The sequence below is a fragment of the Urtica dioica genome, chromosome 8 (assembly GCF_054948205.1).
Source record: "Urtica dioica subsp. dioica isolate 48M chromosome 8, U.dioica_male_clone48M_v1_H2, whole genome shotgun sequence".
Classification (NCBI taxonomy): domain Eukaryota; kingdom Viridiplantae; phylum Streptophyta; class Magnoliopsida; order Rosales; family Urticaceae; genus Urtica; species Urtica dioica.
Window position 1 is genome coordinate 15823158 of NC_142763.1, and position 72089 is coordinate 15895246.

Genomic DNA, 72089 nt, shown 5'->3' on the forward strand with positions numbered 1-72089 from the left:
TCCAAGCCTCTAGGAGGCAGCCTTGGGCGCCCAACATGGAATGGGAAATAAGGGATTTTTGCTCATGAATATGTGATATTCTATAGAAGAGGAAAGTACCTTATTGAAGGTAAAACCTCTCCTATAAATAGGAGCCCCATTCCTCACTTTTCATTCATGCAAAGTTTTAGAGATTGAGAGCTTCTCTCTCTAGACTTGGCCGCCCCTTCCTCTCTCTCTCTAGTTTATATTTTCGATTTTTCTTGTCTTGGCGCCTAGGTCCTCACTCGACCTAGTGTTTAGCTCTGCGACTTCGAGACTCGTTCTTAAGTCGTAGTGTTTAAAAGTGCCCACTCACTAATTCCTTCTTTTCGAGTGATTTAGTGATAGAAACTTTCGTGGTTGCTCGAGGTGCCGAGGAAAGAAAGAGAGACGTGCTGCGAGGGGAGACGAGCGTTGCAAACTTTCCACAATCTTCTTCAAAGTTCAAGCTTCAAGAAAGGTTAGTAAACTTCTAGCTCATATTAGTTTTTATTTACATGTACATGCTCTTGTCTAGGTTAGTAAAAACTAGTTTTACTTAAAAAGAAATTTTTTAAAATTCCGCCGCTTAACGAAGCGTTAAACTTTTTCTCAAACCCTAGATCGATTCCAACAAATGGTATCAGAGCTATGGTCAAAGGAATGCATGTGCATGTTTTTAAATTATGAGCTTGAAAATCGTTTTCGAAAGTTTACTAATTTTGTGACAAGTAAGAATTGTAATCTTAGATTTTTTTTAATTTATTGCTCATGCCTTTAAATTAAAAACCATGTTGATTTTCTATGAGTTTGGGATGATGTTAAAACACATTAGAATCAGTTCTAAAAGTTTTTAATTTTTTATATTGAAAAACGTGTTTTAAAGGTTTGAGAATTTTCGAGTAAAATTTTGTGACTAGTTTTATTTTCTTGCTAGTTTCGTTTATTTACTTGAATCGTTTTATGTATGTTGTTATTTCTTTTATTTTATGTTATTACCCTGCTAATAAAACACAAATAAAAGCTTTAAACAATATCTTAAAACGTTCCGTTACACTCGATTCTTTTTCGCACCTAAAAGGAAAAAGCTTTAATTTATTTCTTTTTCTTCGAGCTGGAATGTAAACCCACATTAAAAGCGGCATAACTCTCTGCTCAGAAATTGAAATTTAATGATTCTTGAATCAAATTAAAGCTCTGTCTGTCCTCTGTCCAATGCCACCGGTTTCGGCTGATAAGGACATCGGAGCCGCCAGATATGGCGATTTTACTCCGAGGTGCGCGGCTGTCTGAAACTCCAGTTTTTTAGAAATCCGGATTTTCAAACCCCACTACCATGAGTTATAGAACTCTAATGAGAAAATTTTCTTGAGCAAAAATGTTTTTCATATGATTATAAACATGATGTGTAAAGATTAAAAGTTTTGATTTTTTGAAAGATTAATTGAAATTGAATTTTTACAAAACTAGTTTGAATTTTGAAAAACCGTTTTCACTTTCAAACTTGAAAATATTTTGTCATCCAAATCAAATAAGTTTTCAAAATGTTTTCAAAAATATATCTATATCACATATGTTCAAAATCTATATGCTCTTGAAATTTTGAGTGGGAGGTCTCCTTGTAGACAAGCCGAAAAATAAAAAGATGTGTAATCTCAAACTTTCAAGTGTTCGAGTGAGTTGAAGTTCACACTTCCCTCACGCACTTTCCCGAAATAGAAAATAGGAAAAGATCGAGTATGTCCCTTGTGCCTTTATGCACTAATACTGCTCTGAACATGTCGATCTAGGATTCTCTTCTAGTTGTCCGGTCTGTCGCTCTCTAACTAGGAAATTTGTTTCCGAACTTATAAGAGTCGATGAACCAACTCCAAAAACTAAGTGGGAGGGTTATATTTGTTGTTTGTAACCCGCGATCCCCAACACTAGTGAAAGATGCAATAACGTGGGACTAAGAGCCGCTCTTGCGACCCTCACTTAAATGTGAGTACTCCAAGGCGTTATTGCTTCGATCATTGCTCAATGAGCTACGTCCGAGAGTGATGCAATGATGGCAAGGCCTCCCCTTGGGGGATTGTTTTTCAAAGCTGATCTTTTGGACTAAGTGGTTGGTTGCACGCTTAGGCTCAATCCCTAGTATCCTCCCTTGAGGCTCTGCGAAAGGATGTGAGTGATCAAACCAATTTACAAGGTGGCTAGTCAAAATAGATGTATTGACATCTTGGCTTAGCATTAATGATGTGTCATTTACTTATAAAAGGAGATTTTTTGCGGCCTTCTCTTGAGGGAGTAAATTATCGTTTGGTTTATAACACCTTTGGATTTTACAAAAGTCTTAATGAAACTTAAATCCTAAACCAAAGACTAATCATAAACTTGTTTCAACTTATATAGGCAATATGTCTCTCAACCATCTCTCAATCTTTCTTTCCTCGATCAAACTCGAAAACGAAAACTACGTAGATTCGAAACGTAACCTCGACATAATACCTACCGTTAACAAGCACAAATGGGTACTCACCACCCCGTATCCTCCTCTGACGAATGCTGATTCAACTCAAGAGGACAATGACGCCTTAGCGGCCTGGCTTCGATCCGATGAGATTGTGAGGTGCTATATCTTGGCATCTATGAACAATGTGCTGAAAGAGCAACACCGTGACATCGAGACTGCCGCTGACATGCTCTACAATCTCCTTGAGATGTTTGGAGGGCAAAGGCGTCAAACAAGACTACAAGCAGTCCGACAGTTTATGAACTGTCGAGTGAAGGCTAGGACTCCTGTTAGAAACTTTATGATACTGATCATTAGTTATCTAAATAAAATGGAAATCCTAGGATCTGAGATTGATGGGAAGAATGTCATAGATATGATCTTACAAACTCTCCCCGCATCTCTTGATACCTTCATGCTGAACTACTCCATTACAAAGCTAAAGTACACTGTTACCGAGCTTATGAAGGAGCTTCACACTGCTGTAGGTCTCAATAAGAGAAAGAGGAATCAAGGAGAGGCACATGCTACTGAGCAAAAGGCCTCCGCCTCTGGAACTAAGAAGAGACCTCACAAGGCCGATAGAGAGAACTGTCCCGCCTATCTCAAAGCAAAGGAACATAGTATTGTACTAGTTACCGAAGCATGCTTAGTAGCTGATCAACGTGGATTCTTGAGTCCGCTGCTACTAACCATATTTGTTGTTCCTTGAATGGTTTCAAGAAAACCAAAAGCTTAGAGGAAGGCGAGTTCTGTTTCAAATGGGGTGATGGGAGCCTGGTGTCTGCGAAGGCTGTGGGATCCGTGACATTGTCTTTTGAAGACCGCACTATAAACTTGAATAATGTTTATTTTGTTCCTACCTTTGGTAAGAACTTAATATCCGTTGCTCGTCTTCTTGAGCAAGATTATTGTTTAAAGTTCATTAAGAATGGAATTCGTATTTCGTTTCCTGATAATTCTTTCGTCACTGATGCATGTATGAAGAATGGTCTTTTTTACATCTATCCCACTCAACCTTCTCTTTTAGACACCGAAATAGATAACGATCTAATTAGGGAGCCAAAGAGGATCAAACGTTCTGAATCCTCCGATCTAACAAAATCAACATACCTCTGGCACTTAAGACTTGGTCATATCAGTCTAGATAGGATTAAGAGACTTGTGAGGGATGGTCCACTCCAAGCCTCTGCAATAGGTTCACTACCTACTTGTGAATCCTGCATAGAAGGAAAAATGACTAAGCGACCTTTCTCCGATAAGGGTCGAAGAGCCACTGAGTTGCTGGAACTAATACATTCTGATGTATGTGGTCCGCTCAACCAACAGGGACGTGGAGGATACGAATACTTCGTTACCTTCACTGATGATTACTCAAGATATGGGTTTGTCTATTTGCTTAAACACAAATCCGAGACCTTTAACGTATTTAAGGTCTTTAGGGCTTTAGTGGAAAAGCAAACTGGCAAAGTGATCAAAACCCTTCGATCTGATCGAGGTGGTGAGTATATGTCTGGAGAGTTCGATGACTTTCTTAAAGAAGAAGGTATCGCTTCTCAGCTTACTGCACCTGGCACACCTCAACAAAACGGAGTGTCAGAGAGAAGAAACCGAACTCTTATGGAGATGGTTAGATCAATGATGAGTTACTCATCACTCCCGCTTTCCTTTTGGGGATATGCCCTCGAAACAGCCGCCTACATTCTGAACCAAGTTCCGTCCAAAACGGTTCCTGGTACTCCTTATGAACGATGGACTGGCCGTAAAGTGAATCTTGGCCGCATCCGAATTTGGGGTTGCCCTGCACACGTGCTGAGGCAAAAGACTAGCAAGTTGGCTAGTAGGTCAGAATTGTGCCTGTTTGTAGGATATCCGAAGGAAACCAAAGGTTTTACTTTCTATAGTCCCGAGGACGATAAGACTTTCGTTAGCACGAATGCTCGTTTCCTTGAGGAGGACTTTATGAAGGATGCGAAACCTAGAAGCAAAATTGTGCTTGAAGAAAAGTTGGGTGAGGAAGCTTCTACCTCATCTGTAAGAACTGTTCTTACCCCAACTGAAACACAACCTAACTCATCAGAATCTCGTCAAGTAGTACTTAGACGTAGTGGGAGGGCTACTCAAAAGCCTGACAGGTACATGTCTTATGGAGACTCTCTTGTAGCCGTCTCCGACATGGATGACCCTGTTTCCTATAGCCAAGCGATGGCTTGTTCTGAATCAAACCTTTGGCTTGACGCCATGAAAGTTGAAATGCACTCGATGTATGTAAACAAAGTCTGGAAACTTGTAGACCTTCCTGAAGGGATTAAACCCGTAGGGTGTAAGTGGATATACAAGAAGAAAAGGGGTCCTGATGGGAACGTCGAGACGTTCAAAGTACGACTTGTGGCAAAGGGTTATACCCAACAAGAAGGGATTGACTATGAAGAAACCTTCTCGCCAGTCGCGATGCTTAAATCCATCCGCATACTCCTATCCATAGCTGCAGCTCTCGACTATGAGATCTGGCAAATGGATGTCAAGACAGCCTTTCTGAATGGCAATCTTGACGAGCGCATTTACATGGCTCAACCAGACGGTTTCGTGGATAAAGGTCAAGAGACCAAGGTTTGTGAGTTGCTTAAATCCATTCATGGACTAAATCAAGCATCTAGGTCATGGAATATTAGATTCGATGAAACTGTAAAGAGCTTCGGCTTTGAACAGTCAATAGATGAGCCTTGTGTTTACAAGTTAATACACGAAGGCAAAGTTGTGTTTCTGGTACTATATGTCGATGATATACTACTAATTGGTAATGACGTGGGTAAGTTATCTGAGGTTAAGGTCTGGCTGGCAAAGCAATTCGATATGAAGGATCTAGGAGAAGCTGCATACATTCTGGGAATCCAAATCTTTCGAGATAGGAAAAACCGGACCCTGTCGCTCTCTCAAGCATCTTATATTGAGAAGGTGATGGATCGCTTCTCGATGCAAGACTGCAAGAGGGGTCAAACACCCTTTAGGCATGGAGTTTCACTCTCTAAGGACCAGTCTCCCAAGACTGCACAAGAGATTGAAGACATGAGGAAAATTCCTTACGCCTCTGCCGTAGGAAGCCTCATGTATGCTATACTTTGCACCCGACCTGATATATGTTTCGCCGTTGGCGTAGTTAGTCGTTTCCAATCCAACCCTGGACCCGAGCACTGGATTGCTATTAAGCATGTTCTTAAGTATCTTCGAAGAACTAGGAACTTGATGCTTACATACTCAGGTACTGACCTGACTATGACGGGATATACCGACTCCGATTTTCAAGCGGATAAGGATTCCAGGAAATCCACTTCGGGATCTGTGTTCATCCTTAATGGTGGAGCTGTCGTGTGGAGGAGTATTAAGCAATCTCGCATTGCTGACTCCACAATGGAAGCAGAATATGTGGCTGCTTGTGAAGCATCCAAAGAGGCTGTATGGCTTAGAAAATTCCTTAAGTATTTGGAAGTTGTTCCAAACGTCGACGAGCCCATGACCCTTTATTGTGATAATAGTGGGGCTGTCGCTAACTCAAAGGAACCTCGAAGCCATAAGCGCTCTAAGCATATAGAGAGGAAATAACATTTGATTCGAGAGATCGCGCAGCGCGGAGACGTGGAGGTGAAGTAGATCTTTGGCAGATCCATTCACCAAGGCCCTAGCGAACAAGGTCTTCGACCAACATCGTGAGGGATTAGGCATGAAGGACTACACACACCTTCTTTGAGTCAAGTGGGAGTTTGTTGTCAATAGTGCCCACAAGAAGAGTTGTAGTCTTTATTTTGAACATTTGATGTAATAAAGTCTCATGAAGACTCTTGCTTGTAATTGCCTATTCATTCATTAATAAAGTTGAAACGTTCATTCAATCTTCCTTGTCTGAAGCTTTATGATAAAACCATAGTCTTTTAGTCCATAAACAAACTTAACAACTTACGAAGAGACAAATGTAGATTTGCATGAACAAACTCTTCGTAGTTTGCTTAAAACGATATATTCGCAATCTTAGGGTCAAAGGACTATTGACCTCAGTATGATTGTTAGAAGAATCTATGATGTCTGGTTATGAGGCATTGAGAGTTAGGAACTCTATAGTTCTTCTAGGTATCTTCCGAAGGTACTGAATTGACCAGTGCACTTCTAGAGACAAGATAAGAACAAACCATTTAACCTCTTATGTCTCGAAGTCACTATGTATGAATTGCATCATGCTTACCTTAATCCTGAAATGAGACATGCCATTTCACACCTTAGTATTCTCATTTGAGAAAGTCAAAGTTCGGACTCACTATGTGATTCCGAACAAGGCCTATTGGTGAAGTACTAAGTTGTGAGTCTGTCATGAGTAACTTTGTGAAGTTCTCATAGATATGGAATTCATGTACAAGATTGCTGAAATGCAATGTATGTCACCTCATGCTTTGTTCCTTGGAGTGTGAATAAATGAACTGGCCAGTGTCCAAATTGAGTCTTGACTCTTTTGGATGAAACAATGTGACTTGTTAGCTCCTCGTCAATACATTGTTTCTAACTTATTCACAAGCGACAAAGGAGTTGAGGAAATAACAGCTAGAAGGGTAAAATGGTAATTTAGTAAATCCCGACTAGCTGATGACATTCATGAAGGGTAAACATAGATAATATTCAGTGGATCCGCTCATCATAATTAGGTCGAATTCTTGAGTAGAAAATAAATTCATTTGAACCGAGAGATTTTCAGTGTCAGCTCTTTAGTGGAGTCAGTTGGCATTAAGCTAAACTTGGAAAAGGTTTGTGAACTTTTGAGTCCAAGTGTTTAGCTCAAGCTTTGTTCATTTGGGTCCATGAGGTCACTGTCACGAATCACATCGATAGGAATAGTTAAACTGGAAGCTAAGTCAAAACAAGAACGAAAATAGTTAAAAGGGTATTTTTGTCTTTTGAGACAAAGGATGAAATGAATGTCAATAAATTTTTTGACAAGTTCATTTGATGACAAGTTTCACTCGGCCAAAATAAGATTTATTGGGCCTTGTGGATTATTTTCATTTCATAAGAATTTTATTGAAAATTCTTAATGGGCCTTTTTCATGTTGTCATGAACAAGTGGAAAAGCTTCTAGAAGGCCTTTCTAGCATTAAAATAGGCGCCCACCACCCAGGAGGAAAGAGAGATTATTTTGTGCATAAATGTATTTAGATACTTGCCAAAAGAAAAAGAGGAAACAAATTTGCATATAGATGCACAAGGAATTTCGGCCAAGTGAGAAAAGGGCAAGCCAAGGAACAAAAAAGGAAACAAATCCAAGCCTCTAGGAGGCAGCCTTGGGCGCCCAACATGGAATGGGAAATAAGGGATTTTTGCTCATGAATATGTGATATTCTATAGAAGAGGAAAGTACCTTATTGAAGGTAAAACCTCTCCTATAAATAGGAGCCCCATTCCTCACTTTTCATTCATGCAAAGTTTTAGAGATTGAGAGCTTCTCTCTCTAGACTTGGCCGCCCCTTCCTCTCTCTCTCTAGTTTATATTTTCGATTTTTCTTGTCTTGGCGCCTAGGTCCTCACTCGACCTAGTGTTTAGCTCTGCGACTTCGAGACTCGTTCTTAAGTCGTAGTGTTTAAAAGTGCCCACTCACTAATTCCTTCTTTTCGAGTGATTTAGTGATAGAAACTTTCGTGGTTGCTCGAGGTGCCGAGGAAAGAAAGAGAGACGTGCTGCGAGGGGAGACGAGCGTTGCAAACTTTCCACAATCTTCTTCAAAGTTCAAGCTTCAAGAAAGGTTAGTAAACTTCTAGCTCATATTAGTTTTTATTTACATGTACATGCTCTTGTCTAGGTTAGTAAAAACTAGTTTTACTTAAAAAGAAATTTTTTAAAATTCCGCCGCTTAACGAAGCGTTAAACTTTTTCTCAAACCCTAGATCGATTCCAACATAAACGTCCGTGTTGTAGGTAAACAACATATGAACAAGTGATGAGGGTGGATCAGCGGCGGCGATAGCGAGAGGGTTGGGTTATGGTTACCGTTTTCGAGAATAAAAGACTTCCACTTTGCTTTCAGTTTTTCAATAAGCCAAACCCAAGGTTTTATTTTTCATGGTTTAAGTTATGTTTTTCAATTTCGTTAAAGGTTAAGACTTTATTTTTTTTTTGGAAACGTGGGCGGTGCCACGGAGATATCATATAAGCCCTCACGTATGGCGGAGGAAAACTGTGGTTACAAGAGATTAGGAACAAACAAACAACCACGAAACCAACACAGAAAACCAAGTACGACAAAACTATCCCGACATGTGGGATTGAAGTTCTCTGTCATCGGCTCTAATAGCCTCTTCCGAGCACGGAGGGACAAGCCCCATCCATCTCGAATTCGAACTATGAGTAACAGCAAAGCGGGCTAAGTTGTGTGCCGCGATATTACAAAGACGAGGAATATGCAAAATTTTAAACTCAATGAAATTGTTTACCTCTCTCTTGATGTGATGCAACACCGTCCCGAGCTCGATCGTAGGGGTCTCCCTCCCTGCCACAGCCTTGACCACCTCCGAGCAATCCGAATGAAGCTCCAACCTCGACCCGCCGATGCTCCTGGCCAAAACTACGCGTTGGAGGACCGCAACCGCCTCCGCAAGTTGGGGGGGGGGGGTAAAATCCCGAGCCTGGGAAAACGTTTGCGAGGCTAGCACCTTTCCGGTGTGGTCGCGAGCAATGCACCCCACACCGAACCCTCCCTGGTCCCGATCTAGCGCAGCATCCACAGTCACCGAGATTGTTCCTTGCGTCGGAGGGGTCCATCTAGGCTTGGTCGTCCTCTTCTCTTCTCCCCGAGCAGTAGTCTTGTTCGCGTCTCTGAACTCTTCGAGGAAGCTCCCCGTCCACTGAACAAGCTCTGTCTGGCTCCAAGCTCTTTTCCCCGAGACGATATTGTTCCTGTGGTTCCACAATTCCCAGATGATAGTGATATAGAATTCAAATTTACTCACCTCAAGGGAATCAGCCGCTCTGAAAATGTTGTCAAAAGCCTCGCCCTCCCCGTGCGGTGGGAGGATCCCACCGAAGCCCGCTTCTTTCCAAACTTTCCTACTCCACTTACAGCCCCAGAGAGCATGATGAGCCGTCTCAGCCATTCCCGAACAGACAGGGCAACGGTCGTCAGTGATAATTCTCATCCTGAGAAGCACGGTGCAAGTCGGGATCCGGCCCTTGCACACTCTCCAAATGAAGAGCTTCACTTTAGGTGGGACTTTAAGTTTCCAGAATTTCCTCCACCATTCCTCCATCAGGGACCGATCGGACGTACTGGCTCCATGGATGGCCTCCATAGCCACTCGATACCCACTCTTGACCGTGTACTCTCCATCCTCTGTGTAGTGCCAACGTCGTCTGTCCGGGATCCCCTCACCCCCGCAAGGGATGCTCAGGATAGCTCTGGCGTCTTCCTCAGTAAACATGGCCCGAATGAGCATGTCGTCCCAATCACCGTCTAACCTCATCAGCTCCGCAACTCTCATATCGGGGGGAATCAGAGGGGGATCGAGCCACGTGAAGGATCTAGGCCTAGGGATCCACTTATCACCCATAACCATGACTGATTCGCCATCCCCAATGTTCCATCTCGTGCCAGCCAGGATGATCTCCCTTCCCCAAACTAGGCTACGCCACATGAAAGAGCTGTTCGATCCGCAATGACCAGTCAAGATGTCCCCGTGTGGATAGTAACTCTCTCTGAAGACCTTGCCCACCAGACTGTCAGGCCGTCTAAGGAATCTCCACACGTTTTTAGCAATAAGAGCTTGGTTGAACTTTTCCAAGTCTCGAAAGCCCATACCCCCATCCGTCTTGTTCTTAACGAGGACCTCCCAAGCACACCAGTGGGTCTTTTTGGCTCCGTTGCAGTTGCCCCACCAAAATCTAGCAATAGCCGAGTGGATCTCGGAAACCAGGGCCTTCGGAAGCTTAAGACAGGAGGCCACGTAACTCGGGATGGCCTGAAGAATGGACTTAATAAGCACCTCTCTGCCAGCTTGTGAGAAAAAAAGACCGTTCCATCCCTTGATCTTATCCCAGATGCGCTCTCTCACATACTCGAAGAGTTCTTTCTTTTTACGACCAGAGAAAGCAGGGAGGCCCAAGTAGCGCTTATGGCAACCCGTCCTCTGAACACCTAGGGTCTCAGCTAGAAGCTCCCCTTCTTCCAACTCAACATCTCTCCCGAAACAAACATCGGATTTCTGAAAATTGACTAGCTGGCCCGACGCCCCTGAGTATAAACGTAAGATCTCTGCCACTATCTTGCACTCCTCCGGGCACGCTCTAAAGAACATCAGGCTATCATCGGCAAACAAGAGGTGAGACACTCGGAGATTTCCAAACTTGACCCCACTGATTCCACCCGCCCGTTCTCCCGCTCTGAAGAGACTCGAAAGTCCCTCTGAACAGAAGAGAAAAAGGAAAGGAGAAAGGGGGTCGCCTTGACGAAGACCTCGGTGCGGAATCACATGGCCCCGAGTGGTCCCATTAATATTAAAGGCAAAACTGACCGAGGAAACACATCTCATCACTTTTTCCACCCACTCGTCACTATACCCCAGTCTCAGCATCACCGCCTCTAAGTAGGCCCATTCAACCCGATCGTAAGCCTTAGCCATGTCTAGCTTAAGGGAGGCCCATCTACCGTTCCCAAACCTGCCTCTCTTCATCGTGTGTAGCGCCTCAAAGCCCACCATGACGTTGTCGAAGATAAGCCTACCCCCCACAAACGCACTCTGATTCTCTGATATAGCCACGTGCATAGTGCCTTTGAGGCGGTTCACCAGGCACTTAGCGACAATCTTGTAGACGACGTTACACAGACTAATAGGCCGAAACTCACTCACCCTCCGCGGATCCTCAACCTTCGGGATAAGCGTGATGACTGTATCGTTAATGCTCCCCACACTTTTTCCCTCATTAAGGATTCCAAGACATGTTTCCGACACAGACTCTCCTACCACATCCCAGTACCTCTGATAGAAGATCGCCGGGAAGCCATCTTTTCCCGGGGCCTTGATAGGGTCCATCGAGAAAAGCGCATTCTTCACGTCAGCCAAAACGAACGGCCGCTCAAGCTCAGAATTCATCTCTTCCGAAATCCTAGGTTGGATACCCTCAACCACAGCCCTGATATCTTGCTGAGACGGCCCCGCAGAAGTGAAGATATTCTCAAAATACCTGGAGATCACACCCTCTATTTCCGGCCCGCTACTTCTCCAAACCTCTCCCTCGTCGAACAGTCCACTGATTCTGTTTCTCTTGCGTCTCGTGGTGGCCTTACGGTGAAAAAACTTCGTATTTTTATCTCCACACTTCATCCGGGAAGCTCTGCTCCTTTGTCTCCAAAACTGTTCTTCTTTTTCCAACAAGGCATCCAGCTGTCTCTCCTCACGACGGAAGGTTTCCATACAAAAATCCGGTCCAGATCTGCCCACTAAGTCAACAATCTCCTTCTGTTTCTCGATCCGGTCTTTCATCCCCCGATTCTTCCTAATACCCCAGCGAAACAGCTCATCTCTGCACTGACCAATCGAGGTCAACAAGTCTTGCCCCGTGGCGTTTTCTCTGCCCTTCTCCCAAATTCGGCGAACCACCTCGTCACACTCGGGCTCCCCACACCAGGCCTCCTCAAAGAAGAACCTCTCAGGTCTCCTAGCCCGGTGCGCTCGTCTAAAGCCTCTCGTACTCAGCAGGAGGGGTCTATGGTCCGAATTCCAAAACCGCAAGTGGTGAACACTTGCCAGTGGAAAGAGGTCCCGCCACTCCTGGCTGGCAAGGCATCTATCCAGACGTTCCTCGATCCGACCTCTACGCCACGTCATCATGTCGCCCTCAAACCCAAGATCCTGAATCTCACAATCCACAACCATCTCACGAAAGGCCGCGAGTTGGCCAGGGCCTCTGTCACGGCCCCCTCTTATCTCCGAATTCGAAACCACCTCGTTCATATCTCCACCCACCAGCCAGGGCCCCACATGGTTAGCACGGAGCCGTCGAAGCAAGTCCCACGTGTGTTTCCTCTGCGAGGCCACAGGATCCCCATAAATCCCCACAAACCTCCAAGAAATCCCATCACTCCCAACCAAATTACCCTCGATGTGATATCTCGACATTGTCCGAAGTAGAAACTTCACCGGCTTTTTCCAGAGTAGCATTAAGCCTCCGCTCCTACCAAGACACTCAACCGTCAAACAACTCTCAAAACCTAGAAGAACTCTCACCCTCTCTGCCATATCTTTCCTAAGCCTAGTCTCCGAAAGGAAGAGAAAATCCGGCTTATAATCAACAACATGAGAGCGGAGGGCCTTCTTCGTCCCAGGGTTCCCTAACCCTTGGACGTTCCAGATAACGCCAATCATTGTGTTCGGCGGCCCTCGTCCACGAGGGGCGCCGCTCTCTCAAAAGAACCATCCTCAGTCGGATCCGCCAACGCAGAAGCTCCTAAGGTGCCAACATCTAACTCCGAGTATCCAAACAAAATAACCTCCCCAGAATCACTCGGTAATAAAGAGGAGGAAGAAGTACTAACCTGGTACACGCGGGATGGGCTCTGCACGCTCTTTGGACCCAAGGGGGTGTCATTGCCTGCGTGCGGGTTCCCGCCATCGCCTTCGAACATGCGGGCCATCTTTTTCACGTTCCCCACTCTAACACGCTCATTAATTTTCCTCTTCCCGGGCCCTCCTTCGCCGTTGATTATCAGCCCGAGCCCGGACTCGTGAGCCCTCAACTTGTCGGGCGTCGTCGTGTTATTTCCCAGCGCGCGCTTCCTGGAAGTAGTGGTCTTTCTCTTGGCCACAGTAGAACTCAGCGTTAATGGGCCCTCATGAAAATGGGAGTCTGTATTGCTTTTGGGCTTTAAAATATCTCCCTGGCCCAACATCTCAGCAGAGGGAGGGAGTTGGCCCATCCTGGTAGTAGGGCCCATCAGAGAATAAGTCAGAGAAGATGAGCCCATCTTAGTAGGGGACTTCACGTCAGCTGCCTCTTTCCCAACATAAGTAGGGGAAGTGCTAGGGCAAAAGGTAAAGTCAGCTTCATCTTTCCTTAAAGGGCTCTCAAAAACCTTGTCAGGTACAGAACTTTTCCCAGCCTCAGAGGTAAGACCCTCTTCCTCGCGCCCCACGCCGAGAGTCACCCCCTCACCTTCCTTTCGTTTGTCAGACCCAGAACAGTGCACCAGAATACCAGTTTTGGCGAAGACCCCCAATTTCGGGCGAGAACCCTCCTCAGCTGATGAGCAGCAGGTTTGCTTTTTCCCTTTTTGGAGATCAGCCCCACCTCCCAACGGTCCGTTGCCAGGCTTCTCGGTCCGATGGTCTCTCTCCAGGTCTGCGCCATTTTTTCCGGTCCCGAGGTTCCCAGCCGAACCACTCCGGTACTCCTCGTCAGTTTCCTTGGGCTCGGAATCGGAGATCCTAGCAGTTTTGGCGCCGTGGTGGCTTCGCAGATCTTCCTCCGCCGTCTTCCTCGGTCTACTGTTCTGCGCGTCCACCTCCATCGCCGCCGGTGAAGGATTTGAGGCGCCCGGCTGGTGAGCCCCATTGATCCCCTCCGAGCTCTGGCCTCTCCCGCTTCCCTCAGCTCTATCCCTGGGCCCTCTCTGATTTTCCCTCGGCGGAGAACCACTTGATCCGGTCGGCTCAGGGGGTGGTTTTGGGCCAGACCACCCCTGCGTCACAGACGAACCCGTGCCGCTAAATTTCCGAGTTCCTCCAGCCAAGCTATTTGGGACTTCACCCCTCAGCCAAGCCCCATACTTGAGACTCCCAGCCTCGCCATATTTTCCTTCTTTTTTCGAGCAGTCCGAGCTACCATGACCCAGGCTTCCGCAAACGTAACAAAAGTCAGCCAATCTTTTGTATCGGAAGGCTATCCACGTCTTGCTGTCACTTGTGCCCAGTTTAACGAAGATACCCCTCACCAGAGGTTTGCTCACATCCAGGGCCACACGAGCACGGATAAAATCGCCTCTGATTCTACCATCTCTGTCCTTGTCAATCGTGACCACTTTGCCAATCTTATTCCCGACCAGTTCACCCATCTTAACCGACCGGTTTGTAATCGGGATTCCGTGCAGTTGGGTCCAAAACTCCACCCATCGAAACTCGTCGTCTATGCCACACTCCGCTTCCGGGTCACTCAACACCAGAAGCGACTTGTCGAACATCCAGGGGCCCGTATCCCAGACACGTTTTTTGTCAGCCTCCTTGGCAAATCTGAAGCAGAAAACTCCATCGCCTTGGTCGCTGATTTCGAGCTTCCCAGTAGGTCTCCATATGCTCGCCATAACAGACTTGAGAGCATTACGGTTGAAGGGCTTCCTTCTTAGCAGCTTCCCGAGAAGGCATCCCGACAAGTCGGCTCTGGTACCAGCAAGCTCTTCATCTTCAAGGACCAGAACCGCGTCCTCCTCGTCCTCCTCAATGCCCAAATCGGACCACTTGTCGCATAAGTCCTCCATCTTCAGGCAGTGGAGGGTCAGGCGAAAAACTCTGACTAACACACGCAGAGAGAAAACTTTGACCAAAGGTTAAGACTTTATTTATGGTATTTATTTCACAATGGTATTTTTTGGGTTTTAATTTCCGATTATGCAACTTCGACTTTTTGATTGTTTTCGTTCATCAAGTTTTAAATGAAAATTTATTTTTAGGTTATGAGTTTCAAACTTTATATTTTAAGTTATGTTTTTTAAAAAAAAAATTACCTCAAATTTTCGTAAGTTTTAAAAAGTAAGATAAGTAAGATGGTCTGAAATGTCGGGTCGTCACATTAATAAGGGTTAGCGGTGTGAATATCCTATTTTTTCGTCAAAGACTTGGACAGTGTGTATTTTTTTATTCGTTATTTTACTTCAACTATGATAATAAATGTTTAGTACATATACCAACGGTATGTGTATGATTTTTTTTTTTCATAAATGTAAATTTTTTTAGGGATTTTTTTTTTCATTTTTGAAACTTAAGTCAAATCTATATTTAACTGCAAAGTTATGTCAAACGTTTTTATGTCAAAGGCTTGGTGGGTGTTGTATTTATTGTCCACCGGTAGTAAATGTGTAGTAGTAGCACATACCAAGCTGCGTGTGTACTTTTATATTTTTATTTATGTAGGTTTGTTTTTTTTTTCATTTCTAGGATGTGTTGTTAACACTTGAATCAAATTTCGAATATATACTTTCGTTTTCCGTTGGATGACCAAATGTTCCGTCACGCATTTTTGTGACATTAGTTACAAGGTTCGAACAAGAGTACAATTAAGTATTTCAATAAAATAAACAGTGGATGAGAGGGAAAAAAAAGGTCAATTGTGTGCAAAGGTAATAAAAACCTCTTACTATTTTCATATATAATGCTCAAATACGAATATAAAGACGGTTAACTGCGAAAAAAAATCGATTGAGAGACGGGAAACAGAAGAATCCGAGCATTGATTTAACCTATAGGTCGGACTGTAGCGACATTCTCGACGATGACTCTATAAAATATAAAAAATCATCGATGGTAAAGTGATCGAGATTCGATAATAACATTAAAGGGAAAAAAAATTCACGGCTTAAGATTTTGTCAAATTTTTTAAACATAAAATGAATCTTCCTAAAATTTTTTGAAAATTATATACCGACATAGATTTCATAAAATATAGCACCAAATAATCATAGAATAAAAGAAATAACAACATACATAAAACGATTCAAGTAAAAATAAGAAACTAGCAAGATATCAAAACTAGTCACAAAATTTTACTCGAAATTTCTCAAACCTTTAAAACACGTTTTTCAATATAAAAAATTAAAAAATTTTAGAACTGATTCTAATGTGTTTTAAAAACATCCCAAACTCATAGAAAATCAACATGCTTTTTAATTTAAAGACAAGAGCATTAAATTAAAAAAAATCTAAGATTACAATTCTAACTTGTCACAAAATTAGTAAACTTTCGAAAACGATTTTCAAGCTCATAATTTTAAAAACATGTACATGCTAATCTTTGACCATAGCTCTGATACCATTTGTTGGAATTGATCTAGGGTTTAAGAAAAAGATTAAACGCTTCGGGAAGCGGCGGAATTTTAAAAAATTTCTTTACAAGTAAAAACAGTTTTTACTAACCTAGACAAAGAGCAAGTACATGTAATTAAAAACTAATATGAGCTAGAAGTTTACTAACCTTTCTTGAAGCTTGAACTTTGAAGAAGCTTTTGGAAAGTTTGCAACGCTCGTCTCCCCTCGCAGCACGTCTCTCTTTCTTTCCTCGGCACCTCGAGCAACCACGAAAGTTTCTATCACTAAATCACTCGAAAAGAAGGAATCAGTGAGTGGGCACTTTTAAACACTACGACTTAAGAACGAGTCTCGAAGTCGCAGAGCTAAACACTAGGTCGAGTGAGGACCTAGGTGCCAAGACAAGAAAAAATCGAAAATAAACTAGAGAGAGGGAGAGAGGATTTTCGGCCACAATGTCTAGAGAGAGAGTCTCTCAATCTCTAACTTGTGTGGAATGAGAAAACAATGAGAATGAGGGCCCTATTTATAGGAGAGGGATTACCTTCAATAAGGTAGTTTCCTCTTCTACAAAATATCACATATTCATGAGCAAAAAACTAGTTTCCTCTTTACCCATGTTGGGCGCCCAACTCATGCCTTTAAAGGCTTGGATTTGTTTCCTATTTTGTTCCATTCTCTAGTTGGCCGATTCCCATGTGCATCCATATGCAAATTTGTTTCCTCTTTTTCTTTTGGCAAGTATCTAAATACATTTATGCACAAAATAAACTCTCTTCTCTTGGGTTTGGGCGTGTAAGACTTTCTAGAAGCCTTCTAGATTTTTCTTCATTTGTTCATAACATCATAAGAAAAGCCCATTAAGAATTTTCAATAAAATTCTTATGAGGGAATGGCCACATCTAGTAGTCATTTTATTGTTTTGGACCAAAATATTGAGTTCATTGTTTTTGGACACTTTTAGTAGTGAGTTTAGGAGAGATAAACAATTCATACCCGGTTTGTCCTTTAATTTTTATTTTTGTTCATTCAAGCCCTGCAGAGACTTTTTCTATTTCGTTCTGAATTTGAACCCTTTGCTTCTCTCAATACCTCGCACATCTTCATCATCTTCCTCTCGTCCTCGAACTCGCTCCTCATTCCTACCATTTTCGCGCGCCAAGCCATCGCACGCGTGCTCCGCCGATTTCCTCGCGCGTCGCTCGTCGCTGAGCTTCTTCGTAAGCTTCCTTCGTGCTATGCGCTCGATGTCGAGCTCGGCGTGGAGATCGGCGATTTGGGCCTGGGTTGAGTCGAGCTCAGAGGCATCCATGGCCGTGGGTCTGAAGAATCCGAGCTCCCATAATGGCCTCCTCGTCTTATCTCCGTCATCTCCCAAGCTCCGATCCGAGAACGACCTCGACGGAGCCCTAAAACCCTCCGTCCCCGCCGGAAGACTCGCTGCGTGCAACAACTCGAAGCTCTTCGAGAAAGCACCCCAACTGTTCGACGAAATTCCCAAGAGGCTCGAGTTTTCCCCGGGCGACATGTTGTATAGGATTCTGGTGACTTTTGCAGATTAAGAAATGTCCCTTGTTGCTGGAACAGAGTGATGAGCTCAAGAAGAAAGATCAAGGAATGCCCCAACGATATATTCCTTAATTAGTAGTGTCCATAACCTTAAGGTAAGTACTTTTTTTCCAGCTATGTTATTCATATCATGAAGAACTTTATCTCATCCAGCTATGTTAGCCTTACTGCATATTTATGTTATTCATATTTCATCCAGCTATGAACTTTATCTTGCTGGCTGCAAAACGAAGCGTAACGTTGACACGATATCAAGAAGAGAAATTTCAATGCTATTTTTCGTTTCCACTTTCAAAGGTATTCCTCTTTATTAATCTTTTTTATTATTGTTTTTGAACTCTATTGATGACTATTCGTAGCATGACCATCAAAGAAAATGCTGATATACTTCATGACTTGTTATTAATTTTTTTTTTTTGGAATTTCGTTATAGTTGGAGATTTTCAAGTCTGGAGACGCTGAACATGAATGGGCTATGGAATGTCCTTTGCTGGAAAATGATGAGCTCAAGAAGCAGATCAGTGAACGGCTATTTTAATTAAAAAATTACTCATGTTGTATGCAGTTAAATACATAAAATCAACTATTTTAATTTCGTTTATTTCTCTACTGATCTTATGGAAAAGTGTAAGCCTGCATATAGCTTACTATCTTGCTCTTGCCTACCTGTATCTCTACAATTACAATAATTGTAGACAGTTGTAGACAATTACACTTCATTGGTGTAATTGTAGATATACATTTCTACAAATATTCTCATTGTAAACATTTAATTTTTTTCATACATGATAATAACAAAATCATATATGCGTTTCTCCTATGCAAGAATGTCAGAAATATATATATTTTTGAAACACAGTGGTACATGGGTCGAACCCACAGTATTCGGAAGATTTCATATGATTTTGGAAATATCTGAAGAGCCACGGGAAGGGCATGAGGCAGTAAGGGAGAGGCTAGTTTCTCCAGGATTTAGATCAACTCCTAACACGGTTGAGTGTACGCCTTTGAATGTGTATTTAATATCTTTTTGGAACTTGGAGTGTATTTATTCTGTTTTGGAGTTTGAATGACGACTTATATGATAGAAGTATGTCTTTTTTACGTCTTGAATGCATTACATGATAGAAGTTGTTCAAATTATAGACTTCATTGTCTACCAGTTGTGGTGATTATAGAGATTTATGTCTACAATTGTTGTGATTGTAGACATTAAATGTCTACAATCAGTTCAAATTGTAGATATATATGTCTACAATGACTACAACTGTAGACATCACTGTACACATCTTTAGACACGGCCATAACAAAACAAAAACTACCAGTTGTGGTGATTGTAGACATTAATGTCTACAGTTGTGGTGATTGTAGACATTAATGTCTACAGTTGTTGTGATTGTATACATAAAATGTCAAATTGTAGATATATATGTCTACAATCACGACAACTGTAGACATCACTGTATACATCTTTAGACACGGCCAGAACAAAACAAAAACATACCAAAACCATAGTTTTAAAAGTAACTTCATAGTTTGAGATTGAGTTCATGTAAACATAAAAATCTAGTCCAAAGATGTCGGAAACTCGTCGTCATATCCGTAGCCGGTCGCAAGTTTCACCGCCCCATGACGGAATAAATCAATCGTGAGCTTCCGTCTAAACATGTTCATGAGAGATGCGTCTAAACCAGACATGTGTACGCCGTGGGTCAAGTACTCAACTGCCTTGATCACGAACATGCCACAATCCCCGCTGCAAATATATATGTTAGTATAGTATAAAAAAGAATATGAAATACACAAGAATTCTAGCGAAGAGCATTACAAGTTTACAATTATATGAACTGTAAATATAAATGACTACATTCACAAAACTTTTAGACATAAAAGTCAACAATTTCAGATATTGTAGATGTCGAAATTGTATGAAATTGTAGACATAAACATCTACAATTCTAGTGACTATAGCTTTATATGTCTACAATTACATCCTTGTGGCCTATGACGTCTTCCAAACACAGAAAATGTAGATCAAAGAATTCTACAATCACATACATAATCACCCAATATTGTTTACATAAATAATAACTCAAACTCACTCGGCATGATATCAAAAAGTTACCCAAACGCTCAAAGTGAAGAAATGTACCTCATTTATACTTGCTTTTCTCTTTCGAACCTTCAACTCGAATGGCGATGTCTCTTCTTCATCTGACGCCGGCGATTCAATCACTGGCTTCGTCATTTTCTGCGATTTAGGTTTTTAGGTTTCCGGAAAACCAATGGAGAAGAAAGAGGGCTTCGTAGATATATGAAAAAATTATGGAGAATGTAGAGATATACTTGAGAGAATGTTTTGTTGCTGTTGTTGTTGATTTCCCGACGATTTCGGAGACGTGGGTGTGATGGCTTTAGAGAGAGAAACCGTCGGAGGAGAGAGAGCGCGAATGTAGAAGAAAGTGAAACTCAGTTTTTTTTAAAAAAACCTGAACCGGCCAATGTGGGTATTTTCAACATAAAAAATCATACTAAAGGGCAAGATTGTATTTGCTCACATGAGCAACTACTAAAAGTGTCCAAAACAAGAAACTCAATATTTTGGTCCAAAATATTGAAATGACTACTAGATGTGGTCATTTCCCTTCTTATGAAATGAAATTAATTCACAAGGCCCAATGATCAAGTCATGGCCGAGTGACATTAAGTCATCAAATGAACTTGTCAAAAAATTTATTGACATTCATTTCATCCTTTGTCTCAAAAGACAAAAATACCCTTTTGACTATTTTCGTTCTTGTTTTGACTTAGCTTCCAGTTTAACTATTCCTATCGATGTGATTCGTGATAGCGACGTCATGGACCCAAATGAACAAAGCTTGAGCTAAACACTTGGACTCAAAAGTTCACAAACCTTTTCCAAGTTTAGCTTAATGCGAACTGACTCCACTAAAGAGCTGACACTGAAAATCTCTCGGTTCAAATGAATTTATTTTCTACTCAAGAATTCGAACTAATTATGATGAGCGGATCCACTGAATATTATCTATGTTTACCCTTCATGAATGTCATCAGCTAGTCGGGATTTACTAAATTACCATTTTACCCTTCTAGCTGTTATTTCCTCAACTCCTTTGTCGCTTGTGAATAAGTTAGAAACAATGTATTGACGAAGAGCTAACAAGTCACATTGTTTCATCCAAAAGAGTCAGGACTCAATTTGGACACTGGCCAGTTCATTTATTCACAGTCCAAGGAACAAAGCATGAGGTGACATACATTGCATTTCAGCAATCTTGTACATGAATTCCATATCTATGAGAACTTCACAAAGTTACTCATGACAGACTCACAACTTAGTACTTCACCAATAGGCCTTGTTCGGAATCACATAGTGAGTCCGAACTTTGACTTTCTCAAATGAGAATACTAAGGTGTGAAATGGCATGTCTCATTTCAGGATTAAGGTAAGCATGATGCAATTCATACATAGTGACTTCGAGACATAAGAGGTTAAATGGTTTGTTCTTATATTGTCTCTAGAAGAGCACTGGTCAATTCAGTACCTTCGGAAGATACCTAGAAGAACTATAGAGTCCCCAACTCTCAATGCCTCATAACCAGACATCATAGATTCTTCTAACAATCATACCGGGGTCAATAGTCCTTTGACCCTAAGATTGCGAATATATCGTTTTAAGCAAACTACGAAGAGTTTGTTCATGCAAATCTACATTTGTCTCTTCGTACGTTGTTAAGTTTGTTTATGGACTAAAAGACTAAGGTTTTATCATAAATCTTCAAACAAAGAAAGAATGAATGAACGTTTCAACTTTATTATTAAATGAATAAGCAATTACAAGCAAGAGTCTTCGTAAGACTATATGACATCAAATGTACATAAATAGACACTACTACTCTTCTTGTGGGCACCATTGACAACAAACTCCCACTTGACTCAAAGAAGATGTGAGTAGTCCTACATGCCTAATCCCTCTCGAAGTTGGTCGAAGACCATGTTCGCTAGGGCCTTGGTGAATGGATCTGCCAGAGATCTACTTCACCTCCACGTCTCCGCGCTACGCGATCTCTCGAATCAAATGGTATTTTCTCTCAATATGTTTAGAGCGCTTATGGCTTCTAGGTTCCTTTGAGTTAGCGACAGCCCCACTATTATCACAATAAAGGGTCATGGGCTCGTCGACGTTTGAAACAACTTCCAAATACTTAAGGAATTTTCTAAGCCATATAGCCTCTTTGGATGCTTCACAAGCAGCCACATATTCTGCTTCCATTGTGGAGTCAGCAATGCAAGATTGCTTAATACTTCTCCACACAACAGCTCCACCATTAAGGATGAACACAGATCCAGAAGTGGATTTCCTGGAATCCTTATCCGCTTGAAAATCGGAGTCGGTATATCCCGTCATAGTCAGGTCAGTACCTGAGTATGTAAGCATCAAGTTCCTAGTTCTTCGAAGATACTTAAGAACATGCTTAACAGCAATCCAGTGCTCGGGTCCAGGGTTGGATTGGAAACGGCTAACTACGCCAACGGTGAAACAGATGTCAGGTCTAGTGCAAAGCATAGCATACATGAGGCTTCCTACGGCAGAGGCGTAAGGAATTTTCCTCATGTCTTCAATCTCTTGTGCAGTCTTGGGAGACTGGTCCTTAGAGAGTGAAACTCCATGCCTAAAGGGTGTTTGGCCCTTCTTGGAGTCTTGCATCGAGTAGCGATCCACTATCTTATCAATATAAGATGCTTGAGAGAGCGACAGGGTCCGGTTTTTCCTATCTCGAAAGATTTGGATCCCCAGAATGTACGCGGCTTCTCCTAGATCCTTCATATCGAATTGCTTTGCCAGCCAGACCTTAACCTCAGATAACTTACCCACGTCATTACCAATGAGTAGTATATCATCGACATATAGTACCAGAAACACAACTTTTCCTTCGTGTATTAACTTGTAAACACAAGGCTCATCTATTGACTGTTCAAAGCCGAAGCTCTTTACAGTTTCATCGAATCTAATATTCCATGACCTAGATGCTTGCTTTAGTCCATAAATGGATTTAAGCAACTCACAAACCTTGGTCTCTTGACCTTTATCCACGAAACCGTCTGGTTGAGCCATGTAAATGCGCTCGTCAAGATTGCCATTCAGAAAGGCTGTCTTGACATCCATTTGCCAGATCTCATAGTCGAGAGCTGTTGCTATGGATAGGAGTATGCGGATGGATTTAACCATCGCGACTGGCGAGAAGGTTTCTTCATAGTCAATCCCTTCTTGTTGGGTATAACCCTTCGCCACAAGTCGTGCTTTGAACGTCTCGACGTTCCCATCAGGACCCCTTTTCTTCTTGTATATCCACTTACACCCTACGGGTTTAATCCCTTCAGGAAGGTCTACAAGTTTCCAGACATTGTTGACATACATCGAGTGCATTTCAACTTTCATGGCGTCAAGCCAAAGGTTTGATTCAGAACAAGCCATCGCTTGGCTATAGGAAACAGGATCATCCATGTCAGAGATGGCTACAAGAGAGTCTCCATAAGACATGTACCTGTCAGGCTTTTGAGTAGCCCTCCCACTACGTCGAAGTACTACTTGACGAGATTCTGATGAGTTAGGTTGTGTTTCAGTTGGGGTAAGAACAGTTCTTACAAATGAGGTAGAAGCTTCCTCACCCAACTTTTCTTCAAGCACAATTTTGCTTCTAGGTTTCGCATCCTTCATAAAGTCCTCCTCGAGGAAACGAGCATTCGTGCTAACGAAAGTCTTATCGTCCTCGGGACTATGGAAAGTAAAACTTTTGGTTTCCTTTGGATATCCCACAAACAGGCACAATTCTGACCTACTAGCCAACTTGCTAGTCTTTTGCCTCAGCACGTGTGCAGGGCAACCCCAAATTCGGATGCGGCCAAGATTCACTTTACGGCCAGTCCATCGTTCATAAGGAGTACCAGGAACCGTTTTGGACGGAACTTGGTTCAGAATGTAGGTGGCTGTTTCGAGGGCATATCCCCAAAAGGAAAGCGAGAGTGATGAGTAACTCATCATTGATCTAACCATCTCCATAAGAGTTCGGTTTCTTCTCTCTGACACTCCGTTTTGTTGAGGTGTGCCAGGTGCGGAGTGATACCTTCTTCTTTAAGAAAGTCATCGAACTCTCCAGACATATACTCACCACCTCGATCAGATCGAAGGGTTTTGATCACTTTGCCAGTTTGCTTTTCCACTAAAGCCCTAAAGACCTTAAATACGTTAAAGGTCTCGGATTTGTGTTTAAGCAAATAGACAAACCCATATCTTGAGTAATCATCAGTGAAGGTAACGAAGTATTCGTATCCTCCACGTGCCTGTTGGTTGAGCGGACCACATACATCAGAATGTATTAGTTCCAGCAACTCAGTGGCTCTTCGACCCTTATCGGAGAAAGGTCGCTTAGTCATTTTTCCTTCTATGCAGGATTCACAAGTAGGTAGTGAACCTATTGCAGAGGCTTGGAGTGGATCGTCCCTCACAAGTCTCTTAATCCTATCTAGACTGATATGACCAAGTCTTAAGTGCCAGAGGTATGTTGATTTTGTTAGATCGGAGGATTCAGAAAGTTTGATCCTCTTTGGCTCCCTAATTAGATCATTATCTATTTCGGTGTCTAAAAGAGAAGGTTGAGTGGGATAGATGTGGAAAAGAGCATTCTTCATACATGCATCAGTGACAAAAGAATTATCAGGAAACGAAATACGAATTCCATTCTTAATAAACTTTAAACAATAATCTTGCTCACGAAGACGAGCAACGGATATTAAGTTCTTCCCAAAGGTAGGAACAAAATATACATTATTCAAGTTTAAAGTGCGGTCTTCAAAAGACAGCGTCACGGATCCCACAGCCTTTGCAGACACCAGGCTCCCATCACCCCATTTGAAACAGAACTCGCCTTCCTCTAAGCTTTTGGTTTTCTTGAAACCATTCAAGGAACAACAAATATGGTTAGTAGCAGCGGAGTCAAGAATCCACGTTGATACATTATCAGCTACTAAGCATGCTTCGGTAACTAGTACAATACTATGTTCCTTTGCTTTGAGATTGGCAGGACAGTTCTTTTTATCGGCCTTGTGAGGTCTCTTCTTAGTTCCAGAGGCGGAGGCTCTTTGCTCAGTAGCATGTGCCTCTCCTTGATTCCTCTTTCTCTTAGTGAGACCTTCAGCAGTGTGAAACTCCTTTATAAGCTTGGTAATAGTGTACTCTAGCTTGTTTATGGAGTAGTTCATCTTGGAGGTATCAAGACATGCGGGGAGAGTTTCTAAGATTATATCTATGACATTCTTCCCATCAATCTTAGATCCTAGGATTTCCATTTTATTCAGAAAACTAATGATCAGTATCATAAAGTCTCCAACAGGAGTCCTAGCCTTCATGTGACAGTTCATAAACTGTTGGACTGCTTGTTGCCTTGTTTGACGTCCTTGCCCTCCAAACATCTCAAGGAGATTGTAGAGCATTTTGGCGGCAGTCTCGATGTCACGATGTTGCTCTTTCAGCATATTGTTCATAGATGCCAAGATATAGCACCTCACAATCTCATCGGATCGAAGCCAGGCCGCTAAGGCATCATTGTCCTCTTGAGTTGAATCATCATTCGTCGGAGGAGGACACGGGGTGGTGAGTACCCATTTGTGCTTGTTAACGGTAGGTATTATGTCGAGGTTACGTTTCGAATCTACGTAGTTTTCGTTTTCGAGTTTGTTCGAGGAAAGAAAGATAGAGAGATGGTTGAGAGACATATTGCCTATATAAGTTGAAACAAGTTTATGATTAGTCTTTGGTTTAGGATTTAAGTTTTATTAAGACTTTATAAAATCCAAAGGTGTTATGAACGAAATGACACTTTACTCCTTCGAGGGAAGGCCGCAACGAGTCTCCTTTCATAAGTAAATGACTCATCATTAATGCATAGCCAAGATGTCAATACATCAATTTTGACTAGCCACCTTGTAAATTGGTTTGATCACTCACATCCTTTCGCAGGGCCTCGAGGGAGGATTACTAGGGATTGAGTCTAAGTGTGTAACCAACCACTTAGTCCAAAAGATTGACTTTGAAAAACAATCCGCCGAGGGGAGGTCTTGTCATCATCGTCTCACTCTCGGACGTAGCTCATTGAGCAATGATCAGAGCAAAGCGCCCTTGAGTACTCTCATTTAAGAGAGGGCCACGAGGGTGACTCTTAGTCCGGCGACACTTGCACTTTTCATTAGTGTTGGGGATCGTGGGTTACAAACAACAAGTATAACCCTCCCACTTAGTTTTTGGAGTTGGTTCATCGACTCTTTTAAGTTCGGAAACAAATTTCCTAGTTAGAGAGCGACAGAGCGGACAACTAGAAGAGAATCCTAGATCGACATGTTCAGAGCAGTATTAGTGCATAAAGGCACAAGGTACATACTCGATCTTTTCCTATTTTCTATTTCGGGAAAGTGTGTGAGGGAAGTGTGAACTTCAACTCACTCGAACACTTGAAAGTTTGAGATTACACATCTTTTTATTTTTCGGCTTGTCTACAAGGAGACCTCCCACTCAAATTTTCAAGAGCATATAGATTTTGAACATATGTGATATAGATATAGTTTTGAAAACATTTTGAAAATTTATTTGATTTGGATGACAAAATATTTTTCAAGTTTGAAAGTGAAAACGGTTTTTCAAAATTCAAACTAGTTTTGTAAAAATTCAATTTCAATTAAACTTTCAAAAATCAAAACATTTTAATCTTACACATCATGTTTATAATCATATGAAAAACATTTTTGCTCAAGAAAATTTTCTCATTAGAGTTCTATAACTCATGGTAGTGGGGTTTGAAAATCCGGATTTCTAAAAACTGGAGTTTTAGACAGCCGCGCACCTCGGAGTAAAATCGCCATATCTGGCGGCTCCTATGTCCTTTTGAGCCGAAACCGGTGGCATTGGACAGAGGACAGACAGAGCTTTAATTTGAATCAAGAATCATTAAATTTCGATTTCTGAGAAGAGAGTTATGCCACTTTTAATGCGGGTTTACTCCAGCTCGAAGAAAAAGAAATAAATTAAAGCTTGGTCCTTTTTAGGTGCGAAAAAGAATCGAGTGTAACGGAACGTTTTAAGATGTTGTTTAAAGCTTTTATTTGTGTTTTATTAGCAGGGTAATAACATAGAATAAAAGAAATAACAACATACATAAAACGATTCAAGTAAAAATAAGAAACTAGCAAGATATCAAAACTAGTCACAAAATTTTACTCGAAATTTCTCAAACCTTTAAAACACGTTTTTCAATATAAAAAATTAAAAACTTTTAGAACTGATTCTAATGTGTTTTAAAAACATCCCAAACTCATAGAAAATCAACATGCTTTTTAATTTAAAGACAAGAGCATTAAATTAAAAAAAATCTAAGATTACAATTCTAACTTGTCACAAAATTAGTAAACTTTCGAAAACGATTTTCAAGCTCATAATTTTAAAAACATGTACATGCTAATCTTTGACCATAGCTCTGATACCATTTGTTGGAATTGATCTAGGGTTTAAGAAAAAGATTAAACGCTTCGGGAAGCGGCGGAATTTTAAAAAATTTCTTTACAAGTAAAAACAGTTTTTACTAACCTAGACAAAGAGCAAGTACATGTAATTAAAAACTAATATGAGCTAGAAGTTTACTAACCTTTCTTGAAGCTTGAACTTTGAAGAAGCTTTTGGAAAGTTTGCAACGCTCGTCTCCCCTCGCAGCACGTCTCTCTTTCTTTCCTCGGCACCTCGAGCAACCACGAAAGTTTCTATCACTAAATCACTCGAAAAGAAGGAATCAGTGAGTGGGCACTTTTAAACACTACGACTTAAGAACGAGTCTCGAAGTCGCAGAGCTAAACACTAGGTCGAGTGAGGACCTAGGTGCCAAGACAAGAAAAAATCGAAAATAAACTAGAGAGAGGGAGAGAGGATTTTCGGCCACAATGTCTAGAGAGAGAGTCTCTCAATCTCTAACTTGTGTGGAATGAGAAAACAATGAGAATGAGGGCCCTATTTATAGGAGAGGGATTACCTTCAATAAGGTAGTTTCCTCTTCTACAAAATATCACATATTCATGAGCAAAAAACTAGTTTCCTTTTTACCCATGTTGGGCGCCCAACTCATGCCTTTAAAGGCTTGGATTTGTTTCCTATTTTGTTCCATTCTCTAGTTGGCCGATTCCCATGTGCATCCATATGCAAATTTGTTTCCTCTTTTTCTTTTGGCAAGTATCTAAATACATTTATGCACAAAATAAACTCTCTTCTCTTGGGTTTGGGCGTGTAAGACTTTCTAGAAGCCTTCTAGATTTTTCTTCATTTGTTCATAACATCATAAGAAAAGCCCATTAAGAATTTTCAATAAAATTCTTATGAAATGAAATTAATTCACAAGGCCCAATGATCAAGTCATGGCCGAGTGACATTAAGTCATCAAATGAACTTGTCAAAAAATTTATTGACATTCATTTCATCCTTTGTCTCAAAAGACAAAAATACCCTTTTGACTATTTTCGTTCTTGTTTTGACTTAGCTTCCAGTTTAACTATTCCTATCGATGTGATTCGTGACAGTGACGTCATGGACCCAAATGAACAAAGCTTGAGCTAAACACTTGGACTCAAAAGTTCACAAACCTTTTCCAAGTTTAGCTTAATGCGAACTGACTCCACTAAAGAGCTGACACTGAAAATCTCTCGGTTCAAATGAATTTATTTTCTACTCAAGAATTCGACCTAATTATGATGAGCGGATCCACTGAATATTATCTATGTTTACCCTTCATGAATGTCATCAGCTAGTCGGGATTTACTAAATTACCATTTTACCCTTCTAGCTGTTATTTCCTCAACTCCTTTGTCGCTTGTGAATAGGTTAGAAACAATGTATTGACGAGGAGCTAACAAGTCACATTGTTTCATCCAAAAGAGTCAGGACTCAATTTGGACACTGGCCAGTTCATTTATTCACAGTCCAAGGAACAAAGCATGAGGTGACATACATTGCATTTCAGCAATCTTGTACATGAATTCCATATCTATGAGAACTTCACAAAGTTACTCATGACAGACTCACAACTTAGTACTTCACCAATAGGCCTTGTTCGGAATCACATAGTGAGTCCGAACTTTGACTTTCTCAAATGAGAATACTAAGGTGTGAAATGACATGTCTCATTTCAGGATTAAGGTAAGCATGATGCAATTCATACATAGTGACTTCGAGACATAAGAGGTTAAATGGTTTGTTCTTATATTGTCTCTAGAAGTGCACTGGTCAATTCAGTACCTTCGGAAGATACCTAGAAGAACTATAGAGTCCCCAACTCTCAATGCCTCATAACCAGACATCATAGATTCTTCTAACAATCATACTGGGGTCAATAGTCCTTTGACCCTAAGATTGCGAATTTGACAACCTTTAGAAAATGTCAAATTGTTCGGTCTATATTTTCATGCGTGTTCAATTTAAGTTAGTAAAGCTACGTGATCGGTCACTCTGTTATCTTCATCTAAAGATCTTCCTTGAAATATTCTCCTTCTGGCCATCGTTGCCTGCAACATTACAATATCTTACGCGTATCAAAGTCCACAGTTATTAATAATAAAACATTGGAATGGAATGTTAAAAATACTAAGTTCAACCCAAAGTCCATGAATGCTCCAATTACGACGTATTCTTATATCTATATAGCTTATTACTAGTATGGCAATAACTAACAATATCAACCGGTCTATACGATATAAATCATTTAAGAAATATAGATTATATCTTAAACGCCACGAAAGACTAACCTTATTTTCCCAATTTGTGAAAATTATGACTAGAGAAAGAAGAAGTGATTGTAGAAATGAACCAAGCACAATCCCAACCCATAGTCCCGTTCCTCTGAAGTCGAACCAAAATCCGAGTGTGACCGAAATGGGAATTCCGGCGAAATAGTAGGCTCCAAGGTTGACAAAGGCTCCCAAATCTTGCCATCCACATCCTCTGGCGATCCCCGAGAGGACACATTGTAAACTATCGAATACGACCCCAATGCAAATTAGAGCGGCCATTGAGATCACGTATTTCACAACTTCCTCGTCATTGCTAAAAAGGTGACCCAAAACGCTACGGCCGACAAAGAGAGTCGAGCTCACGAGGAGAGCCTCTGAGACCGCAAGTGACATGACTGATTGCACGACAAGCCGAGCTGCTCGAGGATCACCGCCTCCTAATTCATTTGCCACTCTCGTGCTATTCGTAAAACAAATAAAAACAATTTATAAAATAAATCTCTAGTGTTTGAACATGTTAAAAAAAAACATGATAAGAATCTGATGTCAGAAAAATATTAAGAGGCCAAACAAGATTTATAAGGTCACAAGTTACTCTTTGTCGAATTTGACTCATGTTAAGTGAGCTCAAAGAGTCAGCATCATATTATATTAATAATCAAGCACCAAAAATAAAAAGGTCACGTGTTTAATTCTCCATGCTATAGCAACAATTGTTAAGGACGTCCCACGTCGAATAGATAAAAAGACCAAACAAAACATATAAGGTAATTTATATATTATAGTTTTTTTAATTTTTAATTTTTATTGAGCTACGTGATAGGATGAATAAAGATGAGTATGCCTCAAATAATTAACCGTAATTACCTTGCAGCCGCGCTAAGCCCTTCGGGTATTGTGTAAAGGGTAGTGATCGTTGATAAACTGTTTTAAAAAAATTGAAAGACAAATATAAGATATCAATTATTGATCAAGAAATAAATGTTGAGATATCTTTTGTAATAATAGTTTACAAGTTATTGACAGGATATTAAACTCTTGAGTCCCAAAATGACCAATAAAAGTGTACGGAGAATAAATATTAGGAGAATACAATCAGAATTTCAACGGCGTACATACTCTCAGAGAAACGTATACAAACCATATAAGCATGCAAACATAATAATTACATTAATGCTCAAAGTATTCCATCCTAAAATGCATACATATATAGGTCTTTAACATGCAAAATTGAAATAGCCTTGGGAAAAAGAATTATTTATGCATGTGTTTTGTAACGATTGTCCAAACCCAAAATAGTAGTAGTGTATAAATATATAGATATAGAGCGAGATATATAGATCGATGACATACCATATTGACATGACTGAAGACTCAAGCTCGGGATTAGGAAGAAAGCCGGAGAGTATGAGAAGCTCAAATGACCACCACTCAAGGCTTGCAAAATATAAATCAGAAAAGAAAATAAATACAAAAAATTCGGAAATTAGCCAATTTATACATATGAGATTGCTATACAGTCAACGTTTCGTAAATCTTAAATAAATAGCCATAAAAATGACGTGTCATTCCTGATTTACCCTTTCACCGAAATAAAATAGTGAGGTATTTACGTCAATTTACACATGTATATACATGGACATTGTCACTTATCTAAGATTAACGAAACGTTGACTATATATCAATGCGAAACTGTAAATATGACTATATACCTAATAGACTCAAATAAATACATAGTAAACTTATAGGAGCTAATTTAACTTAAAAGGTAAAATGTATGTTACCATGCCATCACCGCAGAAGGAACAACGAAGCGCAAGAACTCTCGGAAACCACATAAAACCTCGAAAGAAAGTGGAGCCCGCGTGGGCTCGCACGAGGGCGAGAATAGCATGTAAAGAGACAACAAAGTCACGTTGAGCCAATAAGAGACACCGATGGACACAGCCGCTCCAAGATGCCCTAGCCCAAACCGAAACACGAGGGTCCAACAGAGCGCCATGTGGCACAAGATAGAGGTGAGCGAGCTCGCCAACAAATGAGCGATAAGGCTCTGCGATTGGAAGTATCGCGCGAGGGGCTGAATGGCTGCGTAGGCAAAGAGCGCGGGGACAAGAAAGAGAGCGAATCTCCCAGCTTCTTTGGATATTGACGGATCTTGTCCCATCCAAATCAATATTTTCCCATAGAAATCCAAAGGAAAGAGAGAGGGAGGCACGTAAACGCAAGGGCTACGATTGCTGTGTTTGTTTGGGCTCCGACCTTTTTGTATTGCTTAGCACCATAGGCTTGGCCGGAGAGAGTCTCCAACGCGCCAGCCATTCCATACTTGCCAAGTCAAATAATCTTCAAAAATTTAGTTTTTTTTTTCTTTTCATTTGTTTCACTTAAATGAAGGATTTTTTTTAGGGCTGAAACCGGTTTGGTTCAATTTGGTTTAGGCCCGTTTTAGAAATCAAAATTAAATTTTTCGGTTTTCAAATTTTTGGACCAATAACTGGATCGAATTGGTCCAAATCAAAGTTATACAAATTTTTGGTTAACATAATTTTAATAATCGATATCTAGTTTGAAAACCGATTTTAAAAAGCAGTTATCAAGGTCTGAAACTGGTTATCCAAATATCGATTATCCGGTTTCATAACCGGTGTCAGTTCAAACAAAGTTCTTTTCATATAACTTTGTTCCAAATTAGAATAAAAATTAAAAAATCAGTTAATAATTTTTAAAATTGGTTATTCATAACTAATTGTCTCTGTTCAAATTGATTATAGGATTTTAAAACTGATGGCATTTATACTTCGCTATAGCACATAATAATTAAACTATAATTAAAAGGGTCTAGTGGTTATCTAGCTATATGAAACGTTAAATTTTTTGAAATAGCCAACGTTTCGTTAATTTTTTGTAAATAATCATGTAAATCTATTTACGCTATCAAAATAACCAAAAACGCAGAGTAATTTTTATAGTAAATATGGCTATCTACGAAACATTTACAATTTTTTTTACTATTTACAGAAAATTTATAAAACGCTGATTAAAACTCAAACGTTTATCTATATGTGGCCTATATCGGTAAATTTTTGTAATTAAAATTGAACTATTTGATACCGTTTTTCCGTTATATATGTATATTAGCAAGAGCGGACCCACATGAATCATGGGGTGGCCCGTCACCCCAACTTATAAAAAAATAATTAATTATGTGCTTTTTTTTTTCTTTGGTATTTGAATATATTAAATCAAAAGGCCAAAAAGCCCAAAAAGCCTTATTTTAATGTTTTTTGTTGTAATTTAACTTTAATACCTTATTTTATTGTAATTTGGTATTTTCTTATTTATTCTTCCTGACTTCACTAGTACCGCTCTACTCTTTTGCCGTGACTATTGAGGACTAGGCTTCAAATTGAGAATTTTTTGTTTGGTTGGTTTTTTCTAGATTCAGAACATCAACATCATGGATTTGGAATAGTGACTTGATGTGAGGTATCATTTTTTATTTTGAAATCTATCGGTTTCTTTCACGGAAAATCACAATAAACCCTTACGATAAGGGGTATAAATACTCATAAAATCTGAGTCTCGGCACAGTAACATTAACGGTATCTCAAACCTACTAGTATATTTCTTCTTTTTAATTTCTTTCTAGTTTCTACTATATCAAACAAATAAAATATTATAATTAGAGAAGATGGTTTGATCTGTAGACTTACAAGGAGACTAAAGCCAGTGACGGCGCAGAAGGAAATGGCAATGGCGGCGGATGAAAGATAGAGTTTCCCTAGATGACCGACCATCATTATCGAAATCACTTGCAAGAAGTACTGAGACAAATTCACGACCACCATTGGCCCACTAATACAGCTCAAAGATTTCACTTCTTCCACAATTTCACTCATTAGCCCTAAAAAACCATCTCCCATTTTCTTCTCTCTTTCCACCAACCTCTCTCTTCTCTCCTCTTCCATGCTCTCTCTCTATCTATCTCTCTCTCTCTCCCTCACAATTTTCATCCACGTTTTCTTTTAATATGCCACTTCCATTCCACGCTGATACATAAATAAAAATAACAAACCAATCCACTAAACTCTCTCTCTCTCTCTCTCTCTCTCTCTCTCTCTCTCGCAAATAATTAATAAAAAAAAGTCAAATCTGGTTTTTGCTACAATGAATTAAGGCCACTTAGTTTATGTTAAGCCGTTTTTTGGTTCAACACTAATGGACACGTGACGTGAGCGGACTTGGCCACGTGTCTTCGAATCTGTGAGATTAGTAATGGGATATTCCTCTTAAAACATTAATGCCTGAAAATGGATCAACACGAAAACCGGTCCGTGGTTCGGTCTAGGGCTGTGATTTTTCCTTCCTGGCCCTTGACAGGGCTGGGATTGGACTTCCTCCTGGAGGCCGAGCTCGCCTATTGGTCGAGCTCGTCCGGAGGTCGAACTAGTCTGGGGGTCGAGCCTGGCCTGGAAGTTGAGCTCGCCTGGGGGTCGAGCTCGCCTGGAGGTCGAGCTCGTCTGGAGGTCGAGCTCGCCTGGGGGTCGAACCTGGCCTGGAAGTTGAGCTGGCCTGGAGGTCGGGCTCGTCTGGAGGTCGAGCTCGCCTGGTGGTCGAGCTCGCCTGGGGGGATCTAGCTCGCCTGGTGGTCGAGCTCGCCTGGAGGCCGAGCTAGTCTGGAGGTCGAGCTCGCCTGGGGTCGAACCTGACCTGGAAGTTGAGCTCGCCCGGGGGGTCGAGCTCGCCTGGGGGGTCGAGCTCGCCTGGAGGTCTAGCTCGCCTGGTGGTCGAGCTCGCCTGGAGGTCTAGCTCGCCTGGGGTCGAACCTGACCTGGAAGTTGAGCTCGTTTGGGGGTCGAGCTCGCCTGGGGTCGAACCTGACCTGGAAATTGAGCTCGCTTGGGGGGTCGAGCTCGCTTGGAGGTCTAGCTCGCCTGATGGTCGAGCTCGCCTGGAGGTCTAGCTCGCCTGGTGGTCGAGCTCGCCTGGGGGGATTTAGCTCGCCTGGTGGTCGAGCTCGCCTGGAGGTCTAGCTCGCCTGGTGGTCGAGCTCGCCTAGTGGTCGAGCTCGCCTGGAGGTCTAGCTCGCCTGGTGGTCGAGCTCGCCTGGGGGGATTTAGCTCGCCTGGTGGTCGAGCTCGCCTGGAGGTCTAGCTCGCCTGGTGGTCGAGCTCGCCTAGTGGTCGAGCTCGCCTAGAGGTCTAGCTCGCCTGGTGGTCGAGCTCGCCTGGGGGGATTTAGCTCGCCTGGTGGTCGAGCTCGCCTGGAGGCCGAGCTAGTCTGAAGGTCGAGCTCGCCTGGTGGTTGAGCTCGCCCGGGGGGTGTGACCGTGCTCCTCGTGAGCTGCCTACGTACCCGCCTTGCGGGATCAAGTCATGACGTAGTTCAGGGGATTCTCAATTTGGAGTGAGTTCGGAGTCCTCTTGAGTTCGGAATGAATTCTGAGTTCAGAGTCCTCTTGAGTTGGGAGAGTGTTTGGCTGAGTGAATTCTGGGGTTGAGAGTCTCTGGGGTTGAGAGAGTTTTTGAGTTCCGGGGATTCTTTTTTTGTCGTCCTTTTGAGTTGAGAATGAATGAACTATTTATAGGAAAAGAATCGGTGCTTGGCGCTTGGTTGATGCTTGGTTGGCGCTTGGTTGATGCTTGGTTGGCGCTTGGCGCTTGGCGCTTGGTGCTTGGTTGATGCTTGGTTGCGCTTGGTTGACGCTTGGTTTTTTAGTCATGCGTATTTTTAGCATTTGACTAAATTGCCCTTTTATATTGTAACGTCGTTTTTGCAATTGAGGCGTCGTTTTTACCATAAGAAAAAGACGGTCTAACATTAACCCCCCAGTTTCGCGTGCGACTTGTCGTGTGGGAAACTTTGCTTCTCATCCCCTTCTTTGTTGATTTATTATTTATTTATTCCCACTTCGTCTGTGTGGCCGAGGGAGTGGTTTGTGTAGCCGCGCCTTGAGCGGGCTTCGAGGTGGGTTGGGTTCTCGATGGCCTGGAGGTCGAGCCTGCGTGGAGGTCGAGCTCGCCCGGAGGTCGATCCTGCCTGGAGGTTGAGCTCGCCTGGAGGTCGAGCCCGCCTGGAGGTAGACCCTGGCAGGAGGTCGTTCAGAACTTCTTCGAGATATGCTCGGGGTTCCGTGGGCGCTTTTAGGTTGGTCGGGGACTTGATGGCGTAAGTCCCCTCATCTCAGGTTGCACGGAGTTCTTTGCGATACGTTCGGGGTTTCAATGTTGCGAAACCCCATTTCTCGAACTCCGTGGACGCTTTGAGGTTGGTCGAGGACTTGGTGGCGCAAGCCCCTTTATCTCGGGTCGCACGGAGTTCTTTGCGATACGTTCGGGGTTTTAACGTTGCGAAACCCCATTTCTCGGACTCGCTGGACGCTTTGAGGTCGGTTGGGGACTTGGTGGCGCAAGCCCCCTCATCTCGGGTCGCACTAAGTTCTTTGCGATACGTTCGGGGTTTCAACGTTGCGAAACCCCATTTCTCGGACTCCGTGGATGCTTTGAGGTCGGTCGGGGACTTGGTGGCGCAAGCCCCCCCATCTCGGGTCGCTCTGAGTTCTTTGCGATACGTTCGGGGTTTCAACGTTGCGAAACCCCATTTCTCAGACTCCGTGGATGCTTTGAGGTCGGTCGGGGACTTGGTGGCGCAAGCCCCCTCATCTCGGGTCGCACGGAGTTCTTGCGATACGTTCGGGGTTTCAACGTTGTGAAACCCCATTTCTCGGACTCCGTGGATGCTTTGAGGTCGGTCGGGGACTTGGTGGCGCAAGCCCCCTCATCTCGGGTCGCACGGAGTTCTTGCGATACGTTCGGGGTTTCAACGTTGCGAAACCCCATTTCTCGGACTCCGTTGACGCTTTGAGGTGCGTTTGGGGCTCGATGCCGCGATTGCTATGTCTATATTCCTGCATTTTCACATGTATGCATATATATATATATATATATATATATATATATATATATTTTTGCGTTGTGCTTGGTGTTTGTCTTACTCTATTAACCCCCCAGTTTTATGCAATTTTGTTGGTCGTCGTCGACCTCGTCCTCGTCCCTGTGCCGGTTTCTCCTCTCGCGGATCCTCCGACTCTCGTAGTACTCCTCGACGGAGATGTGCTGGGTAGCTTGGGAGATGAGCTCTGTCATCGTAGCGGGTCGCTGCTTTACCAGCGACGTCAGAAGGTCGCCAGCCCGTAGGCCGTCGATGAAGGCGTAGACAGCGTCGCCGTCCTCGTAATCATCCACCTTGTTGGACTCCTCGACGAACCGGTTGAGGTAGTGTTGGAGCGTCTCGGAGCTGCCCTGTTTGATCGTCAGGAGGTATGATTTTTCCTTTCTCCGGACCCGTGAAGCGGAGAAGCGAGTGAGGAACCTCTCCTGGAGGTCTTCGAACGATTGCACGGACCCTCGCCCGAGCCTTCAGAACCACTCGAACGCGGTACCGGTGAGGGTGAGACAGAATGCCTGGCACATCGTTGACGGGGATTGTCCCGCCATCCTCATGTTGGTCTGGTACTGGTGGATGTGGTAAAGAGGGTCTGTGCTTCCGTCATAGAGCGGCATGGTGGGCGGATGGAAGCTCCCCCCGGTGTCGTTAGCAAGCACGTGTGCCGCGAATGGCGAAGCCATGTCCTCGATCATGCTTCTCACCAAGGGGGTTCTTGTCTGTGCTGCCTGCAACTCTCGGATTTCATCTCTCAACACGTGGAACATGTTAGTTACTTCATCATTTCCGGCATGTATGGTGGTAGGCGCAAATCTGGTGGTACGTTCTCTTTCGTTCGATGCTTGATCGATCAGAGTGATATGTGCTGCAGGCGGCGTTGCCGTAATTGGAGGGGTGAATTCTTGTGGTTCGCCTGTTTCGGGGACGGCTTGGCGTCCCGGGACCTCCCACCGAGCGTTGAGGTGACGTCGTAGATCCGCGTTGGGCCCTAAGCGTCCTGGCGACCCCGTACGTCGCGGCGGAGGAGATCTTCTGATGTGTCCGCTATCTGCTACCTCTTCTCCTTGGCCCAATCTATCGAGAGCAGACCTTCGTGATTCGGCTCCGGCTCCGACAGTGTTGAGGGCGGGACTTCTAACGTCGGCGGTACTTGGGTGTGGCCGAGGTGCTGTGCCTGTTGCCGGGACGACGCTTGGTGGCGAGGTTTCTTGACCGTGCCTAGCTTGAGTTCGGGCCCGTGTGTGAAGTGCTACGCTCTCCGCCTGTTGAGGGGCGTCGCTTCTAGAAGCGGCGACGCGGTTGGACATCCTGCAGGAGATTTTTGCCGGAGGAATCTTCCGGTTATGAAAAGAGACAGTCTACCAGGGAGGCTTGTGATGGTCTCATAGAGAGAGGTGGATTTGCCGGTGGAGAACTCGTGGTTGTTTTCGAGTCCCCCTCCTTCTAGCGCCAAAATGTTAAGCCGTTTTTTGGTTCAACACTAATGGACACGTGACGTGAGCGGACTTGGCCACGTGTCTTCGAATCTGTGAGATTAGTAATGGGATATTCCTCTTAAAACATTAATCCCTGAAAATGGATCAACACGAAAATCGATCCGTGGTTCGGTCTAGGGCTGTGATTTTTCCTTCCTGGCCCTTGACAGGGCTGGGATTGGACTTCCTCGAGCTAGTCCGGAGGTCGAGCTAGTCAGGGGGTCGAGCCTGGCCTGGAAGTTGAGCTCGCCTAGGGGGTCGAGCTCGCCTGGGGGTCGAGCTCGTCTGGAGGTCGAGCTCGCCTGGGGGTCGAACCTGGCCTAGAAGTTGAGCTCGCCTGGAGGTCGGGCTCATCTGGAGGTTGAGCTTGCCTGGTGGTCGAGCTCACCTGGGGGGATCTAGCTCGCCTGGTGGTCGAGCTCGCCTGGAGGCCGCGCTAGTTTGGAGGTCGAGCACGCCTGGGGTCGAACCTGACCTGGAAGTTGAGCTCGCCTGGGGGGTCGAGCTCGCCTGGAGGTCTAGCTCGCTTGGTGGTCGAGCTCGCCTGGTGGTCGAGCTCGCCTGGAGGCCGAGCTAGTCTGGAGGTCGAGGTCGCCTGGGGTCGAACCTGACCTGGAAGTGTAGCTCGCCCGGGGGGTCGAGCTCGCCTGGGGGGTCAAGCTCGCCTGGAGGTCTAGCTCGCCTGGTGGTCGAGCTCGCCTGGAGGTCAAGCTCGCCTGGGGTCGAACCTGACCTGGAAGTTGAGCTCGTCTGGGGGTCGAGCTCGCCTGGGGTCGAACCTGACCTGGAAGTTGAGCTCGCCTGGGGGGTCGAGCTCGCCTGGAGGTCTAGCTCGCCTGGTGGTTGAGCTCGCCTGGGGGATCTAGCTCGCCTGATGGTCGAGCTCGCTTGGAGGTCTAGCTCGCCTGGTGGTCGAGCTCGCCTGGGGGGATTTAGCTCGCCTGGTGGTCGAGCTCGCCTGGTGGTCGAGCTCGCCTGGAGGTCTAGCTCGCCTGGTGGTCGAGCTCGCCTAGTGGTCGAGCTCGCCTGGAGGTCTAGCTCGCCCGGTGGTCGAGCTCGCCTGGAGGTCTAGCTCGCCCGGTGGTCGAGCTCGCCTGGGGGGATTTAGCTCGCCTGGTGGTCGAGCTCGCTTGGAGGTCTAACTCGCCTAGTGATCGAGCTCGCCTAGTGGTCGAGCTCGCCTGGAGGTCTAGCTCGCCTGGTGGTCGAACTCGCCTGGGGGGATTTAGCTCGCCTGGAGGCCGAGCTAGTCTGGAGGTCGAGCTCGCCTGGTGGTTGAGCTCGCCCGGGGGGTGTGACCGTGCTCCTCGTGAGCTGCCTACGTACCCGCCTTGCGGGATCAGGTCATGACGTAGTTCAGGGGATTCTCAGTTTCGGAGTGAATTCTGAGTTCGGAGTCCTCTTGAGTTCGGAATGAATTCTGAGTTCGGAGTCCTCTTGAGTTGGGAGAGTGTTTGGCTGAGTGAATTCTGGGGTTGAGAGTCTCTGGGGTTGAGAGAGTTTTTGAGTTCCGGGGATTCTTTTTTTGTCGTCCTTTTGAGTTGAGAATGAATGAACTATTTATAGGAAAAGAATCGGTGCTTGGCGCTTGGTTGATGCTTGGTTGGCGCTTGGTTGATGCTTGGTTGGCGCTTGGCGCTTGGCGCTTGGTGCTTGGTTGATGCTTGGTTGCGCTTGGTTGACGCTTGGTTTTTTAGTCATGCGTATTTTTAGCATTTGACTAAATTGCCCTTTATATTGTAACGTCGTTTTTGCAATTGAGGCGTCGTTTTTACCATAAGAAAAAGACGGCCTAACAGTTTATGAGAAATATTTTTGTATCTTTGAAATTTAGGTTAAATGACGTTTTCATTACCTGCCTTTTCATACTGTCATAAATCTGTTTATTATTAAAGTATATTCTTTATTAATGTTAAAATTATATCTGATAATCAATATTTTGATTGAATTTTTGAATGATAATCAATAGAAGACAAAATTATTAAAATTCTATTTTATATTAATATAGTTAATTAATTAATGTACACATTTTTTACTAATTAAAAATTTAGTAGATAGACCGGAAAACAAGATCATCATTAATTGTTTATATGTTATAAAATCATAGTTCCGACATTTTTCCTGCAGGATATGGGTTCCGTATATAAGGAGAATAAAAGAAAAAGAAACGTGACCAGGTGATCTTAGTAAATGGATCGAAAGATGTAAATGAAGCTTATTTTATTTTATTTTATGTGATACATCGGTATATATTTTGCAGTTTGTTCTATATATGGCTTGAGAGCTTACGTCAATAGATCTAATGATTTATTGATACGTTGATCAATAAATTCAATAATTTATTGACATGTTTGTCAATAAATATTGTAATTTATTGATATAATTATCAATAAATCAGATGTCATGTGATTTATTTATATGTTTGTCAATATATCTTGTTATTTATTTATACATATCTCAAAAAATTTATTGGCAAAGATTTCAATAAATCTTCGAAGAAAAATTCCAGTAATCTTTGAAGATTTATTTACGTCCAGAAAATTTATTGACAAAGATGTCAATAAATCTTCAAATGAATTCTCAAAGCGTCGAATGAATTTTTTTTTTTCAAAATTACAAAAAAAAAAAAAAAAAACTTAGAAAATACCTCGAATGCATTCAACAACTAAATAAAACTTGGTGCCAAAATCTAATAAGTCTATTTTAATCCAAAAATAAGATTATCAATTTTGTGTATTTACGTTTTTAACCCTTTTTCTTTTCTCTCTCACTTTCTCATTCATTTCTCTCTCTCTCTCTCTCTCTCTCTCTCTCTCTCTTGCATGGTTGATAACATGTTTTATTTAGTTGTTGAATGCTCACGGCGTTCACTATGTAGTATTATATATCCGTTCATATAATAGTTATTTTCTTCACATTTATGCATAATATCAACTTTTTGTGTTTGATTTTATGCTCTCCCGAAAATCACTCACACAGAAAGGTAATTTTGAATAAGACACAATTGTGTCAATTTCCATGAGATTAGTCCTACTCACACACGCACATTTCCATGATTAATATGCAGGAAAAAAAAATGGGGACTTCATAAAAAGCACAGCAGATAATAATATTATGATAAATTTGGCACACTTTGACAATTTTACTACATAACAGATAACATTGATATGCAGAAAAGAAGATCAGGCAAAGCGATCGAGATACTCGTCCACCGTAGTGTATTTCACATCGGGGTACAGTTCCGATGACGCCTCGACTCCAAACGATGACTCGATCTCAAAGTTTGTATGATCGCCTTTCACGAAAACCGAGTGGTGGATCGATAGTATTACTTTCAGTGGGATTGGAGACTCTGAAAGAAAATGAGAAAAAAAAATAAAATTAATATACATATATGAAGAGACCAAAATGTTTACAGTACAAAAAATACCTAAAATTTTGTTGATAAGTTGGTCCTCCGAAATGTACTCTTTCTCAAGTGTTTTGCCGATCTTTTTCTCCCAAAGTGAAACAAGGTCGTTGAATGAGTAGATATTGTTCCGTGGCCTAATGTAGAATACTTTGTTCAAGGCTCTCGGATCGTCCACTGCTCTGATTGTGTATGTTCCAATGTCCTCTTCATAGTTGAATATTGCTGTGCAAAAGTTTACATGTCTCATAGAGTTATTATGTTTGCATTATGTTGATTTTACTTCAAAGGGGGAAAAAAGTTACCACCTTTGGGGTTTCCGTCGCCAAAAATAACGACTTTGTCCCTCGGGGGACCCGAGGCTCCGGCTGAGCTAGTGTGGGAAGGATGTATCCGGCGAAGAAGTTGGACACGACGTACGTGAATGGGATTTTCTCGGCTTCTATCGCCCGCCGAATCTTTGCCTTTGTTTCGAAGGCTGTTTTTGCCGGCTCGATCGCATGAACTCGATCCACGTCGTTCCCAAACTCCGAAGGAAAGAATCTCTAAAATACAAAAAAAAAAAAAAAAAAATTCCCTTTAACCTAGCGTGTGCGTAAATCAACGTTTATAACTTCCCACCAAATTTTAAATGAGATCAAATATTTGTCACTTTTATTTGATTTTATAAATGTTACATGTGGAATCAGGTAACATTATCCCCATTGGCAATAATAATGTTCCCGGATAATTATCACATCAAAATTATATTTCAAATATAAGCTAAAATAAAAAACAAAAAACTATGTGCACCTTGATGTTGCCACTTTCCTTGATGGCCGCGATGATTTTGTCCTGATCCGACAATTGAAGATGACCAACGGTGGATATGACCACATCGACTTGTTTGACTGCGTTGACCAAACTGCCGTGGTCATACAAGTCGCCGTGGACTAATTTCACGCCCAACGACTTGAACTTGTCAACGGTTTCAGATTTTTGTGGGTTGGTCAACGTGGAGTCGCGTACGAGAACAAACGTCTTGTGCCCGGACTTCACGCTGGCCTCCACTATGAACTTGCCGATGTGTCCTGTCCCTCCGATGATCAGGATCTTGCTCTTTTCGACGGCCATGATCGATTACGTGGATAATAATCTAGGGGTTGGTGATCAAGCTACAAAAGGGGAAATGGTGAGGAGTTATATGAAATTTTTCTCTTCTTGACCGTTATTTATAGGCTTTGTAGCACCGGTAGTGTAGGGATTGTTTTCTTCTCTATCTAAATGTCTAGGATTATAGAATATATATAATTATTGTGATATATTTTAATTGGGGTTCAAAGGGAATATAGACAGAAATTGGGCTAGGTTCTTGCTAGATTTCTATTTACCCCGTCAACCTAACAAGATACATTTAATGGTGATGTTTTTAAGCTCAAAATGAATATAGACAGATATTCATGTAGGTTCTTTCTTATTTTTCTTTTTTACTTGACATCTTAACAAGATAGGAATGATGAGACATTCGTCACACACTCGCGCAACCACCGAGTTGCTTTTTTCTTTTTCATTTAAGAAGTGCTCTCTCATGAGTCTCGAATATCAGAGCCATGTTTTTGTTTGTTTGTTTTGTGTGTGTTCAACGAGGTAATTGGATAGATATCAATAAATCCGTCCCACGCATTGAATTTTCTGTAACTAACGGCATCTCTCGTCTTTTCTGTTGAACTTGGTCTCTTACCGAATAATAAACTTGTTTAATAAATATTTTGTATGAAGTAATGGTTGCCAAATACGTTACTTGAGTAGGTATTATTTTTTAAAAATAAATAATACAATCGTCCACTTAGTAAATGGCCCATATTTTATGTCAGTTGCTGTGTTTATTATTATACCATTTAATTCAAGAAAGCACGTGTAAAATTTTCTAAGTTGTAACAAAATAAAATATGTATAAAAACACAAAATCTATTCGCTGAATTTTACAAGAAAATCAGTTATAGGAATTTTGTACCCATTAAAATGTTGAAGTTAAAAAAAAAAAAGACAGAAATATTATAGAAATGCATATAAAATAACTTACGTGATTTGTAATGTTTGTTAGGCCACCTGCAATATGATAAGAGCTAGAAAATATATTAGCAAAATTAATATGTGTCGCAACATCAACGTGTAGACAGAAAGTACATGAAACAACATTGGACCTGATGACTCTTATTATTAGAAAGAGCACAGTGCAAAGTGCAAAGATTATAGAAGTAATTGAGTTTCTCCGGATATGTTCCTTCAATGAAAAGAGGGAGAGGAATATGTGAGATAAACGTCTAATAAATAATTTACGGGACATTGTTACCTGATACATTTTTTGATGCTAGTTGCTACAAAAATATTTGCACAAACCGAAGTATATATAAGTGAAACTAAAGAGACGTGTAGTACATGAATGATTTTTTTATGTCGGCAAGGGTAATCTTCAAATGCATGCAATGTGACGTGTCATACAAAGAAATATGTATGCAAAGGAAAAAAAATGAGACAACAAAATAACAACAGGGATGTAGTAATTATATTACTCATAAGCCTTAGACTAATAATGACGTTAGTATATATTCAAACTGAATAGAAAAATAAGTGGCACATTGATTTCAATAACGTTTGGTTTTATCATGTGCAATTTATAGTCAAATTAAACAAACAAACAAAAAATAGGTGTTGATCTCAATAACTTTAGTTTTTTTGTTAGTTTTTTTATTATTTTTTTTTTACTTTTTTGCATGTATTGCACAAGTGTCGAATACACATAAATTATATTAAAATTAGAGATATAATAATCTTAGTTAGGTGATTTAAAGTGGAAAAATTTAAATAAGAGATTAATATGGGGCTCCGTTTTAGTATAGTAGGATAAGATAAAGTGTATAGCCATAAGGAGGAGGAAATGAGTGGATATATTAAGAACAATAAAACAAATTAGGATAACTACATAGTTACATAACCCCCAAAATAATTATGATAAAATATGTTTGAAGTTTGATCATACCGAGACGAACACATTCTGATCGTTTATGAGAAAGATGATCCTCAAACCATAATACATAGGCTTTAGATGGAACCCCACACCTTTAAGATGGTATCAGAGCGGGGACCATTCTCGGTTGTGGGCTACCTGATCGGGCCTATACTTCACGCTTCCAGTGCCTGTGCCTGTGCGCGTGAGGGGGTGTATCAAGGATAGTCCCACATCGACTGGGTATTACGATCCTGGGGCTCTTTATAAGGCTTGTGGATTACTCCTCTAATTAACAAGCTTGGTTTTAGATGCAACCCCACACCTTTAAGATCTTGAAGAGAGAGAATAGTGTTGAGAAAGCAAACATATTTTCTCATTGATTGAATGATTGCAATTACATAGTATAGAGTAGTTATACCGTTCTAACGTTGCCCAGCAGTTCTATCTAACTCTTCTAACTAATCTGCCACGTAGCTTTATTCCATTGGTCTTACAGGATTGTGCCGGACTTGGATTTCCTTCGCGACCACCTTGTCTCTAACAAAAAAGAGTTTCCGTTCGATGTGCTTCGCTAGCATCACAGTGCTAATAAGGTTGTCTCACCATACTATATAGGAGACTTGGACATTGGGACTCAAAGTTCTGTCAAACCTCTATGCTTGATCGCAACATGGTTTGCTGTTTCTTGGATCGCCATGTGATGAGATTGTGATGACTTTGACGTTGACCTGCGATCATCAGGGTCAGACGCCTAGTCGGCATCAAATCACTGCAGACCGAATTTTTGTGTGCCTTTGAGATATCTCAGGATCGATTCGCAAATTTTACACTCCAATGCTCTTCTTGGGTACATTAAATGAAGTGAAAAGGCTCTATTTAATATGGTAAGAGAGTTCAGGGTGAGTTATGATAACATATTGCATATATTGTTGTGGACATATTGGCTTTTTGGAGAAGATCACCGATGTACTTGCTTTGAGTGAGCAAAACGCCATTGTTGGTGTGAGTGGCTTGAATCCCAAGGAAGCAGTCAAGCTCGCGGAGATCCTTTAAGGTAAAGGAATCATTGAGTTGCTGAACAAAGACTAGTCTGACTTGGCACTAGTGAAGCCAAAAGACTGCAATGCCTTTTGAAGCCTATCAAACCAGACTCTTGGAGTCTGCTTAAGACTGTAGAGAGCCTTTTCCACCTTACAAATTTGGTGCAACGAGCCAGATTTTTTAAACTTTTGAAGATTAGCCATGTAAACCTCTTCAGTGATTTCACCATTTAGGAATGCGTAAACGACACATCCAACTGTGAGATATGCCAGCCTTGGGTAAGAGCCAATGTAAGAATAACTCTAACTCGGGTCGGTTTGATGAATCTTGTAAGGTTCATCATAGCAAATTTGTGTTAATTAATGTTAATAGTTTGCTAGACTTACATGATTTTGGAGGTTTTTTTTTCTTTCTATTGAAGAGTAGCGATTATTTTAAAACGAGAATTAATTGATATTCGTGTATTAGGCAAGTAGTTACATAAATTGTGGGATTTTAATTATCTTGGTTTTTTTTATTATTATTAATTATGAAATTAAACAAAAGAATGGTATTTGGGTAAAAGGCTAGCAGTTAATAACATGATTATTTAACTAAAACTTGTATTGCCTTCAATCCAAGTTCCAACACACAAAGATTGTTCGTAAGCAAAGATCACGAATTACATACGGAGAACCAATACAAAATTAGAACCAATACCTGCGTTGTTTCCTGAACTGAGATCCATTATGTCTCCCCTCTCTCTCTCTCTCTCTCTCTCTCTCTCTCTCTCTCTCTCTCTCTCTCTCTCTCTCTCTCTCTCTCTATATATATATATATATATATATATATCTTTATTCGCAAGCTATAGAATCGATGTTTATAGACTCATCGCGGAGAGTCCGATTAAAAAAAGGAAAAATGACGGAAAGTTCCTCGAACACAATGGGCCGCATAAAGTTACACGCAGTGGGCCCAAAATACCTTCAAGCAACAAGGCCCATTTTCAACAAGAATGTGTAAACGTTGGAAAATTACAATACTAACGCTTATAGGCTTCTTTCAAAACATTATAATGTTTTTCTTTTTTTTTTTGAAATATTTAGGATGTTAATACATTCAATATACACTCTTTAGTATATATATTACACAATTATACAATTTCAGTCTACATATTTTAGTATACAATTTCAGTCTACTGTATAAAAAAAATTAAAGTGATAACAATGATAAGAGTATACAAAATAATTGAATGAGCGAAAGACACAAATACTACTTCAAAAATGTTAATTTCGATGATAAAATTAATAAGAGCGTTCATTTTGCAGGTGCGTTTGCGCTTGGCCAATTTTGACGCATGTAGGTAAAAACTCAAATTATGATGATGAAATCATGAATTAGGACTATCAACATAATTGCAATCTGTATTGTATAATTTTGTAATAATTTTATTGAGCACTGCAGTTAAATAGCCTTCTTTAATCGTTGAAATTTTATTTTAACAGCCAACGTTCGATTGATAATTGAAAATTCGTTACTCAACTTATGAACTAATCGAAAGGGTCAAAAATACCTTTTGACCGGTTTTAAATTAAAAAATAAATAAAATAATAAATTATTTACATGGCAGTTTTTTTAACTTAATTAATATTTAATTAATTTTCTTTCTCCATATAATTGTTGATAAGTGTTAATGACAGTTTATCATAGTTTTGTTTTTTGTTTGTTTAAATTGATTAATGGTAGTTTAACAAATGGGTTTTAGAATTACTTGTTTTTTTACGCTATAGTGGTTTAATAACACACTTTTTTATTTAAAATATTCAGAAATGAAAGCTTACCCATAAATAATTGAAATCATACATGCATGCATTATACAAAGAATAATCAAACACGTGCAATTTATGATACTATACATAACAAAAAATTGAAACGTAAAAGTCCTTGAATGCTCTATTTCCTGGATTCAGGCTGAAATACAGCTCAATTAAAAAATAAGTATTAATTATTAACTATACGAGATTTAGAAAGAAAAAATCAGAAACCCATAATTGATAATTGTAGTAACTGTTATTACCAATTATTAATCATACGTGATAAAAAAAATAATAATAAAAAAAACCCAAAACTCAAGAATGAATTCATAGAATCATCAATCAATATGAAAAACCACACACAATTCCGAGCCCAATACACCAAAACCTGCCAAGAAAAAAAAACACCATTAATCATAAAACAGTCCTTCAACTGAATCCACAGGCTTTCCGTGCTATCACCTTTGGCGGTTCCATCGCCGAAGATAGTGACACAGTCCCTCGGAGGAGAGCTCAGACCGGGCTGGACGAGCGAGGGAAGGAACATCCTCATGAAGTAGTTGCAGCATATATGTGTAGGGAATTCCCAGGGATTCGATCAGGCGGCGAATCTCGGCTTTTCTCGAGTAGAAACCGCCGTCAATATCAGAAACTCGAGCCCGATCTGGATCAACTCCGAATTCAGACGGAATAAACCTCTACCAAATTACAAAAACAATGAAGACTAATCAAACAGAGTTCACTTCACCTAGGACCCAAAATATGTCAATCATTCACAATTCGATTCACCTTTAACATAAGGAAAATCCGTGGAACTGAAATTCTCATAATTAATCACGACTGAGATAGAAGAGGAAGAGAAAAGCGAAACTGACCTTGATCGAACCAGATTGGTTGATGACTTTGATCAGAAGCTTCTGAGAGAGAGCTTCCTTGCTCGGTACTGCGGAGATTACGACATCCACTTGCTTCTCGGCCTCGACCAGACTCTGCTCGTCCTCCAGAGAACCCTGAGCGATACATAGTGAGCGAGAGAGCCAAAATGCAGAGACTTCCAAGTCATAAGTGAATTTTTAGACTTGTGTGAGCAAGTTCTTAGTGGAACGATTTTTTGTGGTACAAAGTGGCGCGTTGGCTCTTTTCCTTCTATGCAGCATTGGAATTTTCTCTGTTCCCTCTCCTGCCTCCTGGCGGCAGTGAGATATTAATAAGAAATTTAAGTTTCTTTATAGAAAAATGAATTCAACTGTGTTCTTGATGACATGATGTGGAGATTTAATTCAACAGTTTCCTTTTTTTTTTATCTTTTATTTATTTCTTTTACTTATTTATTATCAATATTTCTTATGTATATTATATATAATACAAATATATATATAAAGCTTTGAATATATATATATATATATATATATATATATATGCGTATAACTTATCATAATTTTTTATTTTTAAAATATATTAGGATTTGGAGACATATATTTTGAGTTTTTTCAATTTTGTTATAAGATTTGTGTCAAGATATTAGTCGGTTCGGTATCATCGGTAGTCGGTATTGAAATTGTTACAGGATATCCATCGATATATCAGTCGGTAGTCGATATATAAAAAAAAAATCAAAACCTCGGTATCGGTACCGGTATCGATATTTTAATCCTTGGGCCTAACAATTTAACCCTATCAGTAAATAATAAAAGGCCTAAGGATATTAAGGTCTTATCGGCCGTCCCTGCGGGGTCAGCCTGTGACCGGACCATCGCATACGACGTCCTCTTCTTCGTAGACAAGATCTATTCCGTGACTGGGAGCCTGAAGGACAACTGCCAAGTGGACCGATTCGTCCTCGGTGCGACGTGTGCGAGCTTGAGTGGGACCCGCAAATCTGTTGCAAGGAGTGTAAATTCATTGCCCATGTTCATTGGTTTTCCCGAGGTATGCTGTGTATATGAATTTCCTTCCATAACTTCTTTCTTATTATTCTTTCTGAATTATAAATGGATGTTTACATGTCCTGATGATGATGCTCTTGGTAAAAAAAAAACAAATTGCTTTCCTTTTCTCATGTCTTGGTAATTTTGGCTCCAAAATATTCATTTAATACGTGGCTCGTGAGATCGTCCAGAACTTTAGATGTTTTTGTTAGGACTGGAAATATAATTTATATATTGATTGTTACTTGGTCTATAAATAGAGGTTAGAATTAATCATTTACCTTTGTGCAAGGCTTAGCCTTCTGAGAGAGTTTGGGGTCTCTCGAATTCCTTGATTATCTATTATCTTCAAGGTTCATATCAGCTTTTTTTTTTTCTCCTGGTGAAAGCTAAAAACACATGTAAAATGTTACAACTATAAAAATTATACCCTTGTGCCGCTCTATTGCGCTTTACTGTTTTATCAATATAAAATTAAAACTCTCAAGGACTTGCAACTAAATCCCTCGATCTTCTAAGGAAACGACTTTGTTCTTCTAAGTTTCTGTAGTGTTATTTACTGAATGTTGGGAGTGAACTAATCATAAAAGATAGAGCTCTGCTGTTTTTAGATGAACAAAATATTGAAAGCACAAGCTAAAAACATGGTAAATTGAGTACTCGTATTCATGTTGATCGATGATGATCTACATTCTTGTGCCACTAAACTATAAGCCTAAATCCAAGAGTAGGGACAAAATATTATAAGTAAATTTATCGTTCACAATGTGATTTCAGTGTTCTAAGAATAAAAATAAATGTGAATCATCAGAAGAACAATGTTTCGCTGACGTGTTTATAATTTTTTTTTCTTTCGGTATACTAGATTCAAAAGACACTGACAAGAGAGTTGAAAGACGTTGAACTCAAGGTCGTGGGAGAAAATCCACGGGATTCCAAGGACGAACCGGACACGAACGAAATAGGAGAAACCGAGGAAGACAAAATCATAACCAGACTATCCGAAAAGGAATAAGAAATCATGCTTTCCAGCTGCAAACTTGACTACATTCACCTCGTTAGAGAAACAAAATACATTCTCTGAAATTATATTTTTATATTTGTTTGGTCAAAAATTCATTCTTAGATATTTTGTAACTAAGAGGTACGTTTTTTATATTTCATAACTTATGAGGTATATTTTATAAAATTTCTCTTACCAAAACTCTATTATATTATATGATATTGTTGAAGTTTTTCAATGTTAAAATTTTGAAATCAAATATATAGCTTTTATATTAAATAAATAATAGTACACTAGATCTAATATAAAACTATTCATTTGATATAAAAATTACATTAAATATTAACATATTATTTTAATTTAATTAATTCATTATTCGTAATGAAAAATATATATTTTGGTTAATCCAAACTTAATTAATTTATTTTTTATTGTTTGAAAGTTTATTCATAAATAAAATACAATCACGGTAGTAATACTACAGGAAAGTGGCCAGTTTTCAGATAAATTTATTTTTATAGGAGAATGATTATTTTGTGACAATGTTGTCACAAAATATACAATATGATAAAAAAAATTCGCAGTACTAACTTTACATGATAATATCATAAATAATAACAAAATTGCATCCTATGTCCATCTCCCTTATTTTGACCCTAAAGTCAAATACAAGACACACACTAACATCCTATCCTAACTTATAAGAAGCTCCACCACAAGATCTTATTTTGTTGCATTACTACTAGAGAGTACATACTTCAATCAAGTTCAAAGACATTACTAGCCTTCTTCTTAGTCGCTAAAAGACAATCGATAAAATTTTAATTTATATGTAATGATTTTTTGTCGTCCAATAAATAATAATGGGTAATGACCGTGCTACCTCCAAAACCTTTATTTTATGGTGTAACCTTAACCGTTAAAATCGAGCACCAATGTTCTCTATCTTAAAATTTAATTCCTTACATTGACACACTTACATAATTTTAACACGTCAAAAACTATATTCGCCTATGTTGGGCGACTAACTAACAACTCATCATTGGTGTTAATATAAAAGTATGCTTAATTGACTTTGATTTAGCATATTATAAGCAAAACTAAACAAAAAAAAGCATTTGGCATGCATACTTAGAAATATTTGACCACAAAACATATCGAGTTTGAGAAGCACTTGGTAGCTATAGTAACACGTGGTAAGGTCAATAATTTGGAGGATTCAAATAAAAATAAGAGAAATACTTAAAATGTATGGACACACTATGCTCAAGTATGGAGAGCATTGGCTTTATGCTCGTCATTATTTGCTCTTTGTCCATGGACTATATTGACAAGCTCATGTGATTATGTCAATGCCTCGATGTAAAAATTAATATAAATATCTCTTGCATGGAGGAATTGAAAAAAGGGTCCCTTATATTTTTATCAAAATAAAATGTATAATCACTATTATATAGAACAATATACGACGACCCGCTTTTCGGACCGTCTTACTTATCTTATTTTTTAAACTTTAGAAAATTCTTTAGAAAACTTGGAGGAATTTTTTTTTTTAAAACACATCGAATCAAGGCGAACTAAAATTTTAAATATCTTGAAAAGAAACAAAAGCATTTAAGAAAAATATGAAGATTGCATATTGAACACTTCATGAGAAGTACTTAACCAAAATTGAAAATACGAATTTAAAACTAAACATAACGGGAAAAATACTAAAACATAATCCATAATATAAATCTCAACCAAAATATAAAACTCTGTGAAACTTCGAAGTAAATGAAAATAAAAACCTTTAAAAATGATTTCTTAAAACTCGTAGCGGAAAACTTATTTCTTAATAACGAAAACAAAACTTTAAACTTTATTTCTTAATAACTTGTAGCGGAAGACTTAATTCGTGAATGGAAACCATGACCCAACCCTTTCGCTATCAACGCCGCTAGCCCGCCCTGCTCAGTTCCTTGTAAGATGTTTACCTACAACACAAACGTATATTTTTTTCGAAGAGATGAGCTTACGCTCAGCGAGAATAATATAAAGCTCACAAAATAAAAAGAGTAATGCTATGCATGAACCGGTTATTAGTATTTTAAAACTAATTGATGACTTGATCTTTTTTTTCTTGATTCTATCAACTTTTAATTCGGGGTGCTCCTAGGGTAGTCGTACATATTTCAGTGCACACTTTAGAGACGAAGATATGGGGTTGCAAGGTCCCACACTTCGCTCTATCTTATAAACTTATTAGGGCCTCGGCCTGAGAAATTTCCCCATTTGGGCCCATAAGTCGGCTCGAGAAATTCTCCTTAAGACCTCCGTAGCTCGAGGCAGTACGACTCCCTTTCTTATCTTTATCTTTTCATTTTTTTTCGTTACATGCACGAATGACGTATGACATACAAAATACATGATAACATGACTAGAAAAAGAACATGATATAAGTATTCTAATTTATAACATATCATCACATACCATACCATATCATATCATATCATCACATAACATACCATACCATATCATATCATAAACTCATCATATCATAACACACTACTAGAAATATGAAATTTAGCTACGGAAGTATTAGCGACGGCTTAATCGTTGCTAATTTTTCGTCGCTAATCACCCTTTTAGCGACGAATTTATCGTCGCTAATTATTTGGTGCCAAAACTTCTAAAGTTTCGCGGCAAAGACAATTAGCGACGATATTTTCGTCGCTAATTATATCTATTCGTCGCTAAGTTCGCGGCAAAGACAATTAGCGATGATATTTTCGTCGCCAATTATATCTATTCGTCGCTAAGTTCGCGGCAAAGACAATTAGCGACGATATTTTCGTCGCTAATTATATCTATTCGTCGCTAAGTTCGCGGGAAAACAATTAGCGACGATATTATCGTCGCTAATAGTTTGGAATTAATATCGAATTAATTTCGAATTTTAACGAAATTTAAAGAGGGAAAAATCCCCCCAAAATAATTTAAATGAAATGATTTAGAGACGATAAAATCGTCGCTAAATGTTTAAAAAAACTATTAGCGACGATTAAATCGTTGCTAAATGCCTGGTTATGAACTGAAAATTTAAGTTCATTTAGCTACGAATTTTAAACATTTAGCGACGATTTAATCGTCGGTAAATGTCTTTAAATACTAGATCGCGTATTAGTTTCCCCCATTTTTCCCAGACCTAAAAATTAAAATTTCTCCAATCTCTCCCAAAAACCCAGTTCTCCTCCGACGAACCTCCGTCCTCTGCCGTCGTCCGCCGTCCCCGAAGCTCCGGTAAGTCGCTCTCTCCTCATGTCTCTCTCTCCTCACATCTCTCTCTCCTCACGTCTCTCTCTCTCTCCTCAGATCTGTCTCCCCTCTCTCCTAATTAATTGGATTAGGAATTAATTTGAAAATGGATTTGACAGTTGAGTTTTGAAATCAATGAATAATGATTTGAGATTGATTTTTTTTTGTTCGGGCTCGGCTTTTTGCTAGTTAATCTTGAAGTTGAAATTTAAATTTTATGACGAGTTAGAAAATTTTAATGACAAGTCTAGAAATTTTTATGACAAGTCTAAGGATTTTGTGACAAGTTAGTTTGATTCGTGTTTGGTTGTGTGACTTGTTTGGGTTCGCATAGTTCGCAGCAGGCTCTGTCGACCCACAGCCAGCAGACGACGCCCGGCGGTGTCAGTCGGCTGATGAGCAAATTGTAATCCCGCCGCACCATGCAGAGTTTCAGCGCCAGCAGAAGAGCGTTTCACATCGAGGCGGGGGAAAACGAGTGGTGGGACGACGAAGCAAAGGTCGCGACTAGTGTTTTATTACATATTTTGCATATAGTAGATTTTTATTTGCATATTTGTCGATAATCGAAATCGTAACCGTATTTTATATATAAGTTCATTTCGATAATATAATTTGATTTTTATTTGATTTTTCATTTTAGAATTTCATAAACGAAAAACAAAATAAAAAATAAATAATTAACGACGATAAAAATTAATAAGTTTAAAAATCGAAAAAAAAAGTTTTTAATTAGCGACGACAAAGTCGTCGCTAATTATTCAAAAATTAACTTATTAGCGACGACTTTATCGTCGCTAATTCGCGCGCGAAATTTCCCCGTGTCAATTATCGACGATTAAGTCGTCGCTAAAGAATTAAAAAAAATCTCGTTTAAACATTTAGGGACGACAAAATCGTCGCTAATATCGTCGGTAAATGTTTAGCGACGATTAATTCGTCGCTAAATATATTTAGGCACGGACATTTAGCGACGATAAAAATCGTCGCTAAATACATTTAGCGACGATTAATGGGTTATTAGCGACGAAAAAATTGTCGGTAATGGTGAGATTTGTTGTAGTGACATATCATTCATAATTTATCATATCATATCATACCATAACACACATATGTCAAACAATAAAACAATAACAATTTCAAAAAAATATTATAAACTCATTCAGATCATATAATACTTAATATATTTTTTGAACTAATCTGTGTTGTAGTGAGATTATTCTCACCTTGACAAAACGAGAATAAAGCTCTCTGGGTCGAAGACGGATTGGAAGCTCTACTTGACTCGAAACCTAATCGAGGTAAAAGACTATCAGGGATCAACTAAGAAAAGGATTCAAGACATACTTTAGATTCTGGAAGTTTTCAGAAACGACATTCAACGTGAAATTACGAAAATACCCTTGGTTATTAGGGTTTCGGTGAAAAACTAAAACTCTGAGAAAACTCTGACAATAGGTGGCAGCTTTGTTTTCTTTTGCTTATAATAGCACTAAAAAACTGCCACCTATTGTTATTTTTCTAGTAGTGTAATATCCTCTTTGAAAGCTCTTTCTCTTATTTTCTTATTCCCATCTCTCAAGCTCAACATACAAATGGCTTCCAACACAATGTCGACATGGATCGTCAAAGAAAACAAAGCGTTCGAGGACGCTTTGGCCGTGTTCGACAAAGACACCCCCGACCGTTGGGTCAATGTCGCAAGAGCCGTTGGCGGCGGAAAAACTCCCGAGGAAGTGAAAAGGCACTACGAAATCCTCTTCGAGGATGTCAACCGTATCGAGGCCGACCAACTTCTGCTACATGAATACAATATCATGCATGGTAGGGTCTTTTTTAAATAAAAAAAAAAAGCTACTTTTTCCCGTCCGCAAAACAAAGCCTAGCTAGATTTTTGTCCCAGGATAGTGTCTCTCAATATCTAAAGCTCAATCAGCATTAACTTCTTACCTATATACTGATAAGAATCTGTAAACAAAAAGAAAATGGAGAAGAAAAAAAGAGCCTTCCTAAATATAACTAACTGAGGCTAATTCCTAAGGGGATTGTTTTTTTTCTTTTTCACGTATTTAATTACACTTCATTTAGTTATTAATTTTTTTTTCATTGCAGGATGAGAAACCTCAAGCAGCTCAACTAGCACAATGCACTAATAACCAAACTTTTCTGTTCTAATTATTCGTAATTTCGTAGCTATGCATGTAATTCGTAAATGTTGTTTTCTATTTCTTCTCTATTATATCCGTCCGTAGCTCCTTAATTCGTAATTGTTGTAATTCGTATTTTCCAGTTAATCAGTAGTCTCTCTCATTCTCTGTCTTTCTAATATCAGCATGTCACATTTCTGATATCCAAATACTAAATCGCAATGTAAAGTCGTCGAAAAAAATACGAAAAAGTAACACAGAAACCGTAGTTCAAAAAGCAGAAGAAGAAAGCAAAAATTATAGTTTTGTTGGTCGTTTGCTTCTCTTTAATATTTAGATAACAACATGGACTTTAAAATGAAAACTATAGTTTTGTTTGCTTCTCTTTAAGAAGCCATGAATGTAGTGCAGCTCCGAAAATGAGGAGAAATTGTTGGAAAATGTTGGTATTTAATACCAAGTTAATGGCTGATTTGTGGCAACAATTTGAGTGAGATCCACTCATCGGATTTGAATAATTCGAAGTGCTACGTATTCCTTGTAACGAGAGGTATAAATTGAATATTTGTTTGCCAAAATCGGACCTAGAATGAATGAGAAATTGATGCTCAAAGTAGGCTTCAAAGAAACACATACATGTTATGTTGTAGAAGTGGAATTGCAAGAGTCCCACATTGTTTTGGGATGCGTGTTGTGATAGTATATAAATACTATCATCTATCCTTTAGTGGATAAGCAAGTGCGAGAGAGGAGAGTATGGGTGGGTTAACTTAACCTCTCACGCGTGCGACACATACGCGGGAGCCGCTGCCGCCGAGCCGAGCCGGGCCGGGCTCGGGCTCGGGTCCGGTTTCGGGGTTCGGGTTTAGGGAATGTCTCGATCTCGGGCTTATCTTTTTATTGCAATTTTCATTTCGTATTGGGCTTGGACCTGCTCGCCACATGCATGCACGTGGATACCACTTTGCTTCAGAAAGCAAAACGTTTGTCCGTTTTTTTTTGGAGCTGTTGCTCAGGTCTCTACGCCTATAAATGGCAGAGCATTTCTCTCATTCGAACACACCTGAAGTGATATTTCCTTATGCTTCCCTACTGTTCCCTCTCTCTTATTGTTCCCATAAATTTTTCCTTTCTTTCTTTTGTCCGAATTTGGTGATAGTTCAGCTTCGGTTCTAGTTCGTTCTTCGACGTACTCAGTGGTATCTTAGTCCGTCGAGATTGTCGTTGTATCCTGGGAAGCCTTGCTCAAGTGTTCCAGTATCGGTGGGAGAGCAACAAAGCTTCAAGGAAACTGTTCAACAGTCCTCGACTTTTCCCTCTCTGTTTTATCTTGCTTTCGGTAAAGGTTTATTATTTTATTGATGTTCATCTTCATCTGATCTGTTGTAATTTTATGTTAATTTATTTTCTTATTCATATTTGTTTTCCACCTCTCGTTGGCATGAATTTTAAAACACATAAATCGGTATGGATTAATTCAAGTGATTCGTTTTATCTTTCAACACTATGAAATGATGTTCTAGTAGTTTTGCTTCAACACATATTTCACATTTGTGTTTTGAGTCAATATTAAATTTGGGTATACAATCCAAATTAATTAATTTACGCAAACTATCAAAATTCACATGACCAAGTCTAGCATGCCATAAATTAGGTGACTCAAGCATGTAAGTGGATGTAGATGCATTCTCATTAACTTTGTCTTTGGCATGAATGGCGATTATATTCATTTTCCACATGTTGTTTTGAGCATATCCCTTGCCAACATACATTCCATTCTTACTAACAACAATCCTTTGTCCCTCAAACACAAGCTTAAAACCATGATTACAAAGCAAAAAACCAGAAATTAAATTCTTCCTCAAGTCGGGCACATAGAGAACATTTGTCAGCTTCATCTCTTTCCCCGAAGTTAGCTTGAGGATCACATGTCCAACTCCCAAGATGTCGGAGGTGGAAGAGTTTCCCATGTATACTTTCTCCCCAGTTGGAGTCTCGTCGAGTGAACAAAATGCGCTCTTCTCGTGGCAAACGTGGCGGGAAGCACCAGAATCTAGCCACCAAGACTTAGGGTTACTTCCCACCATATTCACCTCGGTGACCATGGCGACGAGGAACTTGTTGTCACCTTCGACTTCCATAGCATTGGCCTCTTTCTAGTTCTTCTTTGACTTTCGACAATATGCGGCGCGGTGACCTTCCTTGTCGCAATTGAAGCACTTGCCAACAAATTTTTATTGACTCTTCTTCTTGAAAGAGGTCCCTTAGGTCCAAACTTGTTGGTGGCCTTCTTTCCCTTCGAGCTTTCACCATGCTCGACCACGTTGGCTCTCTCAGAAGTGATCTTGAATCTCTTGTCGGAGCCACGGTTGTCTTCCTTGATTCGGAGGCGAACCACTAGGTCTTCAAGACTCATCTCCTTTCGCTTGTGCTTAAGGTAGTTCTTGAAATCCTTCCACCCTGACGGTAGTTTTTCAATGACGGAGGCGACTTGGAATGACTCACTAATGGTCATTCCTTCGGCTTGAATCTCGTGAAAGATAAACTGTAGCTCTTGAATTTGACTGACAACCGTCTTGTTGTCCACCATTTTGTATTCGAGGAAGCAGCCCACGATATACTTATTTGAGCCCGTGTCCTCGGTCTTGTACTTTCGATCCAGTGACTCCCACAAGTCTTTGGAAGACAGTTTGGAGCTATACACATTGTATAGAGAATCTGCAAGTCAATTCATCACATAGTTGCGACACAAATATTCAGCATCTTTTCAAGCGAGATATGCCATATTCACCCCCGGATCGGTTTCGTCCGCCTGAAGCATAGGTGGATCTTCAGTTAAGAACTGTACAAGGCCGATGGTTGTCAAGTAGAACAGCATCTTTTGCTGCCACCTCTTAAAGTTCGTCCCATCAAACTTCCCCGGCTTCTCGGCCGACATTATCATGGGTCCCCTCGAGCTGCACTGCCATTGGGATCGAGACCCGCAAGTCCGTTAATGCCTATGTTGGCCATTGATTGAACAAGACTCGCAGGTCCGTTCCCAGCCGTAGCCGCCGTTGGGTCATGTGGTTGCACTACCATGTTCGGTTTCAGCACGTTGGTTGTCAAGACATCCACGTTGGTGTTGATCGGGTTTCCCGACTCATCCACCAGGTTGTTGCTCAGATTCGAGTTGGTTGCCATTTCTACAAAAGAAATCAACCCTAATAAGTAAATTGTTTAAAGTAATAATCTGGAAAAAAAATATTTTCAACTCCCGTAAGCAATCTATCTAAACAACAAAGCTTCAAGACTGTTAGTTTGTGACCTTCATTGACGATAGTACAAAATATTTTTATGTATACATGCTTAAAAGTAAAGATGAAGCAATTGAGAAATTTGCCATGTACAAACTAGAAGTTGAGAATCAACTCAATAAGAAAATAAAAGTGGTACGAAGGGACTGAGGAGGTGAATATGTTGAACCATTTGGTGCCTTCTGTGCACAACATGGAATTGTTCATGAGGTAGCTCCTCCTTATTCTCCTCAATCAAACGGCGTGGCCGAACGAAAGAACCGCACTCTCAAAGAGATGATGAATGCAATGTTGCTTACTTCAGGGTTACCACAAGAAATGTGGGGGGAAGCCATCTTGTCAGCTAATTACCTATTGAATAAGATACCTCGTAAGAAGATGGATAAGTCTCCATCTGAATTATTTAAAGGAATGAGATCTTCCTACAAATACTTGTGAGTGTGGGGGTGCCTAGCAAAAGTAATGGCACCCATTCCAAAGAAAATGAAGATATGACCCAAAACAGTTGACTGTATCTTCATTGGGTACGCTCACCATATTAATGCGTACAGATTCATGGTGTATGATTCTAAGAATCCCGAAATACACAAAGATTCAATTATGGAATCTAAAAATGCTTCCTTCTTTGAACATGTGTTTCCTTGTAAGTCTAAGGAAGATGGACCAAGTTCTTCTAATCGAATACTTGATGATATTGAGGAAATACCTCAAGTACGAGATGAAGAATCAGAAGAAGAGGTAGTGTCTGAAGAACCTAGTGTTGGGGAATCAAGTGGGTATCAGACACGAACAATCGCTCTGATACCACTTGTTGGTTGGATCGAGCTCGCATCGGACACGAACGATCGCTCTGATGTGCCTCATTTGAGATGATTCCACCAAATAACCATAATAATGCAGAAAAATAATTAATTACGCTGATCATAAGCTAATTAAATTATGGTTATAATTAACAAGATCTAGTTATGTTTAATTAATTTAATTCACGAGAGCATATAAGTCAAGCAACCGATTTGAACGAAAAACGAGTACTTACAGTTTTTGGCTCACGAACTGAAAGCTTTCACAATCCGTCTTCGTCTTGAGTCGTCTTGATGAAGGACTCGAGGATGACACCTTAGTCTTCCGAAACGTAATCTCCGAGACGAATAAGAAAGATGAGTGGGCACAGTCTTTATCTCACTAGATCACGAAACTAGGTGTTTCGAGATCTCTCTCTTATTTTACTAAGAATGGAAACGAATTTCCGAGGGGAAGAGAAGCAGAAGTGCACGGCCAAGGAGGCTAGAATGCACGAAATTATTAGGTCAAAATCCTTCTTTTTTTTGCCTTCTCATGAACCCTTATTTATAGTAGTAAAAAGGAGATATTCATGGAATCTTCCAGAATATTTTATTTCTTTTTATTGTGTTCACACTAGAGGATTTAATCTAGGCCCTTGGATCTCAACAAGTGAATCCTACTTTTTCTCTCATCCATCAGATCAATATCTATGTGATATTATTCTTTTATTTAAATAGAGAATATTTTATTTAGTGAGATAATAAAGGAGAATATATTATTCTCCTAAATATTCTCCTAAATACTTTCCTTTAAATAAGGAGAAAATATAGGACAATATCTTATATTTTTCTCTCTCCTTTATTTAAACAACTAAAGAGAAAATATTGGTAAATACCAATATTGAAATTTCGAACTTGATGGCACACGGCCAAGGAGATTTGCGCAAACCCTAGTGCCAAATAACCAACTTCGAATTTTCCATGTGTGCAAGGCCCAATTGCTTTAAACCCAATTAATTATTTATTTACTTGGTCCAACAATAAACAAATAATTAATAATTGTTTATTTACTTGATCAAACAATAAATAAACAATTCTACCATAAATATTTATTTAATTCTGAGAATACCCGTTTTCCAGAATTAATGCTGTCAATCACAATTACAGCAAGTGAGATTAATAATGATAAACATTATTATACGAAAGTTCTTATCCGCCTTTATCAGAGCCGAATCGGGGACTATGGACCTAGTAATAGGAGCTTAACAAATCCGATGAAAAAGACGAAATAGTCTTTTCTCTTTTGTCCATCGATTCGTCTAATCTTGGTCAAATACTCCACCTTGTAAGCCAAGACTGAACTCTCCTTTATACTAGAATTATATTTACTCATCGTGACGAGTGTCCACTGATATAGTCAGTTCGTGATCAAGATCCTCCAGGTTCAACCCGTGTCAAGAGAAGTAAATTTATCCGTTATACTTCTCTTGATACATATCAGCCCTAAGCATTGTTGCTTACCCAGCGAAAGATTCTTTCGAACGTTACTTACTTCGAAAGTGCTAGCAATCTATCGGTTCTGGAATCAACCCTTAGGTGAGTGAACATTAACCTTCTTTCAGGAAGGCTGGATTCCGTATCTGTAAATCATTTCCCACTCGAATCATGCTCTGAGAAAACTCCCAAGACATAAGCTGTGATTAGCATGAATAGTCTTTTAGCGAATGAGTCAAAGAGCTCAGTAACATAACCCAGTGTCCATGATCACTTCAGGATTTAGATCAAGTCTCACTGTGACCATCATAGTGACCTCGGTTAGTGTGTCGTAACGGTCCTTAAACGACACATCTACAACCAAGACCTGTCCTAGTCGTACACTTACCACAAGTGTAGAATGCTCCCACATAGTGATCAGCCTTCACCCATGTGTTCCACATATATGACTTTAGATATAGTTTTCCAGGTGTATATCAGTCATCGACCATGTTTTAGCACACCGACCGAACTCAGGTGCCCAACACGTGACTCAGTTAGATACGGAGGCTATGGAAGATAGTTGTTATTGATTCTAATTGTTTAGAACTCAACCCACTAATCATATAATGCTAATAAAGTAATCTTATTATCGAATTTAGTAATCATTTATTCATTATCTTCAAGTGGGCAATATTCCCAACAATCTCCCACTTTGACCAGAGAAGATAAGTTTCCTTCAGCCAATTTAATTCTTTGCCATCATTATAGACGGTTTAGACTTTGACCCAGGATTGAGATTCCCATCATATGGATTTCCACTTTTATCTATACTCTATCATTTATGTCGATCTGACATATGTCCCATTTTCATATTATTCTAGTTCATGCATTTTTGCAAGTGATCTTTGACTTACCATTTTAAGGTCAAGTCAAATTGTTCATAGTAAATAAATTTACTTTAGAACAAATTAACACTTCGCATACCTTTAGATTATACACCAGACTTTATATCTAAAGATAACAAGTCTCCCTATCAAGGTGTATATCCCTTTGGTACCAAAACAGGTTGCACCATTGCATGGTTTGATCTCATCACCACTTACTATAGTGTGATTTATTTGAACGTGTTTAAATAAGAACTTTATTGACCTATTTCCATTACTTGGTTATTTATAGTTCATCCTTGTTTGTCGTGTTCATATTCAATATATACACAGGACTTTAAGGATCTACTATATTTAAATAACTAAGTATCTCACTATTTCCAGAAATTACAGTGTTTACAACACATGTAGTTATTCTCGGAAATACGACATTGTCTAAGGTCTAATTATTAGTCCTTTTAAAGACAATGTTAATAGCCTCAACATTGAGCTCATACCTTATATCAATAAGTATGTTTGAGACATAACGAGCAGGTCGTTTCTAAATTTAATTTTAGAAACAGTTAGCTCAGTCAATTTATTTGTGTCATAATGAGGTCTAGAACTATAATAGTAATGACTTTATTCACGACACTTGTTTAGGAGCTTCACTTATCGATCATTCTCAAAATATCGATTATAACAAACATCCATGTATAATCATGACTAGTTTGTTAAGTACTTAGGATCTACCTTTCATATTCAAAAGGTTTAGTAGTATAACTACTTCGATCCATGTCTTTATGTTATTGGAACTTCATCCTCAAAGGACAGTTCATCTTCAATTTTGAAGATCCCTAATGAAGTGGTTTGTGGTATCAGAAAGAAGAGTATCATTTATGATAATGTCTCTCCTTAAGGGCTCAATCCCTTACCTTATAGCTTATAAAGCTTAAACCATTTCATTAATCCTTTTATAGACCTCTCTATTCCTTTAAGCTAATAGCTTAACAGGTAGATCTATTAAATATGGGCTAATAACTTTCAGACAAGTTAGTATAATCGAGAGTGATATCTCAAGATCATGTCTTTCCATTTAAGGAAAGTTTATTGTTGATGAGAGTGACAAGGATCCATTCTAGGATGCTCCCACTAGGTTATTGATTTTAATGACAAGATAATTCAAAATTATCCTTCCTTTCAATTCATTAATTTATGTGGCAAGGTAATCATTGATTACTCTTCCACTTTAATTATTGAATAATAGCATATACATTCCGGTTAAAGATGCCATCTTCAATGATGGGTTTAATCCTGTGAAGGATGTTGCTATTTATTGAACAACAAGTGGCTAGATTTCATTAAAGAAAGCTCCCACTCTTTTATTGAACAATAGTGACTAGAATCCAATTAAGGATGCTCCCACTCAATAATATTGGTTATTTAGTGGCTAGGTTCCATTTATGGATGCTCCCACTAAGTCAATGAATAAGAGTAGCTAGGTTCCAGCTAAGGATGCTCCTACTCGATTATTGAATTTTAGACTGGCTAGGTTCCAATTAAGGATGCTCCCACTCAATCAATGAATCTAGAGTGACTAGGTTCCATTCAAGGATGCTCTCACTCAATCAATACGAATATTAGTGACTAGGTTCCAATTAAGGAAGATCCCACTAATTTAATTCATCATCAACACTAACTTTTAGTTGTGTCTCCTTTATTACTTATTATTCGCACAAGTCATTCTCGAATAATGGTAATATTTATTTAGACGCTTTCAAAGCTCTAAATAGTTCTTAAAACAATAAAACATATTCAACATAAGAATTTAATGAAGCAATAAAAGCTAATTTAATTCTAACAGAGATAATAACTTAGAAAATATTTATATTTATTTATTGTACTTCTATATAGCATATGAACGGAAAAACATGACCTTCATATTCTATATCTTTTTCATAAGGACATAAGCATTCATGCATATTCAAATATCATAAAAGCAATCAAGGCATTCAATTATAGAAGGAAATATTTAAAGACACAACCATGCGTTCATAAATAATGTAATAAAACATAAAGAAAGAAAGATTCATCCTTTCTGGAATAGCCATAAAGGCTACAATCCAGAAAACCTCGGATTATTAAATGACACATCCCATGTTCAAAAAATAAATCCAAAAATGAAAGTAATAAAACTAGCGGGAAATTAGATCTTCAAACGGAGCATGAGCTTCTCTACAATTCGGGCTTGAATCCGACATTGTTCAGCAAGCTCGTCTACACTTGTGTGCTCCATCAGATCTGCTCTGCAACAAGAAAAGAAGTATGCTCATGAATAATTATCCTTAAAAAAAAATTTAGGATATCTTTATTCATGAATTTTAAGGTACAATACCAGCATTCTTCTTATTTTTCTCAAGCTCAGCCAAGTACAAAGGACAATGCCTCTTCCAATGGCCTTCAGTGTTGCAGTGGTGACATTTACCAATGCTTTCTCGCTTCTTTTCTTTTCCTTTTCCACTTCTCTTGAAGTTCTTCCTTTCCTTCTTAGCGGGACCTTTCCCCTTTGAAGTATTCGGACGTGCCCTAGATGACTCAGCACCAGAAGTCAACTTCTTCTTGGTTTTAGGCGAAGAACTCTTGTCAGCATAGAGAGCTGACCCTTTGTTCTTCTCATGTCGAGTGATAGACTCGAAAGTCTGTAGTTCATTCAACAGTTGAGACAGTCCTTACGTCAACTTGTTCATGATGTAGTTGGACGTAAACTGTATGAAGTCACTCGAAAGGGAATTCAGGATTATTCCCACCTGAGTAACCTCATCCATATGTGCCCCATGGAGTTCAGCTTCGGTGAAGTAGTTAGTCATCTTCATGACATGATCCCTCACCGGAGTTCCCGCAGTCATCCTAGTGCTAGTGCACTTACGGGTGAGCTCAATGCGGGCTTGCTCGCTTTGCATCCCAAACATTTGTTGCAACGAGTCAAGGATCTCCACAGCGGTCTCCTTCCCTTCCATCTTAGTTCGCAACGCATCAGATATGCTTGCGAGCATGTAGGCCACCGCCTTGTTATTGGCAGTAGTCCACTTGTCATAGTCCTCCCTCAAGTTCTTGGAGGCACCATGAGCAGGAAGAGGATGTCTGTCTTCAGTGAGGATAAAGCGAATGCTTTCACTCACAAGCACAATGTTGAGATTCGACTTCCACTTAGGGAAGTTATCTCCAGTCAGGACGTCTTTTGACAACAAGGCCATAATAGGGTTTGACATGATTACTAAAAACATAAAAGTACATTTATTAACAATATGAAAAGAAACAACTATCAATATAATTTAGGAAATAAAAACTATAATGCAAACATGCACGGGATAAAATACTAATCAAAAGAACCCAGTTTTTATATTCCAAGGTAATTCGACTAATAGCCACAGTCCGTTTCACTCTGGTGACGTAACGGAGTACACCTAGTGAAAATGAGAACCATATCAGATTAGTGAGCAATCATAGTACATGCACCTTCATAACTATGCTCACTAACTACCAATTTTATAGGAATCTTTGGCCACATGAGCAACCACTGGTTGGTTCATGCATGAGTCAACCCAACATTTCAGTGAAAGAAATCTAGCTCATACGCACTAGCGTAACTAGTACACGCAGAGATCAACCCTCCCACCTATCGTCAGAGACACAACCTTGGTATTGGAATCAGAAAAGCCCTTCCGAATGGAACTGACCACCATGTTTAGAAAACCGCCGGTCACGAGGGGATCTTTCATCCTCACGGTGTTGTGTCAATGTTGGAGATGTTGGAATCGATCTAGGGTTTAAGAAAAAGTTTAACGCTTCGTTAAGCGGCGGAATTTTAAAAATTTTCTTTTTAAGTAAAACTAATTTTTACTAACCTAGACAAGAGCATGTACATGTAAATAAAAACTAATATGAGCTATTAAAGTTACTAACCTCTCTTGAAGCTTGAACCTTGTAGAAGCTTTTGGAAAGTTGCAACGCTCGTCTCCCCTCGCAGCACGTCTCTCTTTCTTTCCTCGGCAACTCGAGCAACCACGAAAGTTTCTATCACTAAATCACTCGAAAAGAAGGAATCAGTGAGTGGGCACTTTTAAACACTACGACTTAAGAACGAGTCTCAAAGTCGCAGAGCTAAAGACTAGGTCGAGTGAGGACCTAGGTGCCAAGACAAGAGAAAACCGAAAATAAACTAGAGAGAGAGAGAAGAGGACTTCGGCCAAGTTCTAGAGAGAGAGTCTCTCAAATCTCTTAAACTTGGATGAATGAATTGTGAGGAAATGAGGCTCCTATTTATAGGAGAGGTCTCACCTTCAATAAGGTAGTTTCCTCTTCTATAGAATATCACATATTCATGAGCAAAATTCCTTTCTTTCCTATTGAGACACTCGGCCAAGCTAGGGCTTCTAGAAGCCTTGATTTGTTTCCTATTTTGTTCAAAGCTTGCCTTTTCTCTCAATGTGGCCGATTCCCTTATGCATCCTTATGCAAATTTGTTTCCTCTTTTTCTTTTGGCAAGTATCTAAATACATTTATGCACAAAATAAACTCTCCTATTTCTCTATTAGGGTAGGCGCCCAAGTCTCTCTAGAAGGAGCTTCTAGAAGCTTCTTCATTTGTTCATGACAACATGAGAAAGGCCCATTAAGAATTTTCAATAAAATTCTCATGAAACGAAATTAATTCACAAGGCCCAATGATCAAGTCATGGCCGAGTGAAACATGTCACAAAATGACCTTGTCAAAAAATTTATTGACATTCATTTCATCCTTTGTCTCAAAAGACAAAAATACCCTTTTAACTATTTTCGTTCTTGTTTTGGCTTAGCTTCCAGTTTAACTATTCCTATCGATGTGATTCGTGACAGTGACCTCATGGACCCAAATGAACAAAGCTTTAGCTAAACACTTGGACTCAAAAGTTCACAAACCTTTTCCAAGTTTAGCTTAATGCCAACTGACTCCACTAAAGAGCTGACACTGAAAATCTCTCGGTTCAAATGAATTTATTTTCTACTCAAGAATTCGACCTAATTGTGATGAGCGGATCCACTGAATGTTATCTATGTTTACCCTTCATGAATGTCATTAGCTAGTCGGGATTTACTAAATTACCATTTTACCCTTCTAGCTGTTATTTCCTCAACTCCTTTGTCGCTTGTGAATAAGTTAGAAACAATGTATTGACGAGGAGCTAACAAGTCACATTGTTTCATCCAAAAGAGTCAAGACTCAATTTGGACACTGGCCAGTTCATTTATTCACACTCCAAGGAACAAAGCATGAGGTGACATACATTGCATTTCAGCAATCTTGTACATGAATTCCATATCTATGAGAACTTCACAAAGTTACTCATGACAGACTCACAACTTAGTACTTCACCAATAGGCCTCGTTCGGAATCACATAGTGAGTCCGAACTTTGACTTTCTCAAATGAGAATACTAAGGTGTGAAATGGCATGTCTCATTTCAGGATTAAGGTAAGCATGATGCAATTCATACATAGTGACTTCGAGACATAAGAGGTTAAATGGTTTGTTCTTATATTGTCTCTAGAAGTGCACTGGTCAATTCAGTACCTTCGGAAGATACCTAGAAGAACTATAGAGTTCCTAACTCTCAATGCCTCATAACCAGACATCATAGATTCTTCTAACAATCATACTGAGGTCAATAGTCCTTTGACCCTAAGATTGCGAATATATCGTTTTAAGCAAACTACGAAGAGTTTGTTCATGCAAATCTACATTTGTCTCTTCGTAAGTTGTTAAGTTTGTTTATGGACTAAAAGACTAGGGTTTTATCATAAAGCTTCAGACAAGGAAGATTGAATGAACGTTTCAACTTTTTATTAATGAATAAGCAATTACAAGCAAGAGTCTTCGTAAGACTATATTACATCAAATGTACACAAATAGACACTACTACTCTTCTTGTGGGCACCATTGACAACAGGAGACCTACGACTCAATATACTTTCAGTATTTTAATTTTCCTAGCATTAACTTTAATCTAGGTGATCCACTCGAGTTAACTAAGTCATATTAAAAACTCGAGTGTTTCTAAGCTACCCTTAAAAACAGATGTTTCGATATAGCTTAGTGATTAGGAATTCGTGACATCTAGTCTTGATTATCCTAAAAGTATTCCATCACGGAAAAGCTCCCAGTAGAGAAGGTGAGACACTAGGTCTTCTTAAGTACCTCTCAGCTTAGCCTCTTATCGGCTTGGTGACAAAGCTCTCCGATCCGTTCAACTCATTCATTAATTAACTATCCTAATCCAATTAGACAATTTTAATGAATGAAAGCCCATGAAAACCATAAACATACGATACATGATCTAAGTTATAGCATACAAGCATGGCATAGTAATTAAATAAACAAGCAAGAACATGCAAGAATGGTTTGATTCGGATTGATCGTTTCCTATTTGATTCTATAAAGTAAATCAAGATGAGCCCAATCATATTGGCCCATGGATTCAATTGGGCCCATTCTTATGTCCCTTAGAAAAATAAATCAATATCAAATTATTTAATTTTTCTAATTTTTTATCGAAAAAATAATTAAGTAAGGGCCCATTCTAATGTCCCATTTAAAATAAATCGATATCATAATCATTTATTTTGTAATGTTTTAAATAAAAATCATTAGGGCTCAGCCCATATAATTAATTAAATAAAACATTTAAAAACTTATTTTTTTTAATGAGTGGGCCCGTGGGCCCACTAGGGTTTCCGGACTGAGGCCCGGACGAATCGTCTAAGCTTGACCTAGGTCAAGATTAGACTTGAGGCTGCACCGGACCACCGCCGCCACGAGGGCACAGCCCGGCACAAAAAAAAGGACGGCCGAAACTTGTCACAAAATTTTGTGACAAGTTTTCTTGTGGCGTAGTCGTGGAGGCTTTCTTCGTCCGTCATGCTTCTTCGTTGTGTGTCCATCTCTCGCCGATCGTCGTGATCAAGAACGTGTTGTCAATGGTGCCCACAAGAAGAGTTGTAGTCTTTATTTTGTACATTTGATGTAATAAAGTCTCATGAAGACTCTTGCTTGTATTTGCCTATTCATTTAATAATAAAGTTGAAACGTTCATTCATTCTTTCTTTGTTTGAAGCTTTATGATAAAACCTTAGTCTTTTAGTCCATAAACAAACCAAACAACTTACGAAGAGTCAAATGTAGATTTGCATGAACAAACTCTTCGTAGTTTGCTTAAAACGATATATTCGCAATCTTAGGGTCAAAGGACTATTGACCTCAGTACGATTGTTAGAAGAATCTATGATGTCTGGTTATGAGACATTGAGAGTTGGAGACTCTATAGTTCTTCTAGGTATCTTCCGAAGGTACTGAATTGACCAGTGCACTTCTAGAGACAAGATAAGAACAAACCATTTAACCTCTTATGTCTCGAAGTCACTATGTATGAATTGCATCATGCTTACCTTAATCCTGAAATGAGACATGCCATTTCACACCTTAGTATTCTCATTTGAGAAAGTCAGAGTTCGGACTCACTATGTTATTCCGAACAAGGCCTATTGGTGAAATACTGAGTTGTGAGAATGTCATGAGTAACTTTGTGAAGTTCTCATAGATATGGAATTCATGTACAAGATTGCTAAAATGCAATGTATGTCACCTCATGCTTTGTTCCTTGGAGTGTGAATAAATGAACTGGCCAGTGTCCAAATTGAGTCCTGACTCTTTTGGATGAAACAATGTGACTTGTTAGCTCCTCGTCAATACGTTGTTTCTAACTTATTCACAAGCGACAAAGGAGTTGAGAAAATAACAGCTAGAAGGGTAAAATGGTAATTTAGTAAATCCCGACTAGCTGATGACATTCATGAAGGGTAAACATAGATAATATTCAGTGGATCCACTCATCATAATTTGGTTGAATTCTTGAGTAGAAAATAAATTCATTTGAACCGAGAGATTTTCAGTGTCAACTCTTTAGTGGAGTCAGTTGGCATTAAGCTAAACTTGGAAAAGGTTTGTGAACTTTTGAGTCCAAGTGTTTAGCTCAAGCTTTGTTCATTTGGATCCATGAGGTCACTGTCACAAATCATATCAAGTAGGAATAGTTAAACTAGAAGCTAAGTCAAAACAAGAACGAGACAAGTTTTACGAAAATTGTCAAAAGGGTAAATTTGTCTTTTTGGACATAGCATGAAATGAATGTCAATAAATTTTTTTGACATGGTCATATGATGGCCTAGATCACTTGGCCATGATGTGTTCATTGGGCCTTGTGGATTAATTTCATTTCATAGAATTTTACTTGAAAATTCTCAATGGGCTTTTCTTATGTTGTCATGAACAAGTAAAGAAAAATCTAGAAAGGCTTTCTGGAAGCCCTTTGGCCGTCCAATCCAAGAGAATGGGAGACTAATTTCGTGCAGCCCCATAGAGAAAAAGAGAGTTTATTTTGTGCATTGATGTATGAAGATACTTGCCAAAAGAAAAAGAGGAAACAAATTTCCTTTAGAAGGAAAGTGCATTTTCGGCCAACTAAGAGAGAAAGCAAATGAGGAAACAAATCCAAAGGCTTCTAGAAGCTCATTTGGACGTGCAAGGGGTATGAGGAAACTACCTTTTGAAGGTAATCCTCCTCCTATAAATACCCCACCTCATTCCTCTCATTTGATTCATTCCACGTAAGTTAGAGATTGAGAGACTCTCTCTCTAGACCTTATGGCCGATTTCTCCTCTCTCTCTCTCTAGTTATTTTTGTTTTTGTTTTGGCACCTAGGTCCTCATTTGACCTAGTGGTTTTAGCTCTTCGACTTTGAGACTTGTTCTCGAGTCGTCGTGTTTAAAAGTGCCCACTCACGAATTCCTTTTTTCTCGAGTGATTCATGTGATAGAAACTTTCGTGGTTGCTCGAGTTGGCGAGGAAAGAAAGAGAGACGTGCTTCGAGGGGAGACGAGCGTTGCAAACTTTCCAAAAGCTTCTTCAAAGTTCAAGCTTCAAGAAAGGTTAGTAAACTTCTTATACTCATAATAGTTTTTATTTACATGTACTTGCTCTTTGTCTAGGTTAGTAAAAACTGTTTTTACTTGAAAAGAAATTTTTTAAAATTCCGCCGCTTACAGAAGCGTTAATTATTTTCTTAAACCCTAGATCGATTCCAACAGAACGTCGCACCATCGGATTACAACAATAATAATAATAATTACATAAAACCTATACCCTTTGAATTTCGGGTTTACAAAAAATCTAGAAAAGCGAGAATCAAATATTCTACGATCAAACCACGAATCACAATCCACATATCATATATTGAATTGCATGAAATTCACATCCACATATAATTTCATTCAAACCATATTTAAATTAATTACAAGAACGAATCGATTAATTAATCATAACATCTAGCTCTGATACCACTTGTTGGGGAATCAAGTGGGTATCAAATACAAATAATCGCTCTGATACCACTTGTTGGTTGGATCGAGCTCGCATCGGACACGAACGATCGCTCCGATGCGCCTCATTTGAGATGATTCCACCATATAACCATAATAATGCGGAAAAATAATTAATTACGCTGATCATAAGCTAATTAAATTATGGTTATAATTAACAAGATCTAGTTATGTTTAATTAATTTAATTCACGAGAGCATATAAGTCAAGCAACCGATTTGAACGAAAA

General features: G+C 39.9%; 1 protein-coding gene, 1 long non-coding RNA gene and 2 pseudogenes across 2 annotated transcripts; 1 reads left to right on the top strand and 3 right to left on the bottom strand.

Moving 5' to 3' along the window:
• Window positions 1-8776: 8776 nt before the first annotated feature.
• LOC149388437 (uncharacterized) lies at window positions 8777-12886 on the bottom strand. Its single transcript, XM_089622431.1, has one exon. The coding sequence runs from the start codon at window positions 12884-12886 to the stop codon at window positions 8777-8779; it is 4110 nt and encodes a 1369-aa protein (XP_089478557.1).
• Window positions 12887-17982: 5096 nt separating this feature from the next.
• On the top strand, window positions 17983-18758 carry LOC149388438 (uncharacterized). The gene is made up of 3 exons (XR_016300555.1): window positions 17983-18198; window positions 18303-18400; window positions 18537-18758. It is a non-coding gene; the product is annotated as an uncharacterized LOC149388438 (long non-coding RNA).
• Window positions 18759-29600: 10842 nt separating this feature from the next.
• On the bottom strand, window positions 29601-33844 carry LOC149388439 (protein DETOXIFICATION 14-like; annotated as a pseudogene).
• Window positions 33845-41425: 7581 nt separating this feature from the next.
• On the bottom strand, window positions 41426-44132 carry LOC149388440 (phenylcoumaran benzylic ether reductase Betv6-like; annotated as a pseudogene).
• Between the last annotated feature and the right edge of the window lie 27957 nt (window positions 44133-72089).

What these genes read in the sequence shown, in the direction of transcription:
- LOC149388437 (XM_089622431.1), bottom strand. Translation starts at nt 12,886, where the DNA reads ATGATTGGCGTTATCTGGAACGTCCAAGGGTTAGGGAACCCTGGGACG.